Source organism: Myxocyprinus asiaticus, chromosome 5 (assembly GCF_019703515.2).
Source record: "Myxocyprinus asiaticus isolate MX2 ecotype Aquarium Trade chromosome 5, UBuf_Myxa_2, whole genome shotgun sequence".
Taxonomy (NCBI): Eukaryota; Metazoa; Chordata; class Actinopteri; order Cypriniformes; family Catostomidae; genus Myxocyprinus; species Myxocyprinus asiaticus.
Window position 1 is genome coordinate 38,642,096 of NC_059348.1, and position 72,089 is coordinate 38,714,184.

General features: G+C 36.1%; 2 protein-coding genes across 8 annotated transcripts in view; one reads left to right on the forward strand and one right to left on the reverse strand.

Annotated features, from left to right (window-relative positions):
* Positions 1-789, reverse strand: part of LOC127441035 (nicotinamide/nicotinic acid mononucleotide adenylyltransferase 2-like) — a 13,669-nt gene extending 12,880 nt beyond the window's left edge. Inside the window, exon 1 of the mRNA XM_051698169.1 lies at positions 597-789. Within this exon, the coding sequence (XP_051554129.1) occupies positions 597-681 (85 nt within the window). The 5' untranslated portion in view covers positions 682-789. The remainder of the gene's footprint in view (positions 1-596) is intronic.
* A 6,523-nt stretch (positions 790-7,312) lies between these two features.
* LOC127440617 (nonsense-mediated mRNA decay factor SMG7-like) lies at positions 7,313-36,174 on the forward strand. Of its 7 annotated transcripts, none has more exons than XM_051697302.1 (23): positions 7,313-7,440; positions 9,687-9,718; positions 10,154-10,271; positions 10,464-10,596; positions 10,706-10,877; positions 12,709-12,780; positions 12,888-13,038; positions 13,279-13,414; positions 13,575-13,737; positions 14,518-14,674; positions 16,103-16,173; positions 16,278-16,338; positions 16,460-16,579; positions 18,612-19,029; positions 19,118-19,259; positions 20,131-20,495; positions 22,929-23,273; positions 25,633-25,782; positions 26,034-26,111; positions 26,485-26,638; positions 27,108-27,287; positions 27,388-27,542; positions 33,191-36,174. In XM_051697302.1, the coding sequence occupies exons 1-23, from the start codon at positions 7,415-7,417 to the stop codon at positions 33,302-33,304; spliced, it is 3,513 nt and encodes a 1,170-aa protein (XP_051553262.1). In that variant the 5' UTR covers positions 7,313-7,414; the 3' UTR covers positions 33,305-36,174. The 7 variants fall into 7 exon arrangements, with proteins under 7 accessions (XP_051553262.1, XP_051553264.1, XP_051553263.1 ...); XM_051697304.1 differs by having other exon boundaries at positions 27,445-27,542; XM_051697303.1 differs by having other exon boundaries at positions 27,108-27,278.
* Positions 36,175-72,089: the final 35,915 nt, after the last annotated feature.

Consider the following 72,089-nt stretch of genomic DNA (forward strand, 5'->3'; position numbering starts at 1 on the left):
TCTACGTTTAAGGTCTTTAACCTAGCTCATAATTTATTTCTCATAAAATAATTTTAAACTCTTGATGAAGATGATAATTCCGCATGACACAGGAAGGTCAGACTGTAAACTTTCCCAAGTGTTAGATGTTTATTATCATCAAAGTATGTTAAAAGTAGATGGTTATTATGGTCTAATAATCTATAGGCTATAGGCGCACCAGCATATAAGCTATCCTTTGCATGGCTTTATTAATGATGGACGCTTTGTGAAATATCAATCACAGTTAAATGTCGCTCGGGTCCACAAAAATTGTGGATACATTTAGCTATAATTTTTTTTACGAAATCTGCGGCTGCGCAGCGTAGCCTCATCTCCTAAACTTGATTCGATAATTCCAGGCACCGAGGACGTCGCCCATTTCAGCACCTCGCTATGGACAGCGATCGTCAATAAGAATACATGACAGATATATGTCATAACCGATCATCGAGTGTGATTACAATGTCTATAATCATCACAAACACCATGTACCACTCTGCATACATCAACATCATACAGCTGAATTAAAAATCCCATCTGGGGCATCCACTACCTCTTTTAGGCGAAATACTTACCGAACATATGAATGTGTCCTTTGGTGATGGGGTTGAAACTTCCACATGACAGCAAAATGACATGCGTTTTAGTAGTCTCTGTCATGGTTGTTGTGGTGATCTATCTTCCTTTACATATGTCGCGAATTTTAAGGCCTTTTGTTTTGTTGTGTGATCGCAGCGAAAGGCGAGGTTCATTAGACTGCTGCAGGCGCGAGAGGCAAAGCGTCACTGTGATCGGTTCCTCCGCAGTTAAAGGAGCATGCCCGTCGTAAGGAACACACAACTCAACAATCTTGGAAAAGGCTTATGTTATAAGGAGTCTGCGCTTTTTCACATATTTTCATTTGCATTTTACCATAATATAGGGTGATAAGGAGAGATATTCGCATGAATTACATTTCTGTTCTGATCGTTTTTTATTCTGTAATTTGGTGTGTGTGTGTGTGTGTGTGTGTGTGTTTTAAAAAATGTAAAAATGCAGAAAGTTTTTGTGAGGGTTAGGTTTAGGGGTAGGGTTAGGGTTAGGGGATAGAATCTATAGTTTGTACAGTATAGAAATCATTATGTCTATGGAGAGTCCTCATAATGATAGCTGCACCAACATGTGTGTGTGTGTGTGTGTGTGTGTGTGTGTGTGTGTGTGTGTTTTATGTTGTATATGTACTGATACTGCTGTGGCTCATATAAATCCATTGTGTCCTAATAATGATGTAAGGGGACACACACACACACACACACACACACACACACACACACACACACACACACACACACACACACACACACACACACACAAATGTTGGTGTGGCTATCATTATGAGGACTCTCTATAGACATAATGATTTTTATACTGTACAAACTTTATATTCTATCCCCTATGCCTAACCCTACTCCAAACCTAACCCTCACAGAAAACTTTCTGAATTTTTTAAGTTTCAAAAAACATCATTTAGTATGATTTATAAGCTGTTTTCCTCATGGGGACCGACTGATTTTCCCCAAAAAATAAAAAATGTCAGGTTTCTGGACACACACACACACACACACACACACACACACACACAAACACACACACACACACACACACACAAATGTTGGTGTGGCTATCCTTATGAGGACTCTCCATAGACATAATGATTTTTATACTGTACAAACTATAGATTCTATCCCCTAATCCTACCCTACCCCTAAACCTAACCCTCACAAAAACGTCCTGCATTTTTACGTTTTCAAAAAAACATAATTTAGTATGTTTTTTAAGCGATCTGAATTATGTGGACACAAGAAATGTCCTCATAAACTACATTTATAGCATAATACCCTTGTAATTACCAGTTTGTAACCTAAAAAAGTCCTCGTAACCCACCCAAACACACCCACACACTCACACACACACGCGCGCACACATACACACACACACACACACACACACACACACACAAATATCTGTGAAGGGACTAATAAAAGTCTATTCTATTCTATTCTATTCTATTCTTTCTTGGCAAGTTGAGCAGTGTTACATAGTCTTCCAACTTCAAACCCACAGGAAAATTATTTAGGCAATCTGTTGTGAGGCTGAGATACAGGGTATTACAAGTGTGTCATATGCCGTTTCATATGGACAAAGGTTGGCTGACATTTATATTGTGTTTTAACAACCATTTGTTTCGTGATTGCAAAAAAAGCAAGAAATTAGATGAATGGACATTAATAAAATTAAATCACATTATCAAAAGTAATTCGCATTCTTCTTTGGAACAAAAGGACGCATTCTCAAATGTTATGGCAAATCCAAACAAGGTATTTTGTTCCCAGAAGATACTGTTGCAAAACAAGTTTATCCGTGGTGACATAGCATAGTACAAAATACAAAGTTCAAAATAACAACACAGACCAAATAAAACAAAGCTATTTCGAAATGTGTATGGTAAAAATATATATATAAAAAATTGCACATCCACAGAACTTTCCTTTTAATCCTTTGTCTACAAACGCAGAGGATTTTTTACTTTTTTTTTTTTTTTTTTACATGACATCAGATTGATATCCCCTGTAGTTGCATTGCATTTGCACCCAGTGTTCAACACTTAAAATATATTAGCTATCCTGGGTTAAACAGATGTAAGAAAGACAAGCCAGTAGGCCTCATTAAAACCGATTGCCTCTTTCTCAGACTAAAATCCTATGGCTATCACAAGGTGTGAGTCATGGATCAGTTTGAGGAAAGCACCACTGAATAAGTCTCTCTCAGTCCATTCCCTTAGCAACCCATAGCTATGAAAAGACATTGTTCAAGATATTGTGCAAATTCAATGCAACTAGTCCAGATGCTGAACCCAGATGTTTGGATAAATCACTTCTGCTTTTGGATTAATAGCTCCTGCTGGCTGCTTATCTGTAAGTCGCTTTGAATAAAAAGTGTCTTCTAAATGTATAAATGTAGCCTAATGTGAATGTAATGAACCCTGTTAGACTAGTACAGAAGCACACAAATAGGACTTACCATTCAGCCTTGGTTTTATTCATTTTGGTCTCTATTAAAGGGACAGATTTAACTTATTTTTCTCAAATGTTTTGGCATTATAGTGATGATGTGTTTATCTGCACAACTACACTGTCCTTGATGCCAGGCATTTGAATTTGAAGCTCTACAGTGTGACTCATCAAGTGCAAAACAAGCTCTCTAAAGCTCTCAAACATGACTGTTTCAAATGTGGAGAACAGATAACTCAGCTTAAGAAATCATTGTATTTGAGAAGTTATGCAGGATTTGCATTTGTTTGTTTGTTTGTTTGTTTGTTTGTTTGTTTCCTACCACATAAGCAAATACAACCATTAGGGATTTAGACTTTCATCTCATGGACTTGGATGTACGTCACTGCTACATGTGCGAGTGTCCACTACTGGCGGAAGACGTGCAAAGGGAACACCCTTAACCCTTGATCACTTGGAGGATGTTGAAGGCTGATGTCAATTTGTGGAATTATTTACTGATTTTTGCATCTGAGAAACAATGTTTTCGGAGATTGATTTCAGAGGCTTATGTATAAATCTTGTATGTTTAATTTTTTTTTCATTAGAATTAATTAAGATTAATCAAGATTTACACAAATGAAAATGTTAAAATAACAATGAACACATAGGCTATAACTGTGATAAACAGTTTAAGGTAGTTACAAGTATTATACATTTAAATCTCAATATAACTTTTCTAAACTGCTTAATTAACCTAACTTCACTTCCATCATACATTAGAGTTGTGTGGGGGTGGGGTTTATGAAGTGCAATCTGCTGTCACGTCACAATCAAGTTGCATTGTGGGATATGGAGCTGCCTGAAGCGTACATCAGGGCTGCGTTCCACTTCACTTTTAACATCCCCGCCACCATTTTGGAAGTCCATTCCACTTCGTTCAGTGAGTGAGGGAAGTTTCTGTTGACAGACCCTCAACCCCTCGATTTTGACTGAGGGAGCAAGTCTACTCTGATGTACACTTCAGGCAGCACCATATCCCGCAATGCAACTCGATTGTGACGTGACAGCAGATTGCACTTCATAAACCCCACCCCCACACAACTCTAATGTATGATGGAGGTGAAGTTAGGTCAATTAAGCAGTTTAGAAAAGTTATATTGAGATTGAACAGCATAATACTTGTAGCTACCTTAAACTGTTTATCACAGTTATAGCCTATGTTTTCATTGTTATGTTAACATTTTCGTTAAGCCACTGGTGACTCACAAACTGTTGTGATCGACTCAATGTACTGCTGATGCGAGAGCTGCTGTCCTCGGATCAGTGCACTGTTGAATCGAGAACTGCTGTGATCGACTCAATGTAATGCTGGTGCGAGAGCTGCTGTCCTCGGATCAGTGTACTGTTGACTCGAGAACTGCTGTGATCGACTCAGTGTACTGCTGACTCGAGAGCTGCTTTCCCCAGATCAGTGTGCTGTTGACTCGAGAACTGCTGCGAGCGACGCAATGTACTGTTGACTCGAGAGCTGCTGTCCCCAGATAAGTGTACTGTTGACTCAAGAACTGCTGCGAGCGACTCAATGTTCTGTTGACTCGAGAGCTGCTGTCCCCAGATCAGTGTACTGTTGACTCGAGAACTGCTGCGAGCGACTCAATGTTCTGTTGACTCGAGAGCTGCTGTCCCCAGATCAGTGTACTGTTGACTCGAGAACTGCTGAGATCGACTCAATGTACTGTTGACTCGAGAGCTGCTTTCCCCAGATCAGTGTACTGTTGACTCGAGAACTGCTGCGAGTGACTCAATGTACTGTTGACTCGAGAGCTGCTTTCCCCAGATCAGTGTACTGTTGACTCGAGAACTGCTGTGAATGACTCAATGTACTGTTGACTCGAGAGCTGCTGTCCCCATATAAGTGTACTATTGACTCAAGAACTGCTGCGAGCGACTCAATGTTCTGTTGACTCGAGAGCTGCTGTCCCCAGATCAGTGTACTGTTGACTCGAGAACTGCTGCGAGCGACCCAATGTTCTGTTGACTCGAGAGCTGCTGTCCCCAGATAAGTGTACTGCTGACTCGAGAACTGCTGCGAGCGACTCAATGTTCTGTTGACTCGAGAGCTGCTGTCCCCAGATCAGTGTACTGTTGACTTGAGAACTGCTTAGATCGACGCAATGTACTGTTGACTCGAGAGCTGCTGTCCCCAGATAAGTGTACTGTTGACTCAAGAACTGCTGCGAACGACTCAATGTTCTGTTGACTCGAGAGCTGCTGTCCCCAGATAAGTGTACTGTTGACTCAAGAACTGCTGCGAACGACTCAATGTTCTGTTGACTCGAGAGCTGCTGTCCCCAGATCAGTGTACTGTTGACTCGAGAACTGCTGCGAGCGACTCAATGTTCTGTTGACTCGAGAGCTGCTGTCCCCAGATCAGTGTACTGTTGACTCGAGAACTGCTGAGATCGACTCAATGTACTGTTGACTCGAGAGCTGCTTTCCCCAGATCAGTGTACTGTTGACTCGAGAACTGCTGCGAGTGACTCAATGTACTGTTGACTCGAGAGCTGCTTTCCCCAGATCAGTGTACTGTTGACTCGAGAACTGCTGCGAGCGACTCAATGTTCTGTTGACTCGAGAGCTGCTGTCCCCAGATCAGTGTACTGTTGACTCGAGAACTGCTGCGAGCGACCCAGTGTTCTGTTGACTCGAGAGCTGCTGTCCCCAGATAAGTGTACTGCTGACTCGAGAACTGCTGCGAGCGACTCAATGTTCTGTTGACTCGAGAGCTGCTGTCCCCAGATCAGTGTACTGTTGACTTGAGAACTGCTTAGATCGACTCAATGTACTGTTGACTCGAGAGCTGCTGTCCCCATACAAGTGTACTATTGACTCGAGAACTGCTGCGAGCGACTCAATGTTCTGTTGACTCGAGAGCTGCTTTCCCCAGATCAGTGTACTGTTGACTCGAGAACTGCTGCGAGCGACTCAATGTTCTGTTGACTCGAGAGCTGCTGTCCCCAGATAAGTGTACTGCTGACTCGAGAACTGCTGTGATCGACTCAGTGTACTGTTGACTCGAGAGCTGCTGTTCCCGGATCAGTGTACTGTTGACCCAAAAACTGCTGTGATCGACCTGATGTACTGCTGATGTGAGAGCTGCTGTCCCCGGATCAGTGTACTGTTGACTCGTGAACTGCTGTGATCGACTCAATGTACTGTTGACTCGAGAGCTGCTGTCCCCGGATCAGTGTACTGTTGACTCGAGATCTGCTGTGAATGACTCAATGTACTGTTGACTCGAGAGCTGTAGACTGGATCATCTTCATACGTTGATGAAACGGTAAAACAATCAAGTCATAAACATATTTCCAGTATGTTTTATTTGTTACATTCTCTGTCGTTCAGCAAAATACACCTGAAACATACATTTCGCCCCTTGATCACACACATGCTCAATGTCAGCAGCTCATCGGTTCTCAGTATTTCGGACACCTCTGAAAGAGGCAATTCTCAGTTCAGTGTACTGTTGACTCGAGAACTGTTGCGAGCCGAGTATTCAGTCCGTTTTGTGAACTAGTTGAAGAGGTTCATTGCAAAGAAGAGTAAGGAAGAGCAGATATCACCAGTTCTAGGATCATATTACTCCCGGTTATCGGCTCATTTAGATTCGGAGTGTCATGCATGTCCGAGAGACAGGTTAAGATAGAGTAACTTGTGGAGTAGTGTTGACTCGAGACGTGAACTGTTTCAAACGATTCAGTCCAATTTGGTGAACTGGTTCAATTCGTTCACTAAAAAGAACTGGTTCAAAAGAACGATTAGTTCACAAACTGGACATCACTAAGGGGAAGTGCTTAGGGGAGTTAGCTAGTGGATGTTAAAAGTGAAGTGGAACGCAGCCCAGGTTGTGGTTTTGAGGGGTTTCGGACCCTTTTTAGCTGGTCAGGCTGGGAAAGCTGGGGTGTCATGCTTGTGGTGTTACATGCAAAATAAATAAATAAATAAATAAAAAACTGTAGATGTGCATTGATTTTTTTTGGTTCTGCTGTGGCTGACTAGAATTATTATACCCCTTTGATATCCCTGCATTGCCTGGTAATTGGTGAAAGAGTTCAAGCAAAGGCCAAATGTGTACTGTGAACTCTCAGTCTGGACAATCTGCCCTGACTGTAGTCTGGATCTAGTCAGACCATAGATGAAATTTAATAAATGTAGGTGAGTGAGTGGGCGGGGACTGTGACGTGGTTCAGCGCGCTTCTATGTGTACGTCTGGACCATGACGATGTGATGGACAATATGGCGCCGGGAGTAGATTTAGCTTGCGAACCTGGCGTTGTCTAAAAGACCGTCGATCCGACAGGATGAACCTCTGCGCCCAATATTTACGGTAGGTAAAATTCGAAGATATCGTGCTTGAATTGGCGACAGAGTGTGTGTTTTTATCTTCGAGGCCGAATCTAGTTAATTGGAATGTTGCTTGGCTAGCACTGGCTGTCAGTGCTTGACGCTAGGCTAGTTAGCGTGCTAGCTTCTTAACGAGAGAGCAAAACTGTAAACAAACACAAATAGCGGACTTTTGCCGTAAATATAGTCAGAAAGGATTGGTTGGGATATTTAAATACGCAAATAGGGATATTGTATTGATCTAAGTCGGATACTTGTACTCACACCAGCTGTTATGAGTGGGCACGCGAAGTACTGAGCTATGTTAACCCGCGTTAGCTGCAAACATACCACTGGATGAAGTCAGAAAACAAACCAGTCACACACGCTCGCTGTTAAACTGGTTACATTAGTGTCCCGAACTTACGGCTTCTGGTCACTAAATGGCTTTAAATGGTTTGCCTCGAAAAAGATGCCTTTGTATTGTCCCCATATTAACAAATGTAGCATATCTGACGTGAAACTGGTTTCCATTTTCCTTTCATTTTAGGCTGAATTATGTATAACAGTGATGAGCGAGAGGCGACAGTACTGATATTATATGCACCTTTCCTTAAAACCTGTGATTTGGTAGTTATGTTAATGACGTGTGACAGAGTGTGTTTTGATCATGTTATTGATGGTATTTCCAATAGCGCGCATCGATTCGGGCTCTTTCAATTTGAAATCAACACGTATTTCTTGTTGTGCTTTCTTCTACAGATAAAATGGAGACTTTCTCTCCTTAAAGACTATGCGATTGTCTCAGGCTCAATAGTTCGATGTTTTTGTAGCCGACTTGCTTCAGTAACCTTGAAGTGAAAATCAAAACAACGTGAGTTGAATCGACTGAAGGAGTTTTGATGTGAATGGGGGTCTATTAATTTGGCATTTGGTAATGACGAATCCAAAATAAAACCAGTTTGCTTTACATTCCAGCTCAACCCACGTTAATGCGAAAAGGTTGTTAGCAGCATGAGGGGAGGAGATTTGTTGGTGGGGAGTGTTGTGAAGGCATGATGGTGCTGTGATGACAGCCAGATACCACATTTCAGCCCCATAGTGATAGTGAGTGGAGGCAGTGACTGGTACATGACGGCTTTGTACTTGCTGAAATGGAGAAAAGAAAAACAAGAGCTGAAACTTTTTTTTTTTATCTCGTGTGTTTTTATGGTAATGCATCATGTCATCTGATGCACGGTGTGGAACCTGTTTACAAAACAGCACAATCACTGGCATGCCTATGCATTTATTCTACCTGTTCTGATGGGATGAGGGAACTATTAATAGTATGCAATCCCACATGTGAAAGAGGGGTTGTTTTGACCGAACATTGGGCAGTAGTGCTTTAATTGCGATGAGCAGCTGAATTAATGTCGGCCTTTTATTAGCACTGGGGTGAGCTTTGAAGGCTGCTTCATGTTGTTTGTTTACTTTTCGGAGGAAATCAAGGATGGCTAATGCTGAGATGTGCATTTCAGAGTATCAGATTGTGGTCATATTAGTTCCTCTTGGAAACAACATAGCCTTCGCATTGTTTATGTTAAGTAATGGGGACTTTTCTCCTGTCACTTCTCCATCTGAAAGCTCTTGTTTCAGTGTTACTACCTCTCCCTCTGTTTTACTATGGGCTGATAATAAACTACGACAACACACAAAATGTACAATAGCATACACATCTGATCGCCATTATTGTAAAATGATTGTGTTGTGTTTTTAAGTGGCAGAATGTTTTTGAATTTGTTGTTAAATCAGATAGTACCTTTTAATTAACTAAACAGTAGATATTTTTGGTGATGTGTATAGGGTGATTCTTTCATATCATTATCGTATCATTGGCAACAGGGTGATGCAGAAGCTAATTAGTGCTGTTTGGCACACAATACATACACTAACAAGTTTGTTATTTACAAAGGTGTTTGACATAATTCTGATTTTCTGGCAGATTCAAAGCCATATACCTATATATTGCCTTAAAAGTTGCCTTGTGCGTTATCACTTGAACTTTTTGCTTATTGGTCTCATAGGACAAATAAAAAAAAAAAAAATCTAAATGAGTTTATCAACATATGAATGGGGCTCCTGAACTGCAATAGTCTGCGCTCGTTCTGGAGATGTGTTCAGCAGACCATGCCCATGTCTCTTTCTTCTGAAGCGTCTCCTCATTTACTGTGCATTGTTATTAACATATACATTTCTTCTCCGGAGCAGGCAGGCAGAGACCCTGAAGTCTGACATGACAGGTATGTTCTAAATATACAGTTTCATCTCTCTAAATAAATTTTAGTTTATTTAGTTAGAACTGTCATCATCAAAAGTAAACATTTGTAAATGTATCTTTTAATCTGTTAATGTGCTATTTTGAGTTATTGTGTTAACCTGTCCTGTTTAAAATAATTACATAAGAGCAATGCTCTGACGCTGGTTATATGATTTTTTGAGCAGTTAATATTGTGCTTTTCAACAGAATTGTTGGTGTGATTTATGAGTCTTTTGCCATGTTTCATATTTGTCATCCTAAAACCCTGTCACTCTGGTAACCATGGCATTGAATGTGGTTACTAAGACATGCAGATCTTTCTACAAATGAACTGAAAGGTGCTGTTAGACACAGTCACGTTTTACAGTGTGGCTGCAGAATTAGCCGTTCAACATGTTCCACTCCCTGTGTCGTGCAGATTCGAAGCTTGGTGCGGCGGAGGTCTGGACATCGCGACAGGCTCTTCAGGATTTATACCAGAAGATGCTGGTTACCGACCTGGAGTACGCCCTGGACAAGAAAGTGGAACAAGATCTGTAAGAATACTAGTGACAATGCATAGCCTATTGATTTGTATAATTTACTATATCAAGTGATGCATGCAACTAGCAAAGCTGTTGGTTTTGTGCATTTATTTATCTGCCTAGCCAGTTGATTTTTTTTGCATCATGATGAATATATCTGGTTGACTGGTTGTCATTTTATCCCCCAAACACTTTCGTTTCCAGCTGGAATCATGCTTTTAAGAATCAAATAACAACACTACAGAGTCAAGCTAAGAACAGGGCCAACCCCAATCGTAGTGAAGTGCAGGCCAATCTCTCCCTGTTTCTTGAGGCAGCTAGTGGATTTTACACACAAGTAAGTTATATTATTGTACAATGCTCAATGTTTAGTAGATTGTGGATAACCACAGTCAGGCCATATGTCGCATGACAGATTGTAATGATCTCTTCCTTGTTCCTTACAGTTATTGCAGGAGCTGTGCACTGTGTTTAATGTGGACTTGCCTTGCCGTGTGAAATCATCTCAGCTTGGGATCATCAACAATAAACAGAGCAGCACTAGTGCCATAGTGAAGCCCCAGCCCAGCTCGTGTTCCTACATCTGCCAGCACTGTCTCGTCCATCTTGGAGATATTGGTGAGCCTGCAGAGGATGCATTTACATTTTAGCTAACTGCTTTTTAAGAAATTAATAAAGTAGATGTTCAAATATAATCCACTGGGTTGTTAAATGGTTAATTCACCCAAAAATGAATATTCTATCATTTACTCCCTTTATGTTTTTCCAAACCTGAATGATTTTCTAGAGGTCTGCAACCCGGACCCTACTTCAAACTGAATGTGTTTATGTGGCGTCTGCTCTGTTCTTTCATCGTTTTCCTATGTAAACACATGCTGGATGGAAATCTTTGACTGTTGCACCGCATCTTACTGTTTCTTCAGCGTCTTTTTTTAGACACCATGTCAAGTTAAAAAGAACTTCAAGTTTAAAAAATGCATCTAAAAAACACCTGAGTTCTGTTTCAGTCATTGCGCTAGCTTGTTTTTAGCAAAGGCGTCACAAAAATTTGATGTTCTGAAGGAGTTCTTGCTGTAAAGAGAACTTCAAGTGACTGTTATACAGTTACATATGTTTCCGGATTGTACTGCACCAAGCAAAGTTTCGGTGCTTGATAAACGGTAAGCTAGTTTTTGTTCCTTTCTGTTCTAGTGTACTATGGGGCTGCCATGTTTTGTAAAAACTGTGAATGTTTACTGTTACGTATGTTGTCTACGATACTGTGGCGGAGTGAGCAGGAGACCAATACAATGTGGTGTCAGGCCTCGTAGAGGCGTTTATTGGAAATAATAATCAAATTAAAATGTTCAAAAATGGCAAATAAATGGTCCAAAATAAATGGGGCTCTGGCACCCTCGTGGTGCAACAGATCTCCGAGTTGGAAAGGGGTGGGGGGGTGTCCATGGGATGGTCCAGGGTGTGAGAGGGGACCGACGGCCGCACATACGCCCCTCCAAGGTTCCGCAGCATGAGGGGCGACAGCTTCTGTGGCGGCCTGTCTTCCCAGGGGCTGCGGCATTTGAGTGGAGGAGCGGCCCGGCTTCCTTGCCCGTTGGCCACAATACGTGCTGTCATGCCTGGCGTTGCATCTAACTCTCACCTGGGGTCAGGGGTGCGGGTTCCTGCGGCGCATCTAATTCGGCCGGTACCCTCACTGCTCTGCTCCTTGACCTGCTAGGACGCCAGTGTGTGCACAAGAAGATAAAAGCCGGTTGCCTTAGGAGAGGCGCGATCTACGTTTTAATGGCAGTGGTGATGAGACTGTTCACATCAGGTGCGCCTTAATTACACCTCTCCACTTAGCTGCCCACTCCCATTGTGAGCCTGGCTGAAAGATGGTCCTCAAAGGCGGGGCAACGATAATGAGAGGGAGGGGCGGGTCGTTCCACCACAATGCTTTAAAATACTGCCTATTGCAACAATACTTGTTTGAAGAAGAAATTATAAAGAGAGTATAGGGTTTGGCTCGATTTCAGGCTTAAAATCTGTCTGTAACGGTCAGGTAGGGTTGGGTCACAAAATCTCAGGTACGGGTTGGGTTCTGGTTTCATTTTTGAGGCCCATCCAGACCTCTATGACTTTTGTTCTTCCGTAGAATGTTAGGGATCGACAGCCTCAGTCAACGTTTACTTTCTTTGTATGGAAAAACGATCCAATGAAAGTGAATGGTGACTGAGGCTGTTAGTACATAACATTTTACCCTGAAACAACATCATGTTGAGTAAATGATGACAGAATTTTTCCCTTTTGGGTGAACTATCCCTTTAACATATAATTTGAAATCTTGTTAGATTTTATGAAATATATTGCAAGTTGTTTTTGTATTTAGAAACATGGAAATGGGAGAAAATGTTAAGCATGGGAGGATTTAATTGCTTAAAGTTTATTTGTTACTTCATACTATTCACAGCGCGTTATCGCAACCAAACCAGCCAAGCTGAGTCCTACTACAGACATGCAGCTCAACTTGTTCCCTCAAATGGTCAGTCTCTATTTGTGTATTATCACACATTCTCAGACACATTACCATAAAAATAATAAAAAAACACTGTAAACTGGACTTTCTTTTTCTTTTTTCCTCTATTCCAGGTCAACCTTACAATCAACTGGCCATACTGGCCTCCTCTAAAGGAGACCACCTCACAACAATCTTCTATTACTGCAGGAGCATTGCTGTCAAATTCCCGTTTCCTGCTGCCTCTACCAATCTACAGAAGGCTCTTTCCAAAGCTCTTGAGAGGTCAGATTTTGTTTTTGAAGGGATTGCAGACAACAAAATTTATAAATTGAATCCAGGATTATGTACAGTAAATTTGCACACATTAGAGTTTCGAGCTATTTAGTCCTGTGATCTTTAGATAAAATGTGGGTAAGGTATATTTTTCATATTATACTATCAATTTAGGACCCAGAGTCATTGTGTTTGTTATAATAAATTATTTATTATACCTCTACCTACGTGTGTCTTGTTAACTTGCAGCCGTGATGAGGTCAAAACAAAATGGAGCGTGTCTGATTTCATTAAGGCCTTCATCAAGTTCCACGGCCATGTTTATCTCAGCAAAAGCCTGGACAAGCTCAATACCCTGAGAGAGAAACTTGAGGAGCAGTTCCAGGTACAGGCAAAAACACCAGCTGTAGCTCTTCATTTCACTAAGACATTGAAGATCACTATAAGATCACTGAAATGGTGACTTGGCACAATTAACTCCCTTTAGTATTTCTTTGTTAGAATTTGCACCCTCAAATATTCCCATTTACTGAATCGTTCCACAGAGACTGATTCTCCAGAAAGCCTTTAGCTCCCAGCAGCTGGTCCACATCACGGTGATAAACCTGTTTGAACTGCACCACCTCAGAGACTTCAGCAATGAGGCAGATGAGCACAGCTACAGCTCGGATGAGCAGATCAGCTGGATCCAACTCCTCGGCCTCTTCAGTATGTCCTACTCTGTGTTACTGATATGTAGGCTAGGCATTATAGGTGGGCATGAAAATAGCTGGTATAGATTTGATTAATCTTAACATTAGTTACTGCATTATTAAATAATGTGAATTAACAATGAACTAGGGATGTGCACAAGTAATCAACTAATCGAGTACTTGTTCAGCACCAACTAATTGGCTATTAAAAACACTGCTCCAGTATTGCAAATTGATTTTTCTTTGTGCATTTGCCTGCTGTAGGCCATGCTGAAATACTATAATTTCCCTCTGAACCTCTCAACAAATCTTGCTGTTACAATTGAGTCATTAATGCTTTGAGACTTGTAAAGAGAATTAAATTGATGTTCATTTAATTTTTTCCAAAATAATTGCAAAGTTTATTGAAGTTAGTTTATTTTGAAACCTTTCTTGGTAACATTTGGGAAAAACACAGATTTTTTTTTTTTTGGTTGGTTAAGGTCAGAGTACTCGACTAGAAAATTACTCTATAATGCCCATCCCTGCAATGAACAAGAGTATACAGTATATATGGTGTATTAACATTAACCAAGATTAATACATGTAAAAAAAAATTGCTAATACATTATCTAATGTTAATATATAGCACCTTTTTGTAAATTCTTACCACATTCTGAATTGTAATATAATTTTTTAATCTTTAAATTATAAAGAACAAATATGATAAATCCTACAAGTGGAAAAGTAGGTAGTAGCTCAGCCTCCCAAGCAATAGCTTGTGACAATGTAGTAATGTAGTTGTTTCTTCCTCTAGTGTCTTTCCTGGGTGTGATGTTAAGCCGAGCATTACTCAATAAGAACCGTGAGGAGATCATGGGGGAGTGCCCTCTTCCTGCCATCAAAGTGTCCCTGGACTGGCTAAGGCTTCGACCCAGTGTGTTTAATGATAGTGCTGTGGACAAGCAACAGTAGTAAGAAAGGCTTCCTACTTTTTCCTCCACAATAGTTCTCAGTTATTTACAAAAAGTTTTATGTCGGTTTCATAGTGAAGTCAGTTTTGTTAAAATGGCTAAGTTTGCAATGTCAGTATGCTTGGATTTGGAGGGGAACTTATGCTAGTGGACCAGTTTTCTAAGTGGTTCTTCTTAAAACATCCCTGAAGTGCCTTGAAAAGTGCAGTTTTCTTTAGAAATAACCAATAATTTTTTTCTCATTAAAAATAGCCAATAGGCTATAGTGTTCATTACAGCTCATACAAACACATTCCCTCTGTCAACCGTGCTGCTGCTAGAGAGTGAAACTGGTACAGATACTGAGGAGCAATCTCAATACAGAGTTTGACCGCTTTTCCACTAACTTGAGAACCAAACAATGATCTAACTAAGCACGTTTCTGCATGACTTGCCCACAAACAAGCACAGCAAATCGCGGTCTTTGCTCACAACGAGACTGAAGCCGTTGTTCAAGTCAGTGCAGATTAATGAGAAACAAGTAAGTAAAACATGTTTTGAATCACAATACACTAAACATAAAGAACAAGCAACACTTTCTTGAGCTGTACATCCCAAGAAACCTGTGAAAAACGGCTGCATTAAAAATAAACTTCATACACTCTCATTGCGTCTAACTCCCTGAGCGCGTTCCAATCAGAAGTGATCATCCCTATGCCCTATTCCCTTCAAAGATAATTACCTTCCACCCTGAGAGCTTCAGATGGCTAAAATGTAATAACGGTCGTTCACAACTCACTTTTTAAGTGATTATTATTGGAAATTCTATTTGGAATGACCCAACGGCATGGATTGTGCTCCCTTCGAAGTGCCCTGCAAAGGTATCATCAGCGCGTGTAAGAACACAGCCAGGTGCACTGAAAAGCATTTGATTGGACAAGGTTTCTCAATCTCTGTGTGAGTCATGGATGTTTCCTAGTCTTTTTAGCCAGAAGAGAGACATTGCAGATTTTAAATATTTATATCTTCTGAAAACTAATTTTGTTGACTTTTTAAAAGTATACTGTCCTATAGATGGCCTTCAAGCTAATGGACATGGACTAAAAGCAGCAAAACTTTTTCATTTTGATTTCACGCTAAAAGCCTGATTTAACCTCATCTACGATATGCATAATCCCTTCAACAATTAACCTACTACAATCAATTGCCCATAATTCCTGAGAGGCAGACAGAAACAGACATAGGGCTGTTTCCCACACCAGTTTCCAGAACAATGATCTATGATGATTAATAATACTTATTGAAAGTAAATTTGCTTTTAAAGCCTGAACCTGTAAAAGCACAAGCCACTCAGCACTGCACCTTAATGTTTTCCCCATTATGACACTTCAGACTGCCTGAGCCTTGATTCTGATTTGTTAAAAATGGCACATCTTTGGTATTTCACAGCATCTGGCCATGGCTGGTGTCCATTCTGAACAGCTTTCAGCCCAAAGAAGAGGATGTATCAAATGTGTCAGGTAGTGAGTGCTAAATCTCAAGCTTATTTTTCTTTTTGGAAGTGTATTTGGGTTTTAAATATTTGAATGACATTAATGGTCATGTTTTTCGGTTTGTTTCACAGTGATTCCACTTCCTGAGGAGTTTGAGCTTCAAGGCTTTCTGGCCCTCCGGCCTGCTTTACGGTAACCTTTTTCATGATTAATTTGTTGCAATATAATTGCAACAATTTATTAGTTTCTTTTAACTTAATTTAAGTTTTAGCTGTATTTATTGGCTAAATGATGTCATACAACGATGTTCCAGGATGTTAGACTTTTCTCAAGGGCACCAGGGTGTCATTGTTGGCAAAGAGAGCCTATTAGTTCATGCCAGGCACCAGAGACTCATTAGCCTGGGCAAGTGGGTGGCCGACAACCAACCGCGGTGAGTCTTTGTTTTACTTTCATAATCTTATTTTACGGCTCTTGTCATCATTCTTTCAGTTTTGTATTCCCAATCTGCTAGGATTTCCTATCTAAATAAGTAGGGGTGGGTAAAAATATCGTTTTTCTGATTAATCACTATCTTCCTTTGAATGATATCGATGCTTAAATCCCAAGATTGATCTTTCATTCAGTGCGCAACCCTCTACTACAGTAAGAGGAAATCACTCGTATTTGCAACCAAATTTCACACTGTGCTACTAAAGTGAATATATTTGGCAACTGGCTGGTAAATGTTTATATTTCACTCACCAGTAATTGTGTAGATTAGTCGTGAAGTGTTCAGTAGCGAGATCCTTTCACAGCATGTTGAGAGTAAAAGTTGTTCCTTGTAATGTGTGTACAATACAAGATCCACGCAACCCATTTGTCATTGAATACGGTCTCTTTTATTACCCTTTCTGTTCTTTACAGTCATTTGTTGATCATAAACCACTACAAAAAACCATTTCAATCTAATCATGCATCGCACAGATGAGGTAAAGCCATTTGAGTCCTCTCTAGTTAAGATGCGCTCATTTAATGGCGTTGTTTACAGAATGCCATTTTTGCGTTAAAGAGACGGTACCGGTTTTAGCACAAAAAAAGAAATCAATGTAAATATTTACAGTGATAGTACAAATTATGCAGTTTTGTCAATAAATATGTAACAAAAATAATATATGAAATATAATATTTATTGATTGAATACATTTATTTGTTAATTTTTAAAAAGCCAAAATGTGACCCAAATGATGAAAAAGTAATACAATATAATTAGTCAAATAAATATTTTCCTAATGTACCTAGTTAAAAGGTCCCCTGTATAATTAACAGCATCAGCTGGGAGATCATTTGTTTTTCAGCTCTGGAAAAAATTAAGAGACCACTGCAAATTATCAGTTTCTCTGGATTTACTATTTATAGGTATGTGTTTGAGTAAAATGAACATTTTTGTTTTATTCTATAAAGTACTGACAACATTTCTCCCAAATTCCAAATAAAAACATTGTCATATAAAGCATTTATTTGCAGAAAATGACAACTGGTCAAAATAACAAAAAAGATGCAGTGTTTTCAGACCTCAAATAATGCAAAGAAAACAAGTTCATATTCATTTTTAAACAAAACAATACTAATGTTTTAACTTGGGAAGAGTTCAGAAATCAGTATTTGGTGGAATAACCCTGATTTTCAATCACAGCTTTCATGCGTCTTGGCATGATCTCTACCAGTCTTTCACATTGCTGTTGGGTGACTTTATGCCACTCCTGGCGCAAAAATTCAAGCAGCTCAGCTTTGTTTGATGGCTGTCCATCTTCCTCTGGATCACATTCCAGAGGTTTTCAATTGGGTTCAGGTCTGGAGAATGGACTGGCCATAACAAGGTCATGATCCGGTGGTCCTCCATCCACACATTGATTGACCTGGTTGTGTGGCATGGAGCATTGTCCTGCTGGAAATAAAACAATCCTCAGTTGGGGAACATTGTCAGAGCAGAAGGAAGCAAGTTTTCTTCCAGGATAACCTTGTACGTGGCTTGATTCATGCGTCCTTCACAAAGATGAATCTGCCTGATTCCAGTCTTGCTGAAGCACCCCCAGATCATCGCCGATCCTCCACCAAATTTTACAGTGGGTGCGTGACACTGTGGCTTGAAGACTTCTCCAGGTCTCTGTCTAACCATTAGACGACCAGGTGGAGGATCGGTGATGATCTGGGGGTGCTTCAGCAAGACTGGAATCGGGCAGATTTGTCTTTGTAATGGACACATGAATCAATCCTGAATAAGTAGGTGTACAATCATGCATGAATAAGTAGGTGTACAGGTTTACCTAATAAAGTGCTTGTGAGTATATAATTGCTGAACTTAACAGTTATTTTACCCAATAGATACTCTAAATTCACTCTGTAGCTGTGGTTGCTTGCTGCTTACACAGGAAGATGGATTGGTTTGATTGACCGAGGCCTGAAATTTAAATGTGCTTTTCCAGGTTGATCCAATGTCGCATTAGTGATGGGTTTGTGCTTTTCATCACGGATATTCCTGAGATGGTTGTGGAAGAGCCACCGGAAAAGGACACACCTGTCCTCCAGGAGTCATCTAACGGTGAGCAGACACCTAATGACTTCACCCAGGGCCTGAAGTCAGTTCTGTCGGCCGGAAAGAACCAGAACAGTGGGCTGGATGGCAGCGAAAGACCTGTGGTCACCTTCAAAGAGAACATCAAACCTCATGAGCAGAGCAGAGAACAGAACCGAAACCAGCACCAGAGAGATGGTGGGAAGGACAGAGCTGGATTTAATAAAGGAAATGGAATACAAGGGAAGAATGAGCAGAAGAAAGAAGGAAAGAGGAAGAGTGAGGTGAAGAAGAACAGTCACGATAAAGCAACAGATGCGGGGAAACAGGTGAGAGAGAATCACAGAGGAATTTATACCTCATTTAGTTTATTCAAATGTGTGAGCATTCAAACTCTGCTGTCTTTTTTGCATGAAGGTGAAGACTCAAAATGAGATGAGGAAGACTCCAGTGTCTGAAGCGAGGAAGACTCCGGTCACACAGACTCAAACCTCATGCTCTTCTCAGTTTATCCCCATACACCACCCAGGAGCTTTCCCCCCTCTACCCAGCAGACCAGGTATACATTCTCACACACCCAGACTCAAATAATTATAAGCTCAAGGTCTGTATACTCTGTTTTCCCATTGGGTGGCAAATGCTGCTGTCCTATTATACAAAAAGTGTTCTTCAAGAGTGCGCTTGATGGCACAAAGCAAAATCTTCCACTGGGCTGCATCAAACATTTTTTTTTCTTCTTATATGTACACTAAAATGTAGAATTTTAGATCTGATAGGTGTGGGTGAGAAAATAATCAATATTTAAGTCCTTATTTTTACTGTAAATCTCCAACTTTGACCAGCCCCGTGATATGGTGATATGCACAAAGAATGTGAATTGCCAAAAACAAAGAAGAATGTGAAAAAGGAGACTTAAATATTGATCTGTTTCTCACCCACACCTATCATATCGCTTCAGAAGACATGGATTTAACCGATGGAGTCCGATAGATTACTTTTATGCTGACTTTACTTTTGGTGATTCAAAGTTCTGCACACCATTCACAGCCTGCAGAGCTGAGATATTCTTAAAAAAAATAAAATAAAATAAAACCTTAATTTGTGTTCTGCAGAAGAAAATCAGACACATCTGGGGTGAACTATCCCTTAAAGACACCTAATATAAAGTGGGTTCAGTTCTTGTTTTTATGAATAAATCTAGAAAGGTTTTTAGGCAGTTTTATATAAAACAACTTCCGCAGCAGTTTGAATAATAATTCACTCCTGAATAATGACAGAAAACTGAAGAGTTGTGCATTGCTATTAAAACCCACTATATCTGACCGATAAGGGAGAACGTCTGTGCTGCTGATTTGCCTGCTTTAAAGTCTCCCTGTTTTATGGTGATTACCTTTGTACCCGCTTATTCTCTTTCTGTGTGTTTCCTCCAGGTTTCCCCCCACCCGCATATGTGATCCCTCCTCCTGTGGCGTTCTCCATGAGCCCAGGCTTTACCTTCCCCACAGGTGTATCCGTATCAGCACCCTTCCTTCAGACTGCCACCCACCCTCAGTCTGCTAATCAGGTACAGCCTGGGAAACCCTCACACATTCCCTACAGCCAGCAGAGACCCTCGGGCCCAGGGGCCCTAAACCAAGGCCCTCCCCAACCTCAGCAGACACAGCCTCCCCCTCCACAGCCTTCTCAGCAGGCCTTGCAACAGTCTGTGCAGCTCCAAGTGCAGCAGCAGCAGTCGCCCACTAAACAGAGCTCTCAGCTCAGCAAGAGTCCGCCACATCATCATGGCATGCAGCAGGTAATGTGTTGGCTCAAAAATATTTTGCTGTTGGACCGCTAAATCACATTTTTAGCTATATATATATATATATATATATATATATATATATATATATATATATATATATATATATATATATGTTTTTACATTTTTCATTTGCGATTATAGCTGGAAAAGATACAGCTATAAAAACCTCCATGACGGCTGGACAACAATGGCATGCACGGCTCGACATGGAGCATTGTTCTGTAAACAATTGATCATTTACTTGTCCAAAATTAAATGTCCGGAGAGAAAAAATTAGCCAAAAAAAAAAGCAATATTATCATCAGTGTTCTTACAGCACATTGCACATTACTTACAACATGTAACCGGTCAATCTAGCTAGCTAGCTGCTACAGTTTCAATATGGTTAATGAAATTAGCTAGGGTAAATGTCTCTCAATTTCTTTCTCAAATGTCAGTTAGCCACTTATTTTCCTAGTTGAGAACAATGTTATTTTTTTTATTATTTTTTAGTCAGGTTTAGTCATTTGACAGAATGTCCTTTTATAATTAGTCTATATTTTGTCATGTCATATTCATACATTTTAATCTGTTTTAATCAGACTAAAATGGCATATACTTTGTCAACAAAAAAATCTTTTAATTGATGATAATGTGCAAAATGTCAACAACTTTTGTCAAACTGTAACAAACCAATCTTTAATCAAATATTCAAACATTTAGAAAATAATTTATGAACATTTTCTTAATTTAAACATGTATTAATCTTATTAAAGGTACAAAATTAAAGGCTACATATAAAATACAATCTGAGCTCCTGAATTAATAGCATATAATGAATATACTGAAGTCTTAGCTACTTTTTCTAAGTTGTCCTTCTGTGTTCTGGATTGTTAATGTTTTAGGGAGTTATTAATTTATCGTGTAAGCATATACTATAACATTGCGTGTTGCATTTCTTACATAAACTGTGTTTTCACAATGCATATTCTAATTAGAATATACAGGAAGTCAGGTTTAGTTTACCTGTTCATTCGCTTCTTTGCTGTGCAGATGTAAGTTGTAATATTACGTGTATGTTGTGAATAAAGAACAGGATAAACAGTGCTGAATGTTTTTCAGTTACAGCAGCAATTAAATGTTAAAATCAAAATACAAAATCATAAAAACATTTGCTAAACACTTAAATTGTTGACGATCTTTACTGTGTGATTATTAGATATTGTTATTCTAATAGATATTATTAGATAAGTATGTTAGTTAATTTTGATTCCATGCGGTCAGAGTTGGACTGAGAAGCAGACCTGTCATTTAAATTTATTGGGCTTAAAGCTACTGAAGATATGCAATCGAGGACAGTGAGTGTTTTTCCTTTTATTTTTTTCTTGTCAGTATTGCTGTTTGATTAATATTAACAATATAACAGACAGCATCATGTCTATTAGGCTGCATTTACACAACGCACAGATATTTTGAGGTATAAGATTATTGTCCTATGGTGGTGAGTGGTGGTGGCGTAGTGGACTAAAGCACTGAACTGGTAAGCCAAAGGTTGTTGGTTCAATCCCCACAGCCACCACCATTGTGTCCTTGAGCAAGGCACTTAACTCCAGGTTGCTCCAGGGGGATTGTCCCTGTAATAAGGGCACTGTAAGTCGCTTTGGATAAAAGCGTCTGCCAAATGCATAAATGTAAATGTAAATGCTGTCCTGTCTACTTTCACTTAATACAGTACATTTAATGGCTGTGTTTACAGTACATTAATATTGCGTCGCAGCAGATTTAGTCTTTTCAGGAGGGGCATTTTGAGTAAGAAGCGCATTTAACTGTTCACACTCGCAGCTGCGTTCACAGCGATACACTATGATCACATGCAGCAGACATACACGTGTGAGCCTTTGAAAGTAGCCGGCTGTACTCAAAAAGTGTGTGGGTACTGAATTGAGTACTGGAGTATTTGGTATTGCCGGTATTTTTAACATCAGTAGCAATTTCAGTATTGAGCTGAGCAGGGTTTCCGTGGCAGACCCCAGTATGGGAACCACTGAGCTAGATAATAATACTTTACTGACACATTTACATAAGCAGAATTCGCAACAACAATGTACCATACATCACAGAAAGGGACATATTTTAAGTTTGCACGGCATAAAAACACAAATATGTAGTGACAAACACAACATTGGCCTTTAGGGCGAATAACAGTTCCTTCACTTTTGGCCGTACTTATTGTACAGCTCTGAAATGGCATTACATGAACAACATAACCATCTAATTTCTCTCTCATCTTGCCTGTTTCACTTGCTCTTGTGGTGCTGAGGTTCAATATGTGCTCTCCTGTTACACTGACAAGATCTGATTACCATGGTGACTACTTGAAAGGCGGATGCTACTGCTGATTTGTTGGATAATCTCTCTCCTTCTCTTTATTTCTGTTGTTTGCAGCCTTACATGCAGGTGCCTGAACAGGCTGGTCAAATGTGGAGCCAGCACCAAACTCAGCCCACCATGCAGAAAATGCCCATGCAGATGCCAGTCAAACAGCCTTTCTTCATGCCCACCCAGGACCCAATGAAGCTCTTCGAACACCCCATGAGCATGCAGCCCCCTCAACCCAGCATGGACAAGAAGATGAAGTTTCCAGAGGTGAAAGTGCAGGATTTCTACTGGGAGCCTTCATACCACATTGGAGGAGAGGGCAGGGGCGGAATGGGGGACAGGATGGGCAAACGACAGCCTGGAGTCTTCTGCCCCGACCAGGATAACATGCCCAGAGGCTCTCCATATGAAGTTAGCATTCTTAGCCTCCCATATGCTGACAGTGGTATTACATATTACAAGCTTTCAGATTCATTCTCAGTCTGATGGGTTTTCACCTTGCTTGTATTTGGTTTACACAGGTTTAGCCTCTGTAAGATATCATACATGATAAACTTGATTTGCGGCATTAGCTGTAGATGATTTTCAGTTCCCTTTTGCATCTTCTTGAAACTTGATCTCAGCACTTGCTGAGATGTGCATGCTTTCTTATTTTTCATCTCTTCTCTCACAATTTCATCTCTGACAATCTATCTCTACTGTAGTGAAGTGCAGTGGCCCCAAAAGGTTTTGGATTCTTTATTGTATGAATGTCTTTGCATTATATATAACAAAATATCAAACCAAATGGAATTTATTTGAAAGAAATCACACAAACACACTTTTCAAGTAAAACATGTTAAAGTTGTTTGGTTCCAAATGATAAATTTGATATATAGATATATTGTTCAGAATTCAGATTTTGAAATATTTGAACGCTCATTGGTTGTCAAACATTGTGGAACATGTCATGAGTTTATTTTTTTTTAACTGTACCTGTGGTTACTCTGATAGGGCATTTTTGTGAACTTGAGAGACAGAAGCCACATTTACCTGCAACCAAATAATCAGTTTATGATCTGACTGATAGCTCAGTCGGATTGAAAAATGATCCGATTGAGCTGGATACAAATGTAATTTTCAGCTGATTGACGCGGGTGGTGTAGATCTAAAATAATCAGTTTAAAAGAAAAATATTAGCCATGTAAGCGTTTGAATCTGACTACTTTCTCAATGGTATTATTTTAAAATACCTTGCGCTCATGCACAGAGATGTGGTGCATATGTATGTTTATACATGATACTCTTTGCAGGAACAAAACAATGACAAAACGCATTATTATGGCTATGCGGGCTCGCACTGAATATTCTACTGGGCACATATGTTCTTTCGTGGCATCACATAAAGCAAAAAAGAACATTGTTTCATTCTTAATAGGGACTTTAAGCAGCAGGTGCGGTTACAGCATTCTGTGCTCCATTGTGTGTGTGTGTATGCGACTTCACTCATTTTCTGACGACGAAACCGTAATTTTTAAAGCATTTCTTCTTTGCCATACTGACAGTCGATTGACAGATTAGGAAAGTAAATGTTAGAATATGTTTCACAAGAGATGATGCAAAGTGAACACAGTAAGTAGCCTAAACATTCTCCTCAAAACTTGTGTTAAATTACACAGTTATTGGCTTTGAATAAAAAAAAAAACCCCTCAAAAATATCGATAGCCTATTAATAATATCTAGGTTTTAGATATAAGCTTTTTATATCGTACAAGAGTAAAACTCTTCTTCTGACAATTATTTAACACTGCGAGCATCCCTTCTCTTGCTGTTTTAAATGGCCTACCTTTTTTTTTCTTGAACGATTAAAAGCTCTGTTCCACCGTCATTATTGCTTAGTGATTTTTGCGTAGTGTCCCGTCCGCAGCTGTTGCTTAAAGTCCCTGTTATTTTGTTTCCATTCCACATCTGTAAACTCCTTTGAGGACCAGTCTCACCCACCCGTCTTTGTACTCGCAGCCAGAGATGCCTGTGGTTAGATTGGAGGAGGAATGGGCATAAGGCAGATACATGGTTAAGTCAGACAGGGTATTAGACACTGCTTCTAATTCTTCGTTTGCAGAGTACAGTGAGTAACATAAGACGAAAGCTTTTCTGGTGTATGTTTTAGAAATCTCAAAGAAAAAGTGCCATTTTCACTTTCTCAGCCTTTCTCCGCTTCTTCAGAACGCAACGAAAGACGCTATTCACATGCACAGAAATTTTGTTTGGGATACATGTAATGCACATGTAAATGAATATTTGAATCAGATTGCAAAGTTAAGGGACGTATAAACAGTACATTTGGAATCTACAATCCAATTAAATTTATTCGGATTGACGAAAATTTGTGCATGTAAACATAGCCACTGACTTGATGCATAAGAAAAGGTCTTAGTTTTCAGATGCCACTTGGTTTAAGTGGTTTCTAAAGCAATGAAATTCAAGTGACTTGAGTCTTCACATGCTTTTTTTGGACCACTGTATCTTAAGATATTTAAAAAAATAGTTTCAAACAATGCATCCTTTTGTAATGCATTTTTGACTCCCTGAATGGGACTGTTTAAAAGATTGTTTTTTGCCCACTAATTTACATTGCAGTCAGTCATATTGCTTTATCAGTAGCTATGAATAGAACTGATTTTCAGAGGCTGCTACTTTGACAGTTGTCCTATTTTCATAAATCCTGTATCTTTTATCCCTTCCCTTTCTCTTTTTCCTTCCTTCCCCTTTGTGCTTTGTCTCTCACTAGGACAACAAGAGCTCCCCTCTTCTGCCCCCAGACCTGTTAAAGACTCTGGCGGACTTTGAGGAGGAGGAGGAGCTGCTCTTTACTAAACCTCATGATTTCTACCATGCCTTGCCTGGTCCTCTTAGCTCTGCTCCTGGAAGGAACATCTTTGTATGTAGTTCTCCTCCTATCATGTCATCAGGCAGGAGAGGATAGAGTTTTATATAGGCCTCTTTTCATTCAAATTTTTGCTAATACATCCATCATTTTTTATAAATAATATATGGGTATTCGAAAAAGAAAACACAAACACAAAAACAGTATTTTGCCAATACTGTGTATAAATGATATGATTGATATCTTGTTGGGAGATTTCACTTTTGGAACAGGGTTAAAGTGTGTTTTTATTTTTTTATTTTTAGTTGCCAAATCAGTCAAGGCTGGACAGTGGCAGTGATGTGATCGGTCAGTCCTCTCTTCTCCCACGATTTTCCATTCAGGTAAAGCTGCTATGCACGTTCTCTCCCATGCAGGCACTTTATGCTTCCCTTGTGTTATGGATCTAAAAGGTCACCAGGTGGCAGTGTTTTGCTTTAAAACATCACATTTGAGTTAACTGGACCAGCAGTTGATTTTAGTTTCACTTAAAGTTCATAAAGGCACTGAAAAAGAATTAAAAAGCTCTGATGGTTTCATCATCTCTATATATTCTTGTGTAAAAGAACCATAGGTCACTAGATGCATTAAGCCACGGTGCTCATGTGGGCAACACAAGTTTGGATCTTGTTCCCCCTTTTGCCCATTCACTCAATTGTTGGATCAATAAAAGTGGCCCAAAGTGTGATTTAAATGTGTGTTTATTTTTGTTTACAGGAGAGCTACCAGAACAACAGCATTTTTAGTGAGGCCTATGGTAAAAATATGGCCCCTGGGTCTAAACCAGATACACCAATGATGCACCAGGAGCCCTCCCTCTACTCCTTGTTTGAAGGAACTCCATGGTCCCCTTCCTTGCCTGCTAGCTCAGGTGCTATGTCATGATTTGTTTTTGGTTGTTTTACTATGTTATGTGAACATTAGAGTTAGTTCACCCAAAAATGAAAATTCTGTCATCATTCACTAACACTAATGTTGTTCCAACACCATATTACTTTTGCTTACATGGAACACAAAAAATGATGTTTGGAAGAATGACAGCCTAGATCACCTTTCTCTTTCATTGTCATTCTCTTTCAAAGATGCAATAGAAAGTGAATGGTTACTGAGGCTGTTATTCTGCCTAACATTATCTTTTGTGTTCCACGGACGGAATAAAAAAGTCATTAGGGTTTAAAACAGTATAAGTGTGACTGGGCAGCTTGCTGACAAATACTCTTCTAATGATGATTAATTCATAGCCATTATTTTATAATTGTTCATCAAGCAGTGTAATATACGGGTATTTGAATAGTTTATGAATGATCTGTTCCTAACTCTGATGTCATCTGTTTTGATAGATCACTCAACACCAGCCAGCCAGTCCCCTCACTCTTCCAACCCCAGCAGCCTGCCTTCGTCCCCTCCCACCCACAGCCATAGCTCCCTGCCCTTCTCCAACTTCGGCCCCATTGGGACGCCCGACAGCAGAGACCGCAGAGGACCTGACCGCTGGAAGGCAGAAAAGACTGGTAGTACTGGTAATTCACTTTTTGAGTGCTTGCTGAGTGGGTAGTTTGTAAATCAGTGGTTTATCATATTAGGAAAATGTAAATGGTTGGTATGAATTCACTCTTTTAGGTGTGAGTGGCTTTGGGTTTGACTACCTGCCTTCTGCTTCATCCTCCTCTGTGCCAGAGAACAACAGCTGGCACCAAGGGGCGCCAACCAACAGCTGGGCAGCCCAGGACATGCCAATGGAAGACTCCTCTTCTGTCCTCCTTGACAGTTTCAAGGTAGCATTTTCCACATAGTGTTTAGATTAACTACTTTTTTATTACTACTTTCTTAAATTTTTTTTTTTGAATTTCTGGAAACGCTCTGGTAGCTGGTTACATTTACATTTAAAAAATATATATTTTATTTATGCATTTGGCAGACACTTTTATCCAAAGCGACTTACAGTGCTTTCAAGGTATCCATTTTTATCAGTTTGTGTGTTCCCTGGGAATCAAACCCATGATCTTGGCATTTCTAGCGCCATGCTCTACCAGTTGAGCTTCAGGAACACTTAAATTTGTGTTGCTCAAAATTAGGGCTGGGACGATTCATCGACGTCATCGATTACAGAAATACGTCGATTTGCATAACATGTGTCGGCACGTCGCAATGGAGTAATTAAAATGGCAGCGCCCGGTTTAAGTATGGATTCCCCCGAAGAACAAGCTGCTGCTAAAAAAAACTCACCTACGGCCATCTAAAGCGTGGGAGTATTTTAGCCATAGACCCAACAATGTGGTGCTGTGTAAGCTATGCAAATTGGAAATGGCTTATCACAGCAGTACAACCGCCATGAACGAACACTTGAAGCGAAAGCATCCCAGAGCGCTTTGTCAAGACGGCAGCAAGGCAGCACCGTAAGTCCTGTTTACTTTTTGTCCCCACCCAAGCATGACATATTTGTCTAACAACACGTGTTTCTGTTAGTAGTAGTCACTTTAGATTGATTTTCTAAATGTTTCCTCATCGCCCCCATGTTAAAAGTAATTTCTGCACCGCTGTTAACGTAGGGTGACCATACGTCCTCTTTTTCGGACCTTAAAAAAGCATCCGGCCGGGATTTCTAAATTTGCGAAAATGTCTGGGATTCGGCTTTAGTTCCATTATGACGTGCATCTGGTCTAATACTTCATTGTGTGTGCGCGCATATTTGCATTGCTTTAACCCCTCATTGTAAGTCCCGCCTTCTCGCACACCAATTGGTCAATTATAAGAGGCTTGCAGCAACTATTGGCCAAATTCCTGCCTGTCAATCTCTCCATGAACATTGTTGAACTGTTGTTCGGCATCAAACAGTTGCTTGACAGCAGCAGCAAATGACAGCTGAGTGGAAACAATGCCCAAACGAAAGTGCAAATTTACTGAAGATTTGCAGAAACAATTCCCATGCTTTCATCCAGGTCGAGATCTGTGGGAAGCAGAATGTATGACCTGTAAAGCTGGCACTTATATGTCAGTTGCTAATAAAGGTGCAAGTGATTTAGCAGCACACATTAGCTCTGCAAAGCATAAAGAGTCAGCAAAAGGTGAAAGTTCAACAGGTAAATTAACGGACTACTTTTTGCGACCAGGTAAAATGATCACATTGCTTCATTTTCCATGGCCATTCAAAATAATACTAATAGTTAATGAAGGTACACTATTTTATTTTTGTACATGGACATTCAAAAGAATGTTGGAATTTTTTATTTATTTAAATATTTGTTATGCTAATAGAGTGTCTTTTTCACTGTATTAAAGTTTGCATTCATAGTAACACTGTTTTTTGTTGCAGAATAATGCCCTGCAGTGCACACTTTGTTTCTTGTACATTTTGTTTGTGTTTAAGAGAAGATGATTTAACAATTGCAAACAGCAGAGAAAGAACAATACCAAGACTATCTCCATTGAAAGATCTTCAGTGGCTCCCCAAGTAAAAATCTGGGCAGCCGAAGCAAATACAAAGCAAAATTATAATTTTGTTTTTAGCGCTTTATACACGTTAAATATGCTTCTCATCTGCAATACTATATTTTTGCAGTGCGATTGAGCTCTGGTTTTTGCACAAGCCATCACGGATATTATAAGCAGCACTGATGAAGAAAAGAGCAACATTTTGATATGTGCTGAATTATTTCTTTTATTTTTTTCAAATTATACATCACCCTATTAAAACTTCTTTACAGTGGTAAGTCTGAATCTTTCAAGGCCTATGGACAATTTATGGACAACGTTTTCCTCTCGTGTAGTGTATGTTCTCTTTGAATTATTGTTTGATATTAGGAAATAAACTGGATAATTTATATAATGGGTTCAGATAAAAAAACAAAAAACAAATAGGCACATCAACTTTAAAAACAGGAGAGAGAAAATGTCCTTTATTTTTTGTTGTTGAAATGAACAACAAAAATAAATATAGCCGCAAGCGGCAGTTATTGGGGTCCAAACACATAAGGAGAGATGACCAAATTAATCAGATTTGACAGGAAAGATCCTGTGGAAACCTAACCCTAATGTTAAAGTGCTGTGAAGAAGTATTTGCCCCCATCCTGATTTCTTTTGTTTCTGTGTATATCTCTTACTACATTTAAAAAATAAAATACAACCTAACACAAAACAAAGACAACCTGAGTAAACACAAAATACCGTTTTTAAATGATAATGTTATTTATTGAAGCAAAAAAGTTATCCAATACCACCTGGGCCTGTGTGAAAACGTATTTGCCACTTAGGAAAGAGGTGATTGAAATACATCAGTCTGGGAAGGGGTACAAAGCTATTTCAAAGGCTCTGGGACTCCAAAGAACCACAGTGAGAGACATTATCTCCAAATGGAGAAAACTTGGCACAGTAGTGGACCTTCCCAGAAGTGGCCGACCTTCCAAAATTCCTCCAAGAGCATAGCGACGACTCATCCAGGAAGTCACACAAAGCCAAGGACAGCATCCAAGGAACTGCAGGCCTCTCTTGCGTCAATAAATGTCACTGTTCATGACTCCAATATCAGAAAGACACTGGCCAAAACCACTGCTAACCCAGAAGAACATTAAGGCTTGTCTGAATTTTGCTAAAACACACTTTGATGACTGATGAGTTGAAAGTGGATCTGTTTGGAAGACAGGGTCCTGTTACATCTGGCATAAGTCAAACACAGAATTCCACAAAAAGAACATCATACCTACCCACGGTCAAGCATGGTGGTGGTAGTGTGATGGTGTGGGGATGCTTTTGCTGCTTTAGTGCTTGAATTCTGCTCTCTACCAGAAAACCTTAAAGGAGAATGTCTGGTCATCAGTCTGTGAGTTGAAGCTCAAGCACAACTGGATTATGCAGCAAGACAATGATCTAAAGCATAGGAGTAAGTACACCTCTGAATGGCTCAAAAGAAGCTAAATTAAAGTTTTGGAGTAACCTAGTCAAAGTCCTGACTTGAACCCGATTGAGATGCTGTGGCAGGACTTTAAATGGACAGTTCATGCTCGAAAACCCTCCAATGTGACTGAGCTAAAGCAGTTCTGCAAAGAAGAGTGGGCCAAAATTCCACCACAGCATTGTGAAAGACTGATCTCAAGTTATTGGAAGCATTTGGTTGCAGTTGTTGCCGCTAAAGGTGGCACAACCAGGTATTAAGTTAAAGGGGGCAGTTAGTTTTTCACATGAGTGATATAGGTGTTGGATAACTTTTTTGCTTCAATAAAAATATATATATATATTTGAAAACTGTATTTTGTGTTTACTCAGGTTATATCTCGTTTGAAGATCTACAACATTTTAGTATGAAAAATATACAAAAATAGAAGAAATCAGGAAATACAAAGCAAATACTTTTTCACAGCACCGTGTATGTCATACTATACGTCTTTGGCTGCTGCATTGCATCTCATTGTTCTGCCACACTGCCCCGGTCAGAAAGTCACACTACGCTCTGTTGGAGTTTGTTGCTGTGATGATTCGTGCTTCCTCCGGTTTAACTCGGAATTTTAAACTTCATACTGGGAAAATTGCAATGGAATGGCACTTTATGTTGGACAACTTGTGCAGAAAACTTCAGCTCTGATTTGGCTGAGATGCAGGTGTGACATCATGCAAACATGTCAGCACCCAGGCAGATTTAGTAAACGATGTTCACTTTTGTTAAATAATATTGGAGCGTCTATTTACACTAATTGTAAATAGCCCATCTTGTTGGCAGAGGCTATTTACACTAACTGCGCCCACCACTGCTCAGATCAAACTCAAAACAGCCACGACAGATTTATTTGTGGTCAACTGCTGATCAAATGAAGGCAGGCATATTTGAATTTTTCGCGATGGGGCAGAGACATTAAACTGGTTAACGGGTTAGACATTTAGTGGATTAAGAGATTGGATAACTAAATGAATATTTGCGCTCCAGTAGTCTAGTGGAAACAAGATATTGCAACAAACTGCACACGATTGTGCAGCTGTAATTGCTCTGGGTGTAACAATGGTATGTGTATGTGTTGTCACGCTGGAGATCTGGGTTTGAATCCGACCTCTTGACACTTTTTCCCATGTCTCTACTGTTAATATTTCCTATAATACTACTTATAGTGATAAATAAAGAGATTCTGCACAGTGATTTGGCCACACTGAAGGTAAGAGTTGAGAGAAGGATTTGATCCGGATAAAATTAACCATGGTTTTACTGTAGTAATATTGTAGTAACCATGTGTTTTGGTGGAAACTATATAGTTCTGATGTACTAACCATGGTGTTACTACAGTAACATGTTGTTAATAGTAGTTAATAGTAACCATGTTTAATTTTGTGGTTACAATGATTTTACTAGAAAAATACCATGGTGATACTATGGTTACTGTAGTAAAAACCATGGTTATTTTTTGTAATGTAGGGTTAGGGGTAAGGGTTGGTGTAGGGTGTCTGTGGGACTCCAAATAAACACAATAAAAATGCTGCAGTGATGCCAGTATACTGTATGTTAGTATTTAATCGGGTGTAAGATTATCTGCCACTATTTGCACTAGAGTGCAAAGAAGATGCTTTTTGTTGCTTTTTGCACTTAGTGCAAATAGCCTCTGCCAAATAATATACATTAATAAGTCAAAGTTTCTACATTATATGACAATAAATCTTGTGTAGCAAATGTTTGAAGAGAGAGGTGTTCAAAACTCTGTGAATTAAATTTTCTTTTGATTATCGTAAACCTGTAGAACAAACGCTAGCATGGCAGCATTGTTTATCAGTTCAGTTTGGTTGCTTTGAGACGTCTCTGTTGACAATCAAGGTACTGCTGAAAATCACAACGTAATTCATCTCTAAATTAAAAATAAGTCCCCTCCTTGACACGTTTGTGTATAGTTGTCAGGTAGTTGTCACTGAATTTCGAATTAAGTGAAAAGTCACGTCACGCATTTTCATTAGCGATCATCGTTTTCATGATCAGTCATTGCTGTCACTTCCGAGTGCTTGAGTACTCGGGCCCATCCCTAGTGTGTGCCTGAGTAGTGGTGCACATTTGGGACCATCCTGACAAGTTTGGAGTCTCTGCGATTTACGGTCTCTGACGCCCATGCACTTTTTGGGCAGAAAAGTACAGAAGAAGCACCTTCAGTGCTTGGACCCCTAATGATATTTGATCCATGCCCTTAGACTTAAACCATGAACAAAGCTATGCAAGATAAAAGAAAATGTGACTCAGGCTACATTAAGTACAGGTAAATTATTATTTTATTTTTTACAATGGGAAACCACTTAATGTCAAATGTAAAATCTGGGTCCCGAAGCAAAACTAGTTGAGAGCCACTGGTGTAAGGGACATACGTGTTCAGTGAAATGTTTCTCATTCTAGATTGCTTACCTTTACTCCATTTTTTTTTTCTGTTTCCTCTCTCTCTTCACACTTTCTTTACTCTTTCCTTAGTCGATCTGGTCGAGCTCTATGATGCAGCCTGGCCCGTCTGCGCTGGAGCAGCTCCTGATGCAACAGAAACAGAAGCAACAGCGCGGCCACAGCAACATGAACCCGCCACACTGAGAATCCACGGGGGAAAAGCACTTGTGTGAAACATGATTCAACAGAAGAGGTGAAAACACCACAAGCTCCAATCGGAAATTTCCGGCATTACCTGCGTGCGGAGGCTGGAGACGGCAAACGATGTGAAGCGACAGGCTCAAAACGAACCGCTCGCCTGACCGACGAGGGACGTGCTGCCCTCTCCTCTTTCTCTCTTACTCACTCACTCTGTCTCTCTCCCTGTGCCTCTACGGCAACGAGGGCGTGCAAGCACCTGATCTGCCACGCTGCTCAGCACGTAGCCGCTGCAGAACACTGACTCTTGAGGAAAACTTTCAGAGACTTTTTCTCTGATTGCCACCTCTGGTAGTCCAATAAAAGGTCATTCCCCCATCTCATCCGGACTCCCTGACTTAAGACTCTGGATTAGACTGCCTCATGCCACCTGCTTGAATCACTCTGTGTGACTGACACACCACACATGGAGGAGGTGTTTGTGTGAGCTTGTGTGTGTCAGAAAGGGATGTTTATTGATGGGCAGAAGTGGTAAAATGAGGGACAAAAAGAAAGATGGACTGCTTTTGTGTTTTATTCGAAGTCTGGATTCATTCTCTCGGAGGAGGGATTAGTGTCGCTGTGTTTAGATGGAAAAAAAAATACAAGAAAAAAGATGGATGAATGAAGAGTGATGCAGTCAGTGTGAACGTGTGCTTCTATAGAACGCACATGGATCTTAGACCTTTGACTCAGGCATGGACCATGGTGTTGTCATGTACAGTCTGTTGATTTGTAAGATGTGTTTGGAGAACGGGATGGGGAAAGTCTGGGGGCGCTGCCTCTAACGTTCAAACTATTATGAAGCTCATAGTAACATTTATAGCTCAATCAGTATCAGAGCTGGGGGTTTGTCTATAGATGTAGGATGTAGTATCATTAGCTGCAATAGAGACTGCAATTATTAACAGTACTGTATTTTGTGACTTGTTCTGTAGCAGTTTTAGCTCTCTGAAATATTATTCAGTAAATATGTTCAATATTTTACTGCTAACGGGGGAGTTAATTGAATATAAATATGTGTCTCCCCCTCTTGTCCTCTCCTCTTTGTTTCTTTGAGCAAATCTTTACTCTGGCTTACACGCATAATGGTTTCTTTTGTTCATGTTCTGCCTTTTTAATAGTTTTAAGCTTTATCAGCTCTCTTTGTGCCTGGTCTGTGTTTTCTCTTTTTTGTTTTGTTGTGTTTTTCTCCTGTTTTGTCAGTTTTAAGAATTGTTAGCATCACTATCATGGATGGCACTGTTGGGAAGATCAAAACTAGGCAAACGGGTCCAGTTGCAATGCTGTTTAGGTCAGCAGAAAGGGATGCAAGCCAGGGGAAAACCTTTTTCCTACAGCAGCCTCACGGCCACTGAATTTACTCTCTCTACAACCACTGTACTCGGATCAGTTCAGAAGCCACTGAATGAGAAGTCCCAATAGCTGCTGACTGTGCTTAGACTGAAGAAAGCCCTCTGATAGGACTGTAGAACTGTAAACAAGCAAATTGCGATAGCTTCAGATATACCTCTTGTTGCGCTTGGCACTAAGAAATAGTCTCTGAACATGCTGAAATGTTCTTGTAACCTAATTTGTTGGTTTCCTCAGGTTAGTGTTGTGTTACCCTGTTTTAATAGGGGCCCTGGCTTTGCTAGTGCTTAAGTGATTGTGTGCTGGAAAATGGTCACATCATCATGGACGCTCTTGGAGTCTTTTTTTGTTGTGTTCAAGTTCAAAATTCAATATTGTTTTGAAACCGAAGGGTTCTAAAATACTCTTTACACTGATTTTCAGTAGAGGATATAGCACTGAATAGGCCTTTCAAGGATCTCTGCAAGATCTTGTATGGGTGCCACTGTTTGTTAGAGATGTTCTGGGGCCAGGGGTTCGTGTAGGATAGGCTGAAAGATCTATATAAAAAAAAATGTCTACATTGGTTGTTTCTTCATGGTTAAACCGCAAAGGCATTTTTGTTCAGCGAAGGTTATATGAAAGACATAATCTCTTGTATGATGAGAATAAAGCGTGTTTTTATTTTTGAGTAGAGAACATTTTATTGAAGACAAACTTAAAATGATGTGTCTATTTGCAGTGTGATTGTGCTTCTCGTTGCATTTAAAATTGTATTAAAATAGAGGAATGAATAAATAAATAAAAGGAACCTAGAAATTAACGTCAAAGTATCATTTGAAAAAACTGCAAAGCAAGGTTTCAATGTGAGCTTTGTGCCCCATTTTGTTCATCTTTTTTCCTTTTAGAATCGTTCAACAAGGAGTTCCAGAAGTCTGTGCTCTGGTTGCTGTGGACATCTAACATGCTTTTATTTTGGATGGACTTGTGGTGCACAGTCTTGTGTGAATTTTTTTATTTTTTTTTGGGCACCTTGTATCTCACTGCATTGTAAATGTAGATTTCCCTGTTGTCCAGTATTCATCTTTTAACTGTGGCTTCTGTAGTGATGTACATTACAATGCTGATGACAAGGACAACAGCCTTGCGCCTTTGGCCCGTCATATAACATTCCAATGGTAAAGCTAAAGAAAAAACAAAAAAATAACAGCCAGCTTTTGACAGCAACTGCACAGGTAGATTTACCACTAAGCAAATTTGTCTCAACCCTTAATTCAGTCTGCCACTTCTGAAATTCTGCATGAAATACATCTTTCAGAATGCCTTGTATTTTTGATGGAGGAGATATCCGGTCCTGTTTTTCAGAGGATTTTGGCTGGGAATAGTTGGGGGTGAGGATATCTCCTTCTATTATGGGCTTGATTTATTGTGTTCTTGTCTCTTTGTGGACACTTATAAACCCTGAAAACAGCTATGCCTTTAATTAAATAAACCATGTCCTCGTATACATTGCTGGAGTCTGTTCTTTACTGCATGCTTCACAACACAATGACCTGTCTAGAGTATTTGACTTTTTAGTCCATAGATATTTCATTTTTATACACATGATTAATTTAATTAATAGGCATTTTTTTTTTATGATTTGTACTTGGGAAAAAGAACAATATAATTAGCAAAATAAGAGCAAAGTATAATTCTTAATTTTATTTTACCAATCCAGAGTTTGAATTGTTGCAGAAGGGATACACAGAATGAGGAAATGACAGGGCTGTACTGTAAATCACAGACAAAACATTGTGAGCAGGATGCTCTCTAGAAATGGAAGGGAATGGGTTGTTCTGAGAACACCTTTCAGCCCCTCACCCACTTCCTGACAGGAAACCAGAGTGGTTCAAGATCAGCTTACCACATATGCCAGCTGCCTTATCATCTTTTCACTTAATGCAAACTCTGTTGAACCGTTTTTGCCACAGAATATTTCACTGTGTAGCTGGGTACCACATTGAGTCAATCTTTGATAATCCCCTGCAAAAACTCAAGGCATATTATTTCAAAATGAAGAAACAGACATGAATTATGTTAATTTCAGTTTTACCAGACCCTCAGTCAATGCCTGACAAGACTTCAGCCTCAAAGGTGAAGTGCGTAGTTTTTTTGCCAGTAAAACATTATGTGCCAGACTGTTTTCAAACAGGTTTCCCAAACACTCCCCCTTATGGCAGAAAAATATTCCCAAAGCAAACTCACAAATTGTTGAGCCAATGTCGGCTGGTCAGGATGCTCAAACAAATGGCAATTTTTCGAAAGTGTCAGAGCCACAGTGTTTAAACAACAGAGGGAATTAACCTACAAATAGATTGCTTAAAAGTAGTTTCTGCATATTGAGTTGTGATTGGAACAAGTATTTTAACAACAAATTACTCTCTTAATCTTTAAGCTAATTTATTCAGAAATAGTGGTCGATCGATCGGCCACCGATTGGAATTGCCCGATATTCGTCTTAAATCTGTGATTGGCCGATCGTGCCTAGATTTAGGGCCGATCTTTTTTGCAGTGCAGGGAATCACACATACGGTAGTAATTCTGACTCGCTGCACAGTGAGCAGGAAGAGGATATAGAGGCTGCTAATGGGTATAAAAACAAATTAAACAACAAATAAACATGCAAATACATGATGCGAGTCGTGACAGTCAGATGTTGTGTTGAATGATAGACATGTGGCTCTGCAGGTGCTCTCAATATCTCATCATTCGTCACTCATCCCAGTGCTATTATCTGAGGATCCCAATTTAAATCAGACTAATATTAGTCACAATACCACTAATCACAGATGTAACTGTTTAACCTTAAATAACGGCACCGCGTCTTCACACATTTGCTTAATTTGTGATTTGTGTTACAAGACGCCAAAGACAGTAAACAAATTATATACAGGGTTGGGAGGGTTACTTTTGAAATGTATTCCACTACAGATTACAGAATACATGCTGTAAAATGTAATTTGTAATGTATTTCATTAGATTACTCAAGGTCAGTAACGTATTCTAAATACTTTGGATTATTTCTTCAGCACTGGTAGATTTTTTCATTTGTTTTGACTATAAAAACTCTGCCAGTACAGTAAGACAAAATACACATGTTAAAAATACATTCTCTGAAAAACCTAAATCTCTTATGCAGTGTTGTTTCTAAAACAAGATAAATCAAATTGATCTTGTTTTAAAGATTTTTAGATATTTTTACAGAAAAACAATAAAAAAAATGATCAAGATACGATTTTTGCCCTAATATCAAAGGTCTTACTAGAAAAAAGAAGTTATAATCCAATGTGAGTTTTCTTGATAAAAAAATATGGTCGTGTCTGGTAATGTGCATGTAAAATGGCTAGAAACAGCATTTTAGCTTAGCGTAAAGCTGACAATTTACACAAGGTTTATTTCTATTTCTTCTGCTCCAAACTTACTTCTCTGTCTGCTTGTATGAATGTAACACATCATAAGAAAGTGTGTCACCGCTGTTCGAATTCACTTTTTTTGAATTTATATGTATAAATGTTTTCCATCTGAAAAGAGTAAATATTAAATGAAACAAATGACAATAAAATGCAAAGTAATCTCTTCAGTAATCAAAATACTTTTTGAATGTAACTGTATTCTGATTACCAATGATTTAAATAGTAACTGTAGTGGAATACAGTTACTTATATTTTGTATTTTAAATACATAATCCTGTTACATGTATTCCATTACTCCCCCAACCCTGATAATGGATATATTTTTCTTATTTCTGAACGCATCTCTTCTGGGTGTGATGCTCTCATGGTTTTTACCGGTTGCCAGTATGTCACAATGACCTTTTGATATTGACAACATAACTATTAATAACTGTTTTCAATACAAATAAATGTTAGCACAATTAATGTAATTTTAATGTAATTTTGGTCACACTTAATAAAAAGGTTTCATTTCTTTAACATTAGTTAATGCATTAAGTATCATGAACAAACAATGAACAATATATTTTTACAGCATTTATTAATCAATGCTAGTTCATAAAAATACAATAGTTCATTGTTAGTTCATTGTTAGTTCATAGTGCATTAATGTTACTAATACAACTTTTGATTTTAAAAATATATTAGTATATTTTTAAACTAACATTTAAGTTCATTAGTTCATGTTAACTACAGTAATGTTGTTCAATAATGTTAACAAATGGAACCTTTTTGTAAAGTGTTATTGTAATTTTACTGTGTGGGGCATAAACATAACTGCAGCATATAACTTGCAAAAGTGTGGCAAAGGGCACTTTAAAAAAAGCGGTATCGGCCGATCTCAGTGTTAAAAAATAGGAGATCGTATCAGCCTCAGATTTCCTGATCGGTGCACCACTAGTGCTTAATATGCAGTTGTTGCTTGTAATTTCATTTAGCACAGATATTTTTTCATTTAAGGCCAGTTTGGCCTGTAAAAGTGCAAATAAACATCCTTCATTCTTTCTTGTCTTTTCCTTAAACAAAGAAACAAGAACGGTAATCGGTACTGGAATCGGCCCATTTGCTTGTAAAAATTGCCCATGAAAAATCATGATCGGTGCAACCCTATTCAGAAGTTATGATTTTTTGGCCTTTTTGTGTGTAACTTTTTCTGTTAAAGTACTTTCTATTATTACATCTTTATATGCAGATACAACTGTAAGTAAGCCATAAGTAGGTTAATTTTCTCAATAACTGTAAACACTGTCTTTGTGGCACTATAAAACTAACTCTTTGTTTTGACCTGTCCATACCAACACAATAACATTTACTAAACCAGTGTATTGAGCTGGGGGCAGGACATTCTGTTTGTTCAATCAAAGGGGTGTATTTGGATAGCTGGTTGAAAACAAATTTTTTATTTTTCTGCAATTCCGTTCGGTGGTGCAGAAATTACACACTTCAGCTTTAAAGGGATAGTTCACCCAAAATTCTCATCATTTAGTCATCCTTATGCATCTCAGATGTGTATGACTTTACTTCTTTTGAAAGCAAAGCAAGATTTTTAGATGAATATTTCAGCTCTGCTGGTTCATACAATGCAAGTGAATTGTGGCTAGAATTTTGAATCTCCAGAAATCACAAAGTCAGCATAAAAGTAATCCATACAACTCCATTGGTTAAATCCTTGTCTTCGTAAGCGATATGATGGGTATGGGTGAGAAACGGATCAATATTTAAGTCCTTTAAATCTACATTTTCACTTCCACATTCTTTTGTTTTTTGGTGATTCGCATTCTTCATGCTTATTGCCACCTACTGGTCAGGGCTGGTCAAAGGTGAAGATTTGTAGTAAAAAAGAACAGATATATTGATCTGTGTCTAACCTAACTCCTATCATATCACCTCAGAATATATGGATTTAACCTCTGGAGTCTTCTAGATAACTTTTATGCTGGGTTTATGTGATTTTTAAAGAATTAAAGTTCTGGCCACCATTCACTTGCATTGAATGGACCAATACTGAGATATTTTTCTAAAAATCTTAATTTGTGTTCTGCAGAAGAAAGGCATACACATCTTGGATGGCATGATGGTTAGTAAATGATGAGATAATTTTCATTTTTGTGCGAACTATCCTTTTAAGTTTTGATAGTAGGTTGCGCTGACCAGTAGGTGGTGCTGTCACAAAGTGCTCAAGAATGATGCAGCAGCAGCAGCATTTCCTTTTTCGCGTCTTTGAAGAAATAAATCAATTTGAGATTTTCTAATGTGCCCAAGAGAAGAGCAATTAATTATTAATATTTACTAAAATGTCCCTTAGCTTCTTTAGAATTTCTTCCCACTTTTTGAGGGAATCCAAGAAATCACAAATTTGCTATTAATCTGACCTTTCTGCAAGTTTGCTGAAATGTATTATTATTATCATTATAATTATTTTTGATTGAGAACCATTTAAATGATACAAAGAAGAGTACAAATAAACATTTTAAAAGCATAATTTGCTGAGATGCATGTCCATTTTGCACATATTACATGTGAATACAATTAATAATGAGAGCTATAACATTAATGTGCAGTTAGAAACAGCTTCACAAAACGATGACATATTAAATACACATTGCTCATTAATATAACTTCTGTAATTACAATGTCACATGAACACAAATGTAAAGTATGATCCATTCTCTTGAAAGACATTTATATGTTTTACTGAAATTCCAGTCTCCAAATTCAAGTGTTTTAAGTCACCCATTTATCCTCTTATTTTAAGCACCAGCGTTATTCTTAAATAATTTTTATTTCACGTGTCATTCTCTGTGCTCTTTCGCATGTTGGGTTTTTGTTTAGAGTTGTGTCAGTGTGGATTGGGATACCACAGTGATGCAATTCAGGTTTGGCCTCGTACAAAAACCTCTCCCTGAACAGCTCAGAGTTTAAATGCCTGTGGCTGCACTACAGGATTCTTCTGAGACTATTCTGTCATCTCTTCTGCATGAAGCTGGCCATTTAAACTCATTCTGATTAATGGCTGTGGATTTTAATGAGTTTTAGTGAATATTCAGAGGATTTTTCAGAAGAAGGCATTTCGTACTGTACGACCGAAAACTATTTTCCGGTCTTATAAGACAACCCTCTGAATATAGGTTTACAGTAATTGCATGCAGATTTTGTACAGCCGTTTATCATCGTGGACTGGAGTACCACAGTGACACAGTTTTCATTCAGCACTGTACAAAATCTCATAGCATTGTTATTTCTGTTTTTGGGCTATATCAGCCCATTTAAACCTAAACTTTTAAGTTTTTCTTATCAAATGTGAATGGACTATCACAGTTTTGGTTGTTTCAGTATTTTCTGTCTCTATTTCGAAGGCTTTCGTTCCAGCAACCTGTTTGGAGCAGGCACAAATAATCATGGATATACACCAGCAGCTGAAGTTGTCTTTCAAGAAAAATCAAACTGGATTTCTCCAACTGGATCATCGGTCACATCATCGGTCCAGATAAGTGAATTGTATATGTGAGGATAGTTTCCAATACTAAATGATTGTGTTAGGAGGTTGAATGAAGTGGAGACCCCGCTACTTTTTGGAAATCCCATCAGTCTCACTGTCACACCAAGTAAGTAAATCAATTTTTGAATTGATTATAATGCAATTCTTCAACCCATGCACTTAAACCAGTGAAAACATGAACTTTGATCAGTTCAGTTTTAGTATACAGGGCTCAGTTAGGTCAGCCTGTTAGTCCTAACATCGATGCAGGGTCTGGAGCGTTTTTGTAAGGGTTACGGTAGCTGTGCATTTTCAGCTACTGATCCTTTAACATTTGGAAAGCCGATATCCCTCACTGTCTTACCAAGTAAGTTTTCATTTTAATTACTACGAGCTTCTACACCAACACATGCTCTTTTGAAAATAGTGAAAACTCTGTCAATTAGCTTGAAATGGTCTCTGGTAGTTGGTCTTGGACTACTGCGTGAGTTCAGCTTTAAGGTGATCACGACAAATGTTAACTTGGCTTGTCACACTGAAGAAAACATTTGTAGAAATTTCTGTTTATATATATATATATATATATATATAGTCCTGTGATGCTCCCTGGCTCTTTCACAGACATAATGATTATTGTTTTGCAAATACAAGACTTGCTGTTGTGTTTTTGTACAGTGTATTTTCGGTCCGCCATATTCATGTACAGAAAGTATTGTCTTGCCAAAGGATTGAAAAAGTGCTGAAAACTGCTGAAAACTGCTTAATTGTCTTTACACAGAAGATGTACCTCCAACTCCTCCGACTCTGTCCATTATGTCCCCTTTAAAGGGCGATGGAAAGGATATTTGTCTGGCCGCCGGGTTCTTTCCCAGAGATAAGAATATGATTCTGACTGCGAATGGTAAAAGCCCTGTGACTCAGATTACCAGCAATGCTCCCTTTTTCACAAGCAGCAAAACCTATTATTATGCCGGCTTCAATGAGGATGATATTGAACACTGTCAAATGGATGAAGTTGAGACAAATAAAGATCTCTTCATTCCTGTGACAGGTTTGTACCTAAGTTAATAATTATGGTTTTGATGTTGTTTTGTTTCATTTTGTTTTATTATCGTTAATGTTTTTTTAATTATTTGTTTTGTTCTGCTTAATTATTTTTCTGCAGAAAAACAGATTCCACAGCATTGTATCACAAATGCCCCTAGTATTTCTGTCTCAGGGTTCAAAAACACTGGTTAGTAATTAAATACATTTAAATTATACTATTAATACTATTACATTTATTTAACTGTTACTATACTCGGCTGAAGTGTATACAGTATGAAATGATGAGACATTTGTCTTGCATTTCAGTGTGGAGAATTTATCTGGACTTTATGCAATTTTCTAACATCTAAAGTAAAAAATATATATATTTTTTTTTTTCAGATGGCCCTAAGGTGAACTCCATGACCCTTCTTGTGACAGGTCTGAGAATTCTGCTTGCTAAATGTGTGGCAATCAATGTTTTAATGACTGTGAAGGCATTCCTATTTTAAGAGTTAAATTCAGTCATGTGAGATTTTCAGCCAAATCTAAATAATATCTTAACTGAAGCTTCAACGGACCCTTGCCAAACAAATAATGGGTGATTATAGCAAGCTACAATGTCAAAATGTATCTCTCAGTCAATGAATGTTACGTTTGGAAAAATACATGTAGTTTGTAATTTAGCTAAAATATAGATAGATAGTAAACCTCTGCTTTGACTCTCCTGACATATCGATTCATTTCTTTCTTAGATTAATTGCTTTGCTACAGTGTATTATGCATGACTTTCCTGACATATCAATTAATTTATTTCCTTAGATTAATTGATTTGCTACAGTATATTATGCATACATATATTATTCAGTACATTGCTGCATTTTTAACTTTTGTTACAAACAAGTTCAAGTTAGAAAGACAGTTAGGTGTTGCTTTTTTATTTAATTTTTTTATTTTTTGCAAAGTGATCTAACAGTGTATACGTCCTTTTACATGGTCTTATTGTCTAACGAATTACTGTAACTCTTTGACTTCACAAAGCTCTTTACATGTTATATGAAGACATTTTTTACATTTTCAAATAATAAAATTCGTGATAAAAGAGAAGTTTCATATGAGTATGTCTAAACCACAGTTTTAACAGCATGCACATGCCGGAGGCACACTCTCACCACATTTTCTGATAAAGATCTACTGCTCGCTTTGGGTTCTAAGAAACAGTGTGTGCTGTTGCTTAGTTTTTCACACTGCCTCTGTAATAAAAAGTGCGAGACCACTATAAGTAGGCCAAACACTAGTTTCTAAGTCCTTTTATAGTTAATTACCTAACTTTTAATTAAATAGACTTCATGTGTTCCACACATCAACAAAACACTTTGTCAAATCACTCTGTTCTACTTATGTCTTCTTTTTAAGGACATAAGTTTCTCTATTCACATTCAACAATTTTCTAACCTTTCTAACGTACACAGGCGGCCAAAAGTTTGGAATAATGTACAGATTTTGCTCTTATGGAAAGAAATTGGTACTTTTATTCATTTTACTTTTACAAATTACTGTTACAATTTGAAAGAAAATTTCAGAACTTCTTAAACTACTTCAAAGAATCAAAAAATCCTCCACGTGCAGCAATGACAGCTTTGCAGATCCTTGGCATTCTAGCTGTCAGTTTGTCCAGATACTCAGGTGACATTTCACCCCACACTTCCTGTAGCACTTGCCATAGATGTGGCTGTCTTATTGGGCACTTCTCACGCACCTTACAGTCTAGCTGATCCCACAAAAGCTCAATGGGGTCAAGATCCATAACACTCTTTTCCAATTATCTGTTATTCTTTGCCCACTCTAACCTATTCTTTTTGATTTTCTGTTCCAAAAGTGGCTTTTTCTTTGCAATTCTTCCCATAAGGCCTGCACCCCTGAGTCTTCTCTTTACTGTTGTACATGAAACTGGTGTTGAGGGGGTAGAATTCAATGAAGCTGTCAGCTGAGGACATGTGAGGCGTCTATTTCTCAAACTAGAGACTCTAATACTTAGAGATGTACTTATCCTCTTGTTCAGTTGTACATCTGGGTCTTCCACATCTCTTTCTGTCCTTGTTAGAGCCAGTTGTCCTTTGTCTTTGAAGACTTTAGTGTACACCTTTGTATGAAATCTTCAGTTTTTTGGCAATTTCAAGCATTGTATAGCCTTCATTCCTCAAAACAATGATTGACAGACAAGTTTCTAGAGGAAGACTTTTTTTTATTATTTTTTTTTCCTTTTTTTTTTTTTTTTTTTCCCCTAATATTGACCTTAAGACATGCCAGTCTATTGCATACTGGGGCCTGTCTAGATTTGATCAGAAATGACTTTTTTCAAATTATGATGGTGCTGATTTTGCATCAGTAATGTCCTGACTATACTTTGTGATCAGTTGAATGCCACTTTGGTGAATTAAAGCACCAATTTCCTTCCGAAACAGCAAAATCTGGTACATTATTCCAAACTTTTGGCTGCCAGTGTAGGTAGGAATTAAATCAGTTTTCAACCTAATATTATAATTTCAAATGATTTTAGAAGATTTAAGCGTGTGATGTCTCTTCTCACTCATTTTATTAGAATGCCTGATACTCATTGTCTGGGACCATGAACCTACCTCCTTGCCATGATCTAAAGTGTACTGCCCTCTTGTGGCTGTTAGTGAGAATATTCTTGCCAATTCGGATACATTTTTTTTTTTTTTTTGACGACTTGAGTGACCCCTAGTGGCTGCCTGAGATTTCAGATTTGGTTTAGAGCAGCAGAAACACTAATTGAGACTTAAATCCTCATCAGAACACATTTGTTAGTGTGTATGCAAACTATAAATAAACAATAACAATTTAAGTTTTCATTAAGTAAGAGAGGAAATTTAAGCTCTTCAATATTGATGTGCTTTAAAACTACCCCCACTATATTTCTGTTTACAACAGTTAGTTAATTTAGATTCAAATTAGACGACAGGTCCTCTGAACTGACTGGACAAGCTGTGTTTAAGAGTGCTGATATTTAGTACTAGAATGCTTCACTGTTTTTGACCCAGGGGCTTTGTTCGTATCAGTCTGCTTTCTGTGATCAAGGAGTTCCAGTCAATCTGTGCGTTGCTCATCCCGCTTTGGCTTGTTTGGAGCTATTTTCAGAGCATATTGAAAGTAAGTAAACAAAAATGTAAGTATATCAACAGTAACTTCTTTTCAGCAATATCACATTTAAAGTTGTGCTGTTGTTCCGAATATCAGCAGGCTGTACGGCGGCCTCGTGACAACGGCTGAATTCCAGTTGTGCTGATATTCACTTAAAAGCACTCTTGCTCATGTGATGTATTGCTTGAATATATATTCTTATATTATTTTAGACACTGCTTGTGCAGGTTCAGAGCAAAGAACGATAATAAATAAGGCCATGTGTCTTGGTAAAACTAGGTTAGTAGAACACTGCTGTCTACTTTAAGAGGATACTTGCAATGCATCCCCATTTGAATTGTAATCTTTGCCTAGATCACAATGTATAGTTGGGCAGGTGTCATTTAAATACTCTGGTTTGGAATGATGTTGTAAATGTGCAGCTAAACTCACTTACACATACATTTCTACACTGTTTTATTACAGAAGATGATGAAGTGATATACAGTGGGAGCAGTGATTTTAAGGTAAGGGAGTTATGAAGGCCTTGATTGGTTTTGAATTGTATGTATTAAATGTGCTTCACTGCAGTGCAATATCTTTTTTTAAATTTTTTTTTTTTTATGTATTTTAGGAGAGTTTTTGCATCAGTGCACAATACTCTCAGATCCTGTCAGTGATTTTCTATAGCTACTTACAACTCTTGATTTCTCACCATTACTATGTGTTTTAGAACACAGAAAACAAGTAGTACTTATATTATTTTTATTATGTAGTACTAAGAAAAACAATGTAAAGACATTAAAAATAATTTGAATAATTGGGTTATTCTGAAATCATTTGGTAATCATAGAATTTAAAAAAAAAACAAAAAAAAAAAAAAGAAGAAAAGAATAAGTATATAATTTTTTAATGGTATTATCATCTGTTTTGAGTGTTCGGTAAATACAGATTTGAATACATCCCATTAAAACCCAACGTTTTTATCACGTATTTTATGTGTGAAGAGGTTTTTTGACTGGGACTCCACCACTGTGGTCGTCAGGCTTGGGCTTCAGGTTCTTTATGGGATCTGGAACTAAACTGATTGTGCAATTCAGTGAGTATTCATTTTTATTGCTTTCATTGTTGTTTTTAAAGCATGAAAAATTATGCCCTGAAACAATTTTTTGATGTTTTTGTGTTTTGCTAATCAAAAGGTAAGTGAATCAGTGCAAAATTGTAATAACTTTATAATTATATAACTTAGTTTGAACATGGAAATATTTATCATGTGAGGGTATTTGCAATTGAAAGATATTTGGATATGAAAAAAAAATAAAAAGATTTGAATTTAGATTTTAATAAAATAATAGAATAAATAATAATAATAATAATAAGTAATAAATAATAAAAATAAAGATGAAAAAAGTACAAACAACAACAAAGAAACTTTCTCAAAATTTCTATTTGCATTTACTGATCTGTTTGTTTATATTTAAGTAATATTTTAAATGCTAACTTGATGCAATGTTGTTTCAGTATGTAATGAATGTGGTTAATTCTTTTACATTTTCAAAAAAAAAAGAAAGAGAAAATCTTGCAACAATACCTTGTCACTGGACAGTCCTAGAAACAGTATTCTGAAAGAAAGTAACATGAAATATAAAATTGTATCTATGATTAAGTGAGATAAGTTGATGGTCTTTGTGTTGCCGTTTAGCTCAGTGGGAATACAATAGGGGTCATCAAGGTCAAATTTGGCCATGGTACCAGACTCATTGTGGAATCAAGTAAGTTGGATTTCTTTAAAAAATCTGAACCACTGGATTCAGACATGTAAGCTTAAAAATTAATGTTGCTTGCAGGTCTTCATTAGTCTTTTGCTTGTACATAGCACTGAGTAAAATAAAATCTCAGTCCAGTCAGCTAAATAGATGATTTTTATTTAATCTTGGTTTGGCCAATCTTTTCATTGAGAAATGAAATGATTTCAGTTTACCTTGTCTTTCTGTAAAACCCTTAATCATATTACCTGGAAGCACATTAAAAAAGTAAGTCTTTAAAAAAAACGCTCTGCATAGAAATGCGTGTTGTTAAAGTCTTAAATATTCAGTGACATTTTTTTCAGATTAATCCGAATTCAATCTATGTGAAATTGCAGCTTTATAAGAAAATATACGGTAAACAATTTATTGGTGAAATTCATTTTAAAATGCATATATATATATATATATATATATCTTCATGAATTATTATTTGATGGGTACGAGACCATGAGTTTATGTTATGATGTATAACTTTGTGTGACTAGAGGGACTGACAGTCTTGTTTTTGCAAGTGGTATGCAACTAATTGTGGAATCAAGTAAGTTCAAGCTTTCTCTCGTCTTCAAAATAATAGAATTACTTTTGAATTCTAAATAAGTAGTTTTTAAGTGGTTTTACAAAATCCTACACATGTCTGTATATTTTATATTAAGTGTGTTCTGTTCAGAACTGCTGATAGACACACACGTTAATACATACCTAAAGTAAAATACTATCATTGAAAAGGTCAAAGTTTACAAAGAATAACAAGCTTTATACCATTTTTTGTTTTTTTACAAGTATTGCATTTTTATTGGCACCTCTTAGCTTTTTTCCCCCCAGAGTCAGAGATAATAATAAAATAAATAAATAATAATAATAAAAAATAAAAAAACACGCCATATTTGTCACATACAATAAGCTAATCTAACCAAGTAATTTAGGCAGACATGTAAAACAATTTATCCATCAAGAGTTAAGTCAGTATATGGTTTTAGAAATTGCTTCTCATGCATAGGTTTATGTATTGATGTGTAGCCATGTGTGAATACTGGCAGCTTTGGAAAATTAATCTTTGGTCAAGGAGCCAAACTTTTCATCCACTCAAGTAGGTTTTAGAGTTGTGCTGTTTTTTGGATAAATTCTTGAGAAATTTCTTTCAGTTTGATGGTGGTAGTGGTTAATGATCTGGGGCCAGTAAGCCAAATATTGAAGGTCCAAAGGGGTTGCTGTGGTCCTTAATCAACATTGTGTCCTTGAGAAAAGCCTTTAATTAACCTTTTATGTTGCATGCTTTAAGGGAACGGTTTGTGTTAAAAGTCGCTCTGGATGAGATAGGATCTGATGTTGGCCATCTATATTCATGACATGCTTTTTTCTACTCAATTTAAACTTTCCCAACAGTTAAACAGTGATATTTTGTGATGTTCAACATTAACAATAATACAATATTCATTATTTACTATAATACAATATTTACATAATGTGATATTCAGTATAGGGTATTCAAAATGTATTTAAATCAAAATGTGAAAAATAAATAGATAATAATAAAATAATAGATAATAGAAAATATGATAAAGAGAGGTGAATTCTTTACATACATGCATGCAAGGAAAAAAATAGATAAAAACAACGCTTTTTGCACCTGTTAAAAGTGTAGAAGTAAAAAATTAAAGATTAGTTGTTCTTATTTTGAATGAACAATAGAAGCCAATGCTTGGCAGTATTTGGTGTAGAGCGTACCTATGTGTGACTAGCGGTGTTGACAGAATCATTTTTGGCAAAGGAACCAAGCTGCTAATTCAAACCAGTAAGTTAAATGTACATGATTACTACGATCCTCATTTGTAACAATTGCAATCAAACTAATATACATTTTTTAATTTTGATAATCTAATTGTTTTGTTCCTGAGCAACATACAATACCTTTTACAAGATCAACAAACTGTATAGTCAAACATGTAATTTTAAATCCTATAAACAGTGGTGGATGGGTTAAACTTACATTTTAAAAAGTGTTTGTGCATTAATTTAGTTTCTAACGTTGATGGGACAGAGGAAATAGTTATTGTAGTGGGGTACCCTGCTGTGTGAATGTTGATGCTGGAAATAAGCTGATCTTTGCTCAAGGGACCAATCTTGTCATTTACTCAAGTAAGTAAGAGTTGTAAAAAATAAATAATAAAAATAGAAAAAAAATGAAGAAAACCATAACCAGATTAAATTTACTACAATATATGAATTTAAATGAACCCAGTGTGCAAATTTGAATGTTCATTAAAGGCAATTATCATGTAGAATGATTTTTTAAACACTTTTTTTTAACACTAATATTTTTTCAAGCAACACGAAAGCACAATTACAGTGAGGTTTGTGAATGGACATGAGTAACTGTGTGAATACTGCTGGAACAAAGATAATATTTGGGAGTGGCACAAAGCTAACTGTAGAGCAAAGTAAGTGATTTTTTCGGATAAATATGGTCAGAAAAATAGAATGCTATGTCTCATTTGATTTTGCATGAACGGGCTATTGAAGGGCCTTTTCAAACACAGTTGTGAGTCTGTAGGTCAGTGATCTCTTGGGAGAAGAGTCTTTGTGGACTGAATCTGTCAGGGAGTGAGATTCTTACAATAAAGCCAAAAAGTTTAAGACAAGAACAATACTGGAAATTCTGATTATAGAAGACACATGCCATGCAAGGGAAACACATAATAACTGTAGTATTACTCAAAGTACCCTGTAAAAAAAAAAAAAAATTGTCTTATGCATCTTTCTATGTAAAAAAATCGACTTTTTGTGTCCAGGCTATTATCTCTCTTCAGTGATAGAAGGTGCTTGTGGTATTTGATATAGGTTGTAGCTCTGTGTGAATACAAATACTAACAAGATTATTTTTGGTGGTGGAACAAAACTCTTTGTTGAATCAGGCAAGTATTGGTTTGGGCAATTTACATGCAAACACTTTTGTGTCTTAAATCATTTGGATTAGTTTAGTTACCATGGGCAAGCTCAAATCATGATGGTTTTTATCTCTTAAAGTCATTGGCATGTTTATAACATTTGTTTTTAACATTCAGTTGATTGCTAAGTACTGCAAAGATTAGAACAGTATGAACATGCAATGCATAGTAGTGATAGGAACACTTATAAAACCATTTTTCTGGTATACAGTGTATGGTTTATTTGGTTTAGTTATGTGTATGTGCTAGTTCATTTTGATAAGTTGATCATAATAGGTTTTCTGTCTCCAAATCTTTTTAGCTTATAAATTGCATGTTTTATGTTTTAAGTGCAGAGATTAAATCGATTGTAAAACACAGTGTATTGAACTTAAACACTTATTTTAGGTAACATATTTGCTAAAGTTTGGTGACTCGAAACTATTACGCTCTAATGAGTTAATGATATGGTGTTTTGCACTGTGTGAATTCTGGAGGTGCTTATGGAAAGCTGTTCTTTGGGTCAGGCACAAATCTACAAATTCAAACTAGTGAGTATACAAGATGTAACCCATCTCTTTAAGTCCTTATGTTTAGGCAAGGCAAGGCAAGGCAAGTTTATTCATATAGCACATTTCATACACAATGGCAATTCAAAGTGCTTTACATATAAATGATAAAGCGAATACAAGATGAAATTTAGATCGTGAGTTTAGATCATGCTCAAATTCATTTGCATTACACATGACAAAAAAATACATAGATACATAAATGCAATAATAAGGACATTAAAGCACATTAGCTTTATTGAAATGACACCAAACTTGAAAACTAATATAATGAATAAATTGTTATACTCTAGGTACACCATTAGTCTGTCCATTGTGGAAAGTCATATTGTGTACATGAAATAATATCTATGAAAATTACAGATGCATTGAAAATGTTTTATCTGCAAACATAACTGGATTGGAAAGCAAAAAAAATTCTTTATTAATAGTACTGCTTTTTTGTACTTTGTTTGTTCCTCCCAAGAAAAACACCATGTAATTGTTAGTCCATAAAGCACTGTGTGACTAGCAGTGGGGGTTCATGGAAGATCATTTTCGGAAAAGGAACAAAACTGATAGTAAATTCAGGTATGGAGATATGATGAAACCTCAATATAATGGACAGTCCTATCCTTTTAGACAGTATTTCAATGGAGAAAAAAAAGTTAGTTAATCATATGGACTAAACTAGCCATAAATGTAATAATTAATTTCTAAAATTTTGTCAAATCAGAACGTTTGTGTCTAGATTTATAAATCACTATCTAGAACCTATACATACAAATAATAAATTACTAAAGTAAATATGCTGCAGGATTTTTTTAAAGCCCTTTATGCTGGGTGACTAATGCAAACAAACTTCTCTTTGGCAAAGGAACAAAAATTGCCATCGTCTCCAGTAAATGACAATCCAGTTTAGTTGTTTTATTTATTCTTCAATTATATAGTAGGTATTGCTTCAATAATGTAGCAAAGGGATCATTTGTACAGATGAAGTAAACTTTGCACTTGCTGGCCTGTTGTTGATGTATCCATTTCAACAACTGTAATATTGCAGTGCGGAAAAAAGCAATGTGTTGTTTGAAAGAGGAATCACTATTCCCTTGTCACATCTTTAGCTGTTTAACTTTTCTAAATCTACAATGTTATTTCTCTGCTGTGATACAGTAGATGGTGCATGGAGTATTTGATATTGGTTGTAACGCTGTGTGAATAGAGGAAATAACAAGATTATTTTTGGTGGCGGAACAGAACTCATTGTTGAATCAGGCAAGTATTTGTTTGTGCAAAGTTACAAAAATCTTGTCCTGGTGCATATTATTTCATTTGGTTTAGTCCAGCTCAGTATGAGTACAATTTATAATATATCTCTAGATATTTTTCTCATGTAAGACGCTATTGTTTTTATGCAGCATATGCACTGAAATGAATTCATTCTGTTAATTTAGAGGGATCATTTCAAAACAGTTAAAACTTGATTTCTCTGATGGCCTTTTCGGCACGGCGTGGCTTTATCACAAGACAGTTAGTGTTTACAATTAAAAGAAAAAACATATAGATATTAGAAGAAATGTTATGCTCTGTTAGGTGGATTTCACATCTTTAAAAATAATTTGAGAGTGATTGGTGCAATAGCAGGGAGTTATTGCTAAAGATAAAATTGGTGTGTGACTGGAGGTGGAGATTGGAAAGTTTATTTTGGCTCTGGAACTAAACTGACAGTCGAAACAAGTGAGTGCTTCATATAGATTTGCTTAAATGCATAGCATTCTACTAGAGCAAAACAAATGATGTTAAACAGTGTATGTTTTAAGGAACAGGGTGTTTTAGTGTGCTAGGAATCAAGCAAAACAGATTGATTTGAGAACTGAATGCTTACTTCACCATTGTAATTGTAATTACAAATTAATATGAATTTTATATAAGAAAAATTTGCATTCCAAAACCTAGAGACTTGTGTCCCACGTCATGTAGGGTTTTTGATGTGCGGTCAATCACTGAACACATTCACACATGAATTTTGGAATCGCAGGAAACATGTTCTTTGGGACAGGCACAAAACTGATTATCCAAACCAGTAAATTAAGAATAATCCACGATGCTTACAGTGAATTATCATTTAGCATTTTCTAGATTTAGAATTGATTGATTTCAATCAAAATGCTATAGCATGTATAGAGAACAAAGTATGGCTTCTAATGGGTTATTGTTATGCAGTCACATTTTGTGTAACTGCAAGTGGACTGTCTAAGATTGTCTTTGGAAAAGGCACAAAATTAACCGTTGATGCAAGTAAGCTCATTATATTTGGCACTGCTTACATCAGGGTGAATTCTCTGCTGTATGTCTTAGATATGTTGATTAGTGAGAGTAGTAGCAACTAAATCTTTACAACTAAGGAATGTTATAGAAAGAAAAAAGGTGTTGTCCTTTTATATTCGTCAATGTCATGTTAAAACTGATACTAGTGCATAGCAACTGACTATTGAAATCCAGCCCGGTTCTCTTGGAAGCATTGAAATCACTACAGTAGAAAGCAAATCAATGTTGCTTGACACTAATCCATTTAAATTTGAAACCTTTGTTTGCAGTTTCCTAAAACAGCTTTCCAAAATATGCGGTTATGGACAGCTTTTTCAAAGTCTCTGTTCTAGTCTGGATGATAGGCGTAAACATCGCAGAATCAATGTATTTACATATGAAAACGTATTAGTGTGGATGTGGTCTTAGACCCGACAAGAAATAAATGTAGCTGAGCAATTCTGGAACTTTGTATTGCGGTAGTTCTCGTGTTACTGTCTCTAGAATTAATCACTTATGTTGTAGGATTGTTGATGTAGTATGTGCAGCTGAAACATGATTCCTTTTTGCATATCAGATAGACTTAGTTCACATCTCTTATATAGATAAGTTATATAAGATCAGGTTAACATGCAAACAATAAACTTGTTTCCACTTGCATTATTATTTATAGTGCACATTATAGAAATACTTCAAGCTTGGAGGTTGATTTTAGGTCAAGCATATTAGAAAATGTTGTATATTTAATAATAATAATAATAAAAAAATAAGACGAGAAACAGTGAGAGTGTAAATAAGTGGAATTTTATGAACAGTTAATAGAAAGAGTTGACTGTTGATGAAATTCTCAACCAGTGCTTTGTGCTCAGTTAAAGTCATGATGCTTCACATTGTGTGAATGATGCATATAAAAAGCTAATCTTTGGATCTGGCATAAAATTACATGTTAATTCAAGTGAGTATGCAAAATACAGCATATTTCCTCATGTTTTTTTTTCTACTGTTACCAACTTTAAAAAAAAAATGGAAACAACAATAGGAGATATATGACAATTTTAACCATGAAAAGAATGTGATTGTGGAAAAAGGAATTGATCATAAAGTGTCAGATATTACATTTACAGGTCATAAAACGGCAGCATTTACTAACATTAGACATTTAAATACATAAAAGCAAATTAATCAAAACAGCAGACTTGTGACTCTTGTGTTAGATGGTTTTGGTTGTGAAGTCTCATACTGTGTGACTACTGGAGGAAGTTATAAGATAATCTTTGGGACAGGCACAAGGTTGATAATCGAAACCAGTAAGTTTATAATTTCAGTGGTGCTCTTGCACATACACATCATTCCAAAGATTTATCGTATTTGTTTACTGAGCTGTCATTTGTATTTACGTTGTTATGTCCTTACCTATACATACATTGGGCACTTTATAACATACAGTTTAAGTTAATTATGTCATGGCAGTGCCAGTGAAAATTGCTAAACTTTTTAGTACATTTTCGCACAAAACACAATAGAGCCCTGAAATTAACAATGTTGCCAGTGGTCAACCCAAGTGGAAAGTTCTTCTAATTTCACTCCGTCATAGTCTGTATCCACACACCTTTAGACTATTTGTAATTTCAAGGTCAATTTGTGTATTCATAGAAATTATTTCGGATTCACTTTTTCAATCAACAAATATCATTGATTTAGAAGAGTGGAAAGTTATTGTCATGGTAAACTGCATTGTGTGACTTCATCTGGACTCTATCAAATCTATTTCGGCTCTGGAACCCAACTTATTGTTGAAACAAGTAAGCGTCGTTAATAGAAAGGTTTCAAACTTCACAAATCATTTCTGTATATCCAAATTGTGCAAAGTGATCTCATTAGTATTCACTAGTATTCATAGGTATTCCTATGAAAGACTTACCCATACATTTTTTATGTTTGGAAAACACTGAAACGTATATGTAAACGTAATATCTGAATGTCTTAATAGCACATAAAATGTAAATGCTTTTATGTACAGTACGTACAGCTTTAGAGAAGTACAAATCTTTAGGAATCCTCTGAGCAGAATTTTCTGGGATCTTTACGAGAATACAGCTGCCTGCATGTGAACAAGTTCAATACTGAGACACAATCCCATAGAGGGACTTTAAATTATCAGTGAATGAAAATGACCTTTTTAATGGCATATTTAATTTTATACATGTTATGAAACCTAAAAGATTTGTAATTTTATAAGGTAAAAAGGGTTTTGAAGAGTTTGAGCAGATTTTAGTCTTTCAGGCCAGTTTTTGTTCAGTGCTCTTATATTGTGTGACTTCTGGAAGTGGAGGCTATAAGATTATCTTTGGGACAGGCACAAAGTTAATAACTGAAACAAGTAAGTTTGATAATACTGGTTACAAGATTATCAGTGCTGCTTAAGGTTTACAACATTTTTATTGTTTTCAATTTTCAATTTCCAATTTAAGCACTGATGTCCTTTTAGGCATGGTATTGGACATTTTTTATTACTCAGTAGTATACCCTTTCTTGCAGGAATAGTATTGGTAAATGTGCATTTTTAAAGCTTTTTTGTATATTTGAAGTAGTAGAGGAACTGTCCACATAAGGAAGTTACTGTAAGGATAAAATATTCTGTGTGACTCAAGGTGAAAGCTGGAAAATCTATTTTGGCTCTGGAACCAAACTGACAGTTGAAAGTAGTAAGTCTTTTGACAGTATTCAATGTTAAATCTATTTCAGAAAATTAGACACGTTATCTTCTGTCATATGTCAATGCATTCTTCAGTATGGCAGTGAGCTGCATACAACAGATAGAGAAAGTGGAGTAATTTCTTTGGCAAAATATAGAATGTTGGCATAGGCATAGCATGCATAATGGGGGTTTTAAAGAATGGAATCGGATCTGTAGAGTTTAAAACATGCACAGTATTTTAGGCGTATGTGTGTTTGCCAGAGTTTGTGTCCCATATCACAGGGGTTTTTGATGCATGGTCTGACATTGTGTGAATACTGGAAGTGCAAGAAAGATTATTTTTGGGAGAGGCACAGCATTAACTGTTGATTCAAGTAAGTTCATTATGTTTGGCACCGCAGTGAATACTTTGTTCTTTGTGCTTTTAGATTAGTTGTCTGGTAAGATTAGCCAAAGATCTTATACTGTCATAAGTTCATACATAAATGTACGTGTGAAAGAACTACCCTTTACGTATACCTTGGGGTCTGAAGAATCTGAAGTATCGTCAGAGGATTGGTAAAGATTTGGATGTATCTAAAGCTCAACATACATACAAGCACATACGTTTAAAATATGTGTGAACACATTGATATTGCACAGTATGTGTAAATGTGAACGTGCAAATACTAATGAGTTCTAAGGGATCTAAATCTAAGGGATGCTGTTCTTTAAAATTGTGTTCTGTCATTAATCCTAAACCTGTTTTTGAAAACATCTTTAAAGAGTTTAGGAAGAACCATAGAAATAAAATGTTCTTGTAATTTTTAAGTCTAGTGCAAACCAAGTTCATATCACTGATATTTTTAAAACAGATCCTTATGCATAACAACTGGCTATTGTAAGACTTCCGAGTTGTTCAGAGTGAACTTCAGAGTACAATAAATTAACTTCAGTAGAAATGGCAAATTGTTGATAGGGAGTTGAGAGCAAAAGCTCTAATTAATTTAAATTCTTGACTAGAGCATGACAAGACCTAACTACTAGAATTGGAACTAGAATTACTGGGTCATACTATAAGTAAGTTAATAATTATAATCACCATTGTGAACAGTACACCAAATTCCTAACATAATTTTGGTGTATTACAAGAAGCTTTGATTTTGAACATTTGAACACACACACACACACACACACACACACACACACACACACACACACACACACACACACACACACACACACACACACACACACACAGTATTTTTTGACACTTACAGTCAGCATGTTTTTGTGTAGCTATATAACTGTGTGTGACTGGCTCTGGAGTACAGAAAGTAATATTTGGGAAAGGCACAAAGCTCACCGTAAATGCGGGTAAAACATTCTATGCATTTCCATGATTTACATCTTACATATTCTCAAGAGAACATTGAAATAAGAGTAAACATGCATATTATCACATATATAATCTAGATCTAGCCTCATGTAATAAATAATTTCAAGGCTAACTTTATGAGTCATAATCATAAGTATGGCTTTAAATAACTTGTGTTTTTTATTAGTAGAAAATTGTGCGACTTCATAAACCTGGACAGTGTTTTAAGCACTTCACTTTAAAATGCTGCGTAGTAATAAGTAATGTTATTTTAACAATAAGATTATGAAAATGCTTTGCATTTTCTGTTAGCAGTGCTAGCAATGATCAACATTTTTAATTTCACATTTCAATCAGTTATGAAAGGAGAGCCAGATTGAGCCTTTCAGGCCAGATAGTTATTGTTTGGTAATCTTACATTGTGTGACTTATGGAGGTGGAGGGAACAAGATTATTTTCGGGACAGGCACAAAGCTGATAGTTGAAACAAGTAAGTTTATAATTATCAGTGTTGCTTGAGGTGCACTGAATTCTTAGTTGTATTTTGATTTTGTTCCCTTATAATGCCTTCATCAGAAAAAATCTCTTTTCAAATGTCTGAAATTAGACAGATGGCCATGTCTCAGATTGAACATATAAACACATTCTTGGTACTAGACTGGAGGATACATTTTAGATTTAAACTCAATGATAATGTTGGGTCTTATCAGCAGAAATTCATTAAGCAATAGCAATCAGTAGTTTTTACACTGTGCTTTATGTAGACAACTAAATCCAATTTAATATGATCCGATTTAAGATTTAATATAATGTGGATACGGTCTATTTTAGTGTGAGGTTTTACAATTTTAGCAAAAAAGAGAAAAAGTTGTACATGGAGTGATTAAAACACTTTGGCAACAGCTCTGGTTTTTGCTGGTTTGTATTGCAATGTGTGTCTGGAGGTGGACTCAATAAGATTATATTTGGGACAGGCACAAAGCTGATTATTGAAACAAGTAAGTTAATTATTACTTATCAAATCTATTAACGATATATATTTGATGTTTTTTGAGAAGCCTTGGTTTTGGACCAATAGTATTTCTTTACTTTTTGTCTAAAGTGCATAAAACTGCTTTATAGTCTAAACGAATAATTTTACACTGAAGTTCTATATTTTTACATTCTATATTGAAGCTGGTGTTTGCTTTCACTTGAGCAGTGAGCGTGTTTTTGTGTAGCTATATAACTGTGTGTGACTAATACTGGAGTACAGAAAGTAATATTTGGGAAAGGCTCAAAGCTCATTATAAATTCAGGTAAAATTTGTCTTCTTGTTCTTCTCTTTGTATATTTTATGTACAAGACACACACACGCGCACACACAAATGACTATCAAATAAATCAAATCAAATAAAAATCCATTCCAAAATTCCATCGCTTCCATTTGGGTTATAGGTACACTTAGAAATCCTATAAAATGTTCAAGTTGATTTTAGATGAGTAAGATAGGAATAAAAAATAGAAAATTCTCAGCCAGAACTTTTTAATCTGTTAGAGGTATGACGCTGCAGACTGTGTGAATGATGGAAGTGGATATAGAAAACTGATCTTTGGGTCTGGCACAAAACTTTATGTCAATACCAGTGAGTATAACGAATCCAACAAATTTCCTAGTGTTCTTTTTTCTATTTCCAACTTTACATAAAAATAAAAAACAGCAGTAAGAGATTAATGACAATATCTTACGTTAAATAGGATGCGAACATTAAATAGGACATTGTAAATTTTCCACAAAATAGAATCTATCCCAGAAACTAGAGTGTTTACTGACATTAAACTTAAAAAATATGAGAAAGCATATCTTAAAACAGAGCAGACTTGTGACTCTTGTGTTAGAAAGTTTTGGTTGTATGCTGTCATACTGTGTGACTGCTGGATCTGGAAATAAGATAATCTTTGGGACAGGCACAAAACTTATAATCGAAACAAGTAAGTTTAATAATGTTAGTGTTGCTCTTATGTGTGCACCACATTTTTATTTTGTTCTCATATTTGATCAGTTTCTTTATTATACGCGAATATGCTTGCATCTTTTTTCCTCACCTAGCAATTGAAGATTTTAAAACATTTTATTTTCAATCTGTCTGGTCGACACTGTTGTGATAGTCACAGAGGAAAGATATAAAACAGTTTAAGCTGAACTTTGAAATAAACAATTGCAATGGTCACTCTTATTGGACAGTCCTTTAAATTTAAGTATAATAATGTGATTATATAACATTATGCATTCAAATCAACTTTTCATTCAAATCTTGATATAGTAAAGTATCCTACAGTAGAAAGTTATTGTTTTGATAAACGGCATTGTGTGACTTCATCTGGACTAAGGCAGATCTATTTTAGCTCTGGAACCAAACTGATAGTTGAAACAAGTAAGTGTTTTGGAGGCTTGGAAGTGATATTAAATGGCTACAAAAAGATATAAAAACAACATATTTTTCATATATCAGCAAAGCATATCAAGATACAAAACGAATACGTTAATCATATTAATACTTCAAGAAAAATGATGAGTATAAGTTTGTACACATACAATATGCCTTCAAAATAATTAATTTACTAGTGCTTTGAAATATTTAGTATGCTTTAATTAGCCATGATCAGTTTTCACATCAATTGTTGTGACCAGATTCAGCTTTTGTGACCATTCTTTAGTTTTTGCTTAGTAGTCTTGCATTGTGTGACTTCTGGAAGTGGATATTACAAACTTATCTTTGGGAAAGGCACAAAGTTAATAGTTGAAACAAGTAAGTTCATGATTATCTATGCTGCTTTATTTTAATTTAAGGTTAATAATGGGATGGTCATGTCTTTGGATGGGTATTATACAGTTTTACTTGGTGCTCTATCCTGCCTTATATTTAATGAATGGATGAATACCACAGGAAAATGTAATGAATGAAATTAATAAGCTTTCTTTTAGTAGTAGATACTGTGTGAAGGAGTTACGGTAGGGATGAAATATAGTGTGTGACTCAGACTGGAGTCTGGAAAATCTTTTTTGGCTCTGGAACCGAGCTCACAGTTGAAAGTAGTAAGTGTTTTGCAAAAAAATTTGGAACTTTCTGAAATGACATTTAACCAAAATTAGTATTGTCCGGCAAAAATATTACATGTTAAATGTATAAAACAGTACATATTACGTACTGTAAAAACATACTGGATAGTGACAGCTTGATATAAAACACATCAAATATGAGCAATATCTTTGAACAGATAATATAGTAGAACATTAATAGTTTAGATGAAAATGTATGTTATTTTGGTCAGATGTAAATGATCCTTACATAGTCAATAGGACTGTTTCATTTCAGCTTGAGGGATTTTGCTGCATTGTTTCATGCTGTGTGAATGCTGGAGGTGCACAAAAGCTTATTTTTGGGACAGGCACAAAGCTAGTAATTCAAACAAGTAAGTTTTCTTCTATTAATGACACTTTTTGTAAAAGAAAAGGAACTTTCTTAATAGAGTTTCAGAATTTTCTTTTTGATAGAGAAGCTTCACAAGGTAAATTTATCTCCAGATAAATAGTGAATATCAAGGCCATGTTCAAAATATTCATGGCTTGTTGTTGGTGAGTTGGCAAAGTAGTGTCTTATGTATTCATTTAATAATTAGCGATCGACCTGTTACTGAGACTAGCTGAGATTCCATCCAAGTATTTTTTTATGCAAATTTGCACCAAGATGCAAATTAAATGCACATAAAAATGTATACGGTTACTTGAGTTAGATAATTTTTTTTATTTGCATAAAAATAACAGAAACACATTTACAGAATATTTTCCCATAGACGTTTACATAGGAATATAGATATGCATCAAAAAAATCATGTGATTTTGAACAAAAGAGCCACAGTGGCTACAACTTCCATTTCCATAAATATCTATTGCCAGTTTCCCTGGAAGTGACAATTTTTTTCCTCTTGAACACATGGGATGGAAACACTGCTTTATTTGCAAATTGTTTTTGCGATATTCCGATTTGTCGCTTAAATCCAATTCGTAACTTGTATGGAAACGTAGCTATTGATACTGACCTGAAAACGGATCAATATCTAGTGCATCAGTCTCATTTTTAATTCAGCTGGAAAATATTCAGGTTTCTCTATTTTATTTTTAATCTTACTTCAGCAAATCCTGATTCACTGAGGATGTGCTTAATCTAGGGAATAAGCTAGGGAACAAACAGTGATCTTAACATTGATCTTAACTTGGAATAGATTTGTGTCTTTCGGGCTACATAGTTTTTGCTCTGTGGTAGTATACTGTGGGACTACTGGAGCTAATGTCAATAAAGTATTCTTTGGGACAGGCACAAAATTGATAATCGAAACAAGTAAGAATACAAACAAGTTATTTTACATATCCTGTTGATATCATCATGTGAAAGGTATTGATTTCAACTTGAAGTATAAGGATAAATATCTAGGTCTTATCTTAGATGTCACTGCACAAGATTTCCTCATGAGTCTTAAAATAATCTAAATAATAAGAAGTGAAATAGTCATTAGTATTAACTGTTGATGATTTCTTTTCACATAAGTTTAAAGGCAGAGGTGTTTTTGTACAGCTATATTATTCTGTGTGACTAACACTGGAGGTTATAAAATGATATTTGGGACTGGAACAAAGCTCACAGTACAGTCAGGTATGGTAAAATTGTATATTCCCCGATTTATTTTCCTTACGTACCTCACAAATGCAAAAAATATTGGTAGTTTAATCATTCAGAATTATTATATAAACATTTAAAAAGTATATTCATCTAGCTGTGGTTGCATAAACCAGATAGAAAATAAATAAAAAGCTCATCTAATAAAAAATATAAGAGGAAATTTAGCTGAGGAGTCAGAATGGTATGAATGGATGAAAACGTCATGAATCTTAGCACTGTGTGTCAACGAACTATGGAGGGAAATTTGTACTTGGCAAAGGCACAAACCTACTTGTTGAGACAAGTGAGTGCTTACTTTGTTTATAGCAATAATATGGAACTGAGCATAAGAATGATAATTTAGACTACATTTAAAAAACTTTTTTTTGACATTTTAAACTTAAAATTGATCTCAAAGCATAAAAGTTGTTTGTAAGTTTTCACACAAGAATTTTTCGCAATCTCATGACTCATTTTTTAAAAACAAACTAAAAAAAGCAACGTGTGTATTATCCTAATACAACTGCTATGGGCCCTCAAGTAGACCCATGTAGAGAGTTAGAGTTCTGAGGTTTAGCATTGTGTGAATGATAATACTGGATTTGGAAAGCTCATCTTTGGATCAGGCACAAAATTACAAGTTTCCTCTAGTAAGTGTCCACAATCCGATTCCTTAAATCAGATTATGTTAATGTTCTGCATAGGATAGTAACTGCAATGTATATAATTAGTTTTGTGTTCGGTGATCAAGTTTTAATCAGTGAGATTGGACTTTTCATCAGGTGTATAGAAGCTTATTTTTCGTAAAGCCATAATATTATTAGAGTAGTTTATTGTCAGTATTGTACTGTGGTGATATTGTCCTTCTCTGATGAGAGAACATTGGTAGAGCAGTCAGAAAATGTTATGAAGTTCAGCACTGTGTGTCTAATAACTTTGGAGGGAAACTCAATTTTGGCCAAGGTACAAATCTTCTTGTTCAAACAAGTAAGTGTATAACATAATATCCACTAATTGCTATTCATAGTACATATAGAATGCACTTTAAAAAGGTCATAACTGAATACTTTAAAACACCCTTTACATTTAGATCTTAACAAATGTCAAACAGTGTAAAAAACAACAGCAAAAAACGGACAGTTAGGACAGATCATCATCCTGACTAAAATGTGAGCAAATAATAAGCTTTTTGTTAAAATGTATTAATTACAGCTATGGTAAAAGTTGATTCAAATCATTATCATGATGCAAACATGCAGAAACAAAATGGTATTTTTGGCTATAAAATATGGAGCAAACTTATATAATGTATTTTTATAGAGTAATAAGGACACGTTGAGGCCATTTACAACAAACTAAGCTACAGTTTATGTCCACAAAAATGCTGTATTTGATCATGGGATGATTGATAGTGTTTAATCTGAAGCATAATAAAGAGTCGAAAATTATGTTTAGATAGCATTGTATTAATGGCCTTAAATATATATATAGCAAAATTATGTTAAGACAGAAATGTTAAATTTCGATCAGTCCTATGAATAGAGTTATAGTTATTGGGTTTAGCACAGTGTGGATTATAGCAGTGCAAATGGAAAGCTAATCTTTGGGTCTGGCACAAAACTAGAAGTTCACACAAGTGAGTATTTAGAACCTTTTCCATCTGCTCATAATTTATAGGCGGTTTTAAACGTTCCTATGTCATTTATATATAATATATATTAGAGGAATATTTCAGATTCAATACAATTTATGCTCCATTGACACCGTTTATGGCATAATGTCGATTACCACAAATCATATTGACTTGTCCCTCCTTTTCTTTAAAGAAAAAGCAAAAATCTGGGTTACAGTGGGACACTCCCGTAAATGTTAAAATACTCACTGTTTCAAAAGTATAGCTACAAGACGTAAACAATATGCGTTAACATCATTTTAGTGTGATTTAGGGCTTACTAACTTTTGTGTAAAGCTATATCTACCACAAAAATTACAATTTAAACAATTTTACAACTCAAATAATACACTAAGTTTTAACAGAAGAATTAATATAAGTGCTTTTATAAAATGATAAGCTTCACATTTCTGCCTTTAAACCCTCCAAGAATTCACCCCATTCACTTCCATTGTCAGTGCTGCACTGTAACCTCGATTTTTACTTTTTGTTTTTGAAGAATAGGAGGGCAGAGTCAATTATATTTATTTTATTTATTTTTTTGTGGTAATTAACATAGTCACAAATGCTGTCAATTGAGCTTAACTTGTATTGAACCCAGAAAAGTTCTTTTTAAAAATCCTTCACCATCAGCTTATCTTATAAAACAAACTAAATAGGTGAGTGAATAACAATTGATGTGTTGAGGTTCTACATTTAACCAAGAGATCTTGGACAAAGTCAGTATTACTTAGGGAACACCATCAAACATGAACACTTTAGGCAAGGAAAAACACTGGCATAATTGATTGAAATTCTTTTACAATCCAGTACTCTGCTTATTTATATAAAACATTCAAGTGTGTTTAATTGTCTATTTTTATATAACATAAAGTCTGCAATTTTATATAGTTAGTGGAAGTAATGAAATATATAGGAGATATTAGATTCTATAATTGCAACCATATAATATATTGGAACTTCCATACGTTATAGTTCTTTAATACTATATGTGAGTGTAGAGTAATTGCTGAGGGAGAGTGCATTGTGTGACTGGGACTGGAAACTACAGAATCTATTTTGGCACTGGAACTAAACTTAATGTTGAAACAAGTAAGTCAAAGTAATTAACAAATGCTTTTAACGAAGCAACAAATATTCCATCTAAAATAAGAGATACAGTATAGAATGCAATTAATGTTATTTATGACACATTAACAAAAAATGACCTTACATTGATTTTAGGGGTTTTATAGAAACATAGAATCATTTAGTAAAATTATGATTACCTTTTTGCTCAAATGTGTGTACATCAGTAAAGGTCTATAGTTTCAAGATCTGTTTCTCAGACTTGAGGGATTTTGCTGTGCGGTCTAATGCTGTGTGACTTATGGAAGTGGAGTTAACAAAATTTTATTTGGGTCAGGCACAAAGTTGGTCATTGAAACAAGTAAGTACATGTTGATTTCTCTTGTGTATGGTGAAAAGAACACACCAAAAATACATTTTCACTTAACCTTTCTATCAGTTCTATCAAAATATCTTATTAGAGAGCTAACCTTAATTTCTCAGTAGAACATTAACCCGCATTATGCTCAAAGTTTCCCATAAGTGGTTAACATGTTTTAGTGTTGCCATGTACCTCTGTGTGACTGATGCAGGAGGATGGAAACTGATATTTGGAAAAGGGACACAACTTACCGTCAGCTCAGGTAGAGCTTAGTTTTCGTAAACCCTTATTTCCACTCACCAATCTGTGTAAAATGAGTTAGTAAATGTTGTACAAATACATCTAAAGGTTTGATTTAATGCAGCCAAAGATTACAGAATGCAAAAACATTTACAACATTGTACTTTTAATAAACATTAAATAACATTATTTAGAAGCTTAAAAAAACTATAATTTCCCCAGGCAGTAAGATTTTGAAATAAACTCAAGGGGGTATATGTTGGCACTATGTGACACTATGATAACCCAAGGAACAAGGGTGATGATTACTATGGAATATGGGAAAATTATAAAACAAAGTTGATAGATGAAACACTTAAGTGAGCTGCCCTGCTGTTTCATTTGATTTAATAATTTCCCCAAATTTCCCTTTTAAATTATGTGGATTGTACAGGTTTTTGTGTACTGTTTAAAGTCTTGTCTTCAGTAAGAACAACATTACTTTTAAATTCTAGATATAAAACCTCTAAAGTTCTGAATTGTGCAACATCAACCTATGTGAATTTTAAAATGTTGTACAAAAAAAAAAAAAAAAAAAAAAAAGCAAAAAAGTGGCAGCCATTACTTTTTAAATAATTAAATTGTACTGAAGAGGTCATCTTCTGTTTTTGTGAAGCTATATATCTGTGTGTGACTAACACAGCAGGACGTTTGATATTTGGGAAAGGAACCAAACTTACTGTCAATTCAGGTATTGCTAAAATCTACCAATATAACATTTAACATTTCAGAGTTGACATTGGTTTTCCCAACATTTCTGCATTAATTTGAATATTTCCCCTCTTATTTCAACCTGTCTTAGTTGCCAACGGTTTTTTAAATTTTTTTTTTTTACTTCTAATATCTTCAAAGCTGAATGTAATTTGTATGTGCAAGTGACAGGATATTCTCATATTCTTCTTCATTTGCAAATGCGCAATAATTTCATTGATCTAGCCTAAAAGCATCTTATAATTGATAATGTTTTATAGAATGAAGCTACTAAATCTGATTACTTTTTTGAATGCATAAAATAGTCATAGTTACAAATAAATAGCATTTAAAAATAATATAAACTTTTAAATATTTAGATTGTACAGTTATTAATGAAGAGTGTAATTGAATAGGTTTCCAGCACTGAGAAAAAGATTCTATTCAGTAAAAGAACAAGACAAATAGTTAAAGACAGTCAGAAATTAAATGGCTTTGTATTGTAATAATAGTTTGTGATTTTTAATATTAAAGATTTATCTAAATTCTAAATGCAAGTTATACATTATTTCATTGTACATTATACATTAATTCCAGGTAGTCCCATGAGAGGTTCTGTTAGCTGTTAGGCTCTTAGTATGTTAAAGATATGATGTAAAGCGATGTGTGTATGGATTTGCAAATTCAAAAGTTATTTTTGGTTCTGGAACTAAATTAATAGTTGAAATGGGTAAGTAGCCATTGAAGTCATCAGTATATTTACCAGCAGAATAATTCTTCTCTGACTCTTATTATAGAGAGTTTTTGTTGTGTAGTTTCATATTGTGTGAATACTGGGGGATATGGGAAGATTATCTTTGGAACAGGAACAAAACTGACAGTTGAGTCACGTAAGTTTATTGCCTGTTGACAAGTTTAATTTGATGATTTGTATTTTTACTACAATATTTGGTAGAAGGAAGAATACAATGTGATTTGGAATGATGTACAACAGAACCAGATGTTCTGATGTATCTTTTGACTTTAATATTCGAATGCTTACATCTGGTCTCGTGTTGTGGATTAGGATTAGGGTTGTACAATATATAATATATTCAATCTCTAAAAACCTTTTCTTGGGGTTTTTGTAATGCTGCTGCTCGCTGTGTGAATGTTGGATTGGACAAGATAATTTTAGGAAAAGGAGTACAATTACTAATTGAGTCAAGTAAGTTTGCCCGATCAGTGTTATAAGTTATATTGTTATCTATCCCAAAATATGACCTTAATAATAGTTAAAAGTATGCTCTTGAGTTTTGCACTGAGCTTTACTGCTATCTTAATGCAGCTGCACACATACAGTACATCAACTAATTTAGACAGACATGCATAGTATACAAAAATAAAAAGAAGCAATCCTACCTAAAATTCCTACCTTCTTTTTGACACACCTTTATTTATACATTTAGTATTTCATTGTTTCTGGAAGACAAGGAACGTATGTTAGTGCTTAAACATTCATATATTTTTACTTAAATATTGTAATACTAGAGCACTTTATGTAATCGCTGAGGTGTTAGCTACTGTGTGACTTATTCAGGAGACAAAATATTGTTTGCCTCTGGAACATCATTGACTGTTCATTCAAGTAAGTCTAGATGAAGTCACTTGAGATTACAATTTATTGACTTATTGATTGATTTGATTTGATTTGATTTATTTTAGTAAATAGCTTTATTTATCACACAAAGTTTATAAACTTAATTAGACCTTAAACTTAATTAAACCAAATCGTTTTGGATGTGATATTGTGCTACTATTAGATTGAAACAATCTTGAAGCTACTTTTTAATTTTGCAAATCATTGAAGTGTATGATTTAAAAGGTGCTGTTGGCACCTTTGGCACTGTTGGCACTGGGTAACATTTTTATAACATATGCATCTATTTTCCTTTTAATAAAATGCATTCAAAATTGCATATTAGATATTGCCAAGGTGCACACCATTGTGTGACACTTGGGGACAAAATTATATTTGGTCAGGGCACACAGCTGACTGTCGATAACAGTGAGTATTTAAATCATGATTGTTATCTCAGTATTAGACATTTTATATTGTTGTTCTATAATCGCAGACCAAATTAAACATTAAATACAACAAAAATCAAAACAAAAAGTGTAAAAGATAAAAAAAAAAAAAAAAAGAATAAACAAAACTTTCTCTTAAAAGACACTATGAGTGTTTTGTATAAGCCCTTAAATGGAAAAAAAAGTGTAAAAAAAAAAAAAAGAGCAATAAACTTTCTTTTAAGAGAAAGTTTTCAAAGCCCTTTAATGAAACAGTGTTTTTGCTGTGAGGTCAGTTAATGTGTGAATGACGGGACATGGAAGATTATTTTCGGAAAAGGGACAACTTTATATGTGCAGTCAAGTAAGACATTAATCTGATTCTTTTATTTTATTTTATTTTTTACAAATATACAAAATGTAAATATTTACAGAACTTAGCAATCCAAAAAAATTATATAAACATAAGGACTTAGTAATAATTAATGTTATGTTACAGAGACCACAATTAAAAAACTCAAATTACCCAAACCCAAAAGTTTTAATGCAATACATATATATTACAGTTTGTAGTCATTATACTGCATCTAAAAAAATGTAGTACCAGTTCATGGAAACTGGCCTTGTTTTTGTTGTGATGGTTTTTGTTGTGTGGATGTTAGTGGGAGAAAGATCATTTTTGGTCAAGGAACAGCTCTAAAGGTTGAATCAAGTAAGAGATTTGAAATTCCAATTTTTTTTTTTTAGACATATTCAACAGTAATGAGATGCAACTAATATAATTTTTTAATTCCCTCAGAAACCAATAGAATAATAATAATAAAAAAGAAATAAGAAATACGATTGCCACTGAAACACTGACATTAGTGAGTGTAATCTTTTTAAAGAATTTGTTATTCATCAAATAATATTTATTCATTAAAAAGAAATCAAGACTCAGTAAGACTTTCATTGCCCGTAAAATAGCTGGGTGTTTTGTTGCTATGTGAATAATGGAATAATTTAGAGAAAAAAATGGATCTGTTCATTCTAAATTTATAATTGCAAAGCTCTATTGTAAAGCATAGATGTTTGAAAAGGTGATATTTGAAAAACAAAACATATTTTGAATTACAAATAAACCGACACAACTTACCAGTGACACATTAAATCATTTGAAAAAAATGACAATTATTCACAGGAAATTGTTCTGCTGACCACAGTTTTGGAATTTACCAAGAAAATAATTATGTAAAATTATTATTCAATCCCTTATTGCCCCTGCAAGTTTTTTGAAGAGAAGTGTGTCACTGTGTGAATGATGGTACACGAAAGATCATCTTTGGATCAGGGACAAGACTATTCATAGAACCACGTAGGACAACTTTTTTTCCATTTTATATGTACTAACACTACTCTTTAAGATGTGAAATTAATGTGGCAAGCTCTAATTGACATATCTTGCAGTATTACGAAAATGTCCATGGTAACAATCAAATAGTGAGCATGAATATGTTGCGCGTCCAAGCAGTGCGTGATATTGAACTTTAAGATCATATTTGGAACAATTTGGACAATTCCTATGTAATCTTACCTGGTAGAACAATGACTGTACATAGAAAGTTCAATGTTACTGGTGCTTGGATGAGCTTGTTTTTGTGAGGGCTGTTTCAATTGTGTGAATATGGGGGCTGCCAGAATCATCTTTGGAGAAGGGATAATGCTACATGTAGAAGCAAGTAAGATTTTTGTGAATGTTTTTCTTTAGCCATCACAAAAAGTTTGAATATGGTTGAGAAATAACTGTTATCTCTGGCATGAAAGCAGGGCAATGGCTTCCAAATTAACTTTGTGCACATATCATTAGTATCCAAGTGAAGTAAAAATCTGACTGTGCTGATTGGATGTGCAGTTAGGTGCAAAAGTGTATTGCATTGTGCATAGTTTTAAATAACAGTTTTATATAGTTACATTTTATGTAGTTCAAACAATATGCAATTGTCCCCCCTAATTTGCAGGGAATGCAGATTGTTTAAGTGGTTGAAATCCAAACTTTTATAGTGTACATTATATTCTTCATTGTTAATTCAGTGCTATGAAACATGCAGAGAGAAATATGGACGTTGCTATTTGAATCCAAAGGTTGTTGCTTTAGGATTTGATGCAGTGTGATGTATGAAAAACTTAGATTTGGTCAGGGAACACAGCTTAAAATGTATTCAAGTAAGTACATTTACTAGAAATTTTATTATTATTATTATTATTATTATTATTATTATTATTCTCAATATTCTTAAGAATCTATGTAAACTATATTTTCAGTTGTTGTATCATGCAGTGAGGAGTTGAAAAATTTATATAAAAATATAACTACCAGCTTTACAGAATATGAAGCCCCAACTAAAATCTCTAAGTGATATGAAAAGGACAAAGAATCTTTTATAGTTTATAATGGCCTGAAGTCACATTCTTGCTTTGGATCAAAATAATACGAAGAATATTTGACCGAACCTGACCATTCAAAATGACAAAACCTTTTTAACAAAAATCTAAAATAATTTTGTTTTCAAGTGGATAGTCAGTTATAAAGAAGATAATTAGAGCTCAAATATTTTGCATTTTTTAAGCCGCGCATCACCAGGACATTTTTGCTTGAGTGTATGTTACTGTGTGAATTACGCGAACAACAAGATCATTTTTGGAAGTGGAACAACACTAACTGTTGAAGCTGGTAAGATTTCATCAGTTTATAATAGATAATAGACCCCGTAAGAATGAGCCATTAACTTTTGAGTCAAATTCTGAATAATGCCATATCGTACCTTACAATACTTCCCCAAAACTTCAAAAGCTAAACAAGGAAAAGTCAAGTTAGTTGTAAAGATTCTTTCTGCAATCAAAATTGAGAAATAACCGGAAACTTGCATAGTGCTGAATGTTAAGTTTAGGATTATGTTAGGACAAGTCTTTGATATTGACTTTTTTTTTGAGCAGAAATAAAATTATTTTATAAAGTATTATTAATAAGGTTACATGAAAATAGCTCTACAGTAATGTTAACCATTGAATCTGGTCATTTTATGTTTAGACTATTACAATTTATTTTGTTGGTAGTTTTTGTGAGGGATATTCATATTGTGTGACTTTTGGTGCAAACAAGATCATCTTTGGAGAAGGGACGATGTTACACATAGAAGCAAGTAAGAAGCTGATTATGTTTTTTCCTTTCAAATGTTGAACTAACTTGCTTGTGTCTAGAGGACAGCTTTTGTATATTGTAAATACATTAATGAGGTATCAGGTTTTAAGGCAAAAGTAAATCAGAAATAATGACCGATTATGCATTCAACTTGAATCCAGAGGTTGTTGCTCTGGTATTTGACACAGTGTGAATAATGCCGACAAGCTCATATTTGGTCAGGGAACACAACTACATGTTAATTCCAGTAAGTACAGTACAATTTACATAACAAAGAGTAATAACATTTCTACACATTATCTATTGTGTTAACGAAATTAGTTCTGAATATCATGTCAGTTTAAAGCAAAGTTCTGCCAGCTTTGACTCTGTGTCCACTATAGGATCTTTACTAAACAAAATAAAGAATATCTGTTACATTTAATGCCCAAATGAAAGTAATTAAAAATGTGGGTGAATCTGATAACAAACAAATTATATATTAATAGACATTTAAGCAGCAAGATCATTATAGTCTGTCCCTATCACAGATCATTTAATGGTTGGAGATCTTGCTGTGGCATTTGTTAGTGTGTGAATTATAACAAGATCACGTTTGGAGCAGGAACAAAGCTGATAGTGGAATCTCGTAAGACCAAGAATTTCTTT

Bases quoted from the DNA above. Each gene is read 5' to 3' on its own strand.
- LOC127440617 (XM_051697302.1), top strand. From the start codon at position 7,415: ATGAACCTCTGCGCCCAATATTTACG. The intron at 13,738-14,517 runs GTATGTCCTACT...TTCTTCCTCTAG, and splicing joins CCAACTCCTCGGCCTCTTCA to TGTCTTTCCTGGGTGTGATG. The intron at 16,339-16,459 runs GTAACCTTTTTC...ACGATGTTCCAG, and splicing joins GCCCTCCGGCCTGCTTTACG to GATGTTAGACTTTTCTCAAG.